At 31.8% G+C, this 72,089-nt stretch overlaps 4 protein-coding genes across 6 annotated transcripts; 3 read left to right on the top strand and 1 right to left on the bottom strand.

Moving 5' to 3' along the window:
- Positions 1–4,604: 4,604 nt before the first annotated feature.
- LOC134684395 (vitelline membrane outer layer protein 1 homolog) lies at positions 4,605–11,963 on the top strand. The gene is made up of 4 exons (XM_063543679.1): positions 4,605–4,776; positions 5,399–5,502; positions 6,818–7,009; positions 11,715–11,963. The coding sequence occupies exons 1-4, from the start codon at positions 4,605–4,607 to the stop codon at positions 11,961–11,963; spliced, it is 717 nt and encodes a 238-aa protein (XP_063399749.1).
- A 9,616-nt stretch (positions 11,964–21,579) lies between these two features.
- Positions 21,580–31,404, top strand: LOC134684394 (uncharacterized). Its single transcript, XM_063543678.1, has 6 exons — positions 21,580–21,887; positions 25,206–25,458; positions 26,087–26,568; positions 27,898–27,996; positions 30,634–30,696; positions 31,306–31,404. The coding sequence occupies exons 2-6, from the start codon at positions 25,212–25,214 to the stop codon at positions 31,402–31,404; spliced, it is 990 nt and encodes a 329-aa protein (XP_063399748.1). The 5' UTR covers positions 21,580–21,887; positions 25,206–25,211.
- Positions 31,405–32,147: 743 nt separating this feature from the next.
- Positions 32,148–40,952, top strand: LOC134685331 (G2/M phase-specific E3 ubiquitin-protein ligase-like). The gene is made up of 6 exons (XM_063545008.1): positions 32,148–32,269; positions 34,059–34,142; positions 35,445–35,749; positions 36,885–37,060; positions 38,086–38,258; positions 39,661–40,952. The coding sequence occupies exons 2-6, from the start codon at positions 34,135–34,137 to the stop codon at positions 39,923–39,925; spliced, it is 927 nt and encodes a 308-aa protein (XP_063401078.1). The 5' UTR covers positions 32,148–32,269; positions 34,059–34,134; the 3' UTR covers positions 39,926–40,952.
- Positions 40,953–50,997: 10,045 nt separating this feature from the next.
- LOC134685330 (uncharacterized) lies at positions 50,998–56,857 on the bottom strand. Of its 3 annotated transcripts, none has more exons than XM_063545005.1 (2): positions 56,667–56,857; positions 50,998–52,560 (listed from the first exon to the last, which is right to left on the bottom strand). In XM_063545005.1, exon 2 carries the CDS (start codon positions 52,555–52,557, stop codon positions 51,031–51,033), a length of 1,527 nt encoding a protein of 508 aa, XP_063401075.1. In that variant the 5' UTR covers positions 52,558–52,560; positions 56,667–56,857; the 3' UTR covers positions 50,998–51,030. The 3 variants fall into 3 exon arrangements, with proteins under 3 accessions (XP_063401075.1, XP_063401074.1, XP_063401076.1); XM_063545004.1 differs by lacking the exon at positions 56,667–56,857 and adding an exon at positions 56,131–56,649; XM_063545006.1 differs by lacking the exon at positions 56,667–56,857 and adding an exon at positions 56,074–56,648.
- Between the last annotated feature and the right edge of the window lie 15,232 nt (positions 56,858–72,089).

The following is a 72,089-nucleotide window of genomic DNA, read 5'->3' as shown; positions in this document are numbered from 1 at the left end:
CAGCTATTTCTGGACTCAATTATATCGTGTTTTGTAATTGTCGGACTCAATGCAATATAGACTCAATCGTAGCAATTACAAATCTTTCCAGATCATGCACTTTCCACAGAACACCGTCCAGAAAAATTGTTATCGGACTAGACAAAATCCGATGAAATTCCCGAATGACACGGGACGAATCTGACTGTTGGGGGTGCCTGTTCGACCTCTCCGATCCGTAAAACCCTGTAACGAACGTATACTACAGCGTTCAGGCATTATTACGACATTGAAGCTCATTGAAGATAGTAATCCGACTTTGTAATTTTTATTTTTCGTGTCGTAGCGCTGTCTGATCTCAAACGGGAGCAATAATAGGCCTTGCGTGTCATATCAATTAATAGAGGCAAACTAAGGTTAGAGAACGAAAACTACCCTGACTACGGTTACCTAAAATATGGAAGTTTAACTAGAAGAAGGTCGGGCTCCGTTGTGTTTTTGTATATTAATTTTATAATAAAACATAAAATAAGTGTAATTCTCTAATAGCTGGGGTCCTTTTATCGATTTCTTGCACTAGTATTGCAATATTGAATGCATTTTGGGCAAGTCTGTTATTAAAGATATTGAAAACAAACTATTTAGTGGCAAAATAAAAATACCTAGCTATTGCCATCAATAAATTGCGTACCTACAGGGTATTCAAATCAAATGAGTGGACAGCAAAGTATTTAAGAATTACTATGCCAGGTATTAAATATAGAAGTTTATAGGCTAAATTTAGACCGATAAACATTGAAACTGGCAAATATGAAGGTAAAGATGTTAATGAAAGGTTTTGTTTCAAATGTAGAAAAAATGATTTGAATATAATTGAAGATGAAAACATTGTTTAATTAGAATGCCCAGAATAGCAAATTTGCAAATGATATTTTTTAACAGTGTATGTAATATAGAAAGTAGTTTTTGTAATTTGAATAATGAGGAAAAGTTTTATTCATGTTGCATGATGACAGACTTTGTTATTTTACAGCCAAAATCTGCCATGAAGGACTTTTTAAGAGAAAGTATATTTTATACTCATAATAGATGTATATAATGTTTTTTTTTGTATAATTGTTTTTGATAGTATGGTGTTGTATGGTAAGATATATTATGTAATAGATGTTATATAAAATTGTGTTTTAATGTTTGTTCTATAGCCTCTCACTACAACTCCTATTAGAAGGGTTCTTTTATAAATCGATCTGTTAATATTATATTGTGTTTTATATCATCTTTTTTAAAGAGTTGAGGCTCTTAATAATAAATTATTTATTTGTTTGTTTGTTTATCAAGAGATACTTCACGTATCAAATTGTACGGAGTGTGATACGAACAAATATATGAAAATATGCATCACTTTGATTATCTTATTCAGTATCATGAGATGATATTACGACATTTCATTTCACATTGATCAATTTCAAAGGGTAAGACGTTGTAACGTCATGCACGCTGTTCCTATGATTTAAAACAAAATCTTTGAAATTTCCTCCGCAAACCAAAATAAAATGTTAACAAACACTAACCACTATAAAAACTAATTCAGTATATGTTTTCCTTTATGTTCTTATAGCTCTTGGTCATATGCTTAGTAATATATATTATATTTGAGGATTAAAACAACAAAGCTATATGAAAAAACGGATGTCCAACGTTACATTTTTGAACAACAGTTTTATCTCTTTTGTATAGCGAACCTATGTCTTATTCTCTGATCTTCCCGAAACTTGGCAGAAGTAACGAAGTGTGTCCGTTCTTGGTTAAATTAAAGCCGTTCTTTTGTCGAATTTCGTTTGACTCGGTTGCTGCATATTAAGCTTGAATAAGAAAAATGTCCAAATGACGTTTTTCGTTGACTTAACGACTAAAAGGTAATTTTATAAGTAGACATAGCTAAACATGTCTAGAAATGTAAAATAATTTTAACATCTACCGAAAGAACAAACATTTACCTCAATGCTCGTGAGTTCAAAAATTGTAGATTCCATAAAACCATCTCTACACAGTCGTTTTTCAAGCGGTAGCCGTTTTGTCCAAGTTGATATTTCATTTGTCAAAGAAATTAATGCGGGGTTTTTACCTGTTATGTAATGAGTAATTCATAATTTACCTAAACAAAAGTTAGATACACGAAAAGAACATAAAGTCAAGATTCTTTTTTTATTAACTGCATGTTTGGGTCTTAAAGGAATAAAACGCTACGAAACATTACAAAACGGTAGCCATTTTGTCCAAACGTCCAAAAACGTCGAAAAATCCAAACAAACGCTTTTTTTCCGACGTTACATGTGCAAAATTTGTTCCTTTATATAATTCCTGATACTTAAAAACAATCGTGTGGTGAAATTTAAAAAAAAAATTGCTGGTTATCGAAAAAAAAACCAACGGTGCATGTAACGGAGGTAACTGAAAAACTTATCGGAAACAGCGACAAAACAGTTTCATTGAATTAATGCAACCCCGTATTATACGGACGATTCAGGAGAAGATTGGTACATTTTAAAAGAGTGCAAGCAACTTCAAATGACTGGCAAAATAATTTTCAAGACCTGGTTATAATAATTTTATTTAATGGTTGCATTTCGACAAGTTATGTGTCAAGCCAATTTTTAATACAATTAAATTCAAATTAATTAAGGGTAAATATGTTTTTATTTAATTGCACAGCGTCGGATATATTTGTATAAGGGTTGAATCAAGATATGAAAAATTTACAATGACAGATGATATGCACCAAGCAATTTTAGCAGCCTGCGATTAAAGTTTTGTTATAATTTATTTATTGAAAACTGTATACTTCTGTCCCATTTTTCCTTCCTTCAAATTCATCACTTACGACACTACAACATTTTAAGGTGAATTAAGGGTAAAAATTATTCAATCGATTTCCACAACTAGACTTGAGATAAATAAATTCATGGTAAATAACTTCACAAAATTAATAGAGACAGATTTAGAATCAACCAACAACATAAAAAAAGCAAATGAAACTTGCAAATTGAATAAATGTACGTCAAAAGTTTCAGAAAACTCTCTTTGACGTCGTGGTGGTGTAACGTCGTGTTGTAGGAACATCGTGCGCAACGTTTGTATATATTATACGCGGACACAGACACATGGGATAATTTCAATAATATATAAAACACGTACACTTTTTACTTATAAATCTTTTTTATTACGTTCTAAAGCGTACAAAAAGTTTAAGATGTTTGATGTTCAAGTTCAAAATCGTAACAGGACATATGATGTCATACCGAAATGAGTAAAAGACTAGAATCGTTTGATTTTTGATTCAAGACAATAAAAGTGTTATCCGTAACGTTAATCGGTTTTGTAATAGTTGAATATAGCTTGAAATCAACTCTCGTTATTAGATATAGATAATAGTAATACACTCGCTGCCTTCGGCGAGTATATACTATTAAAATCAAATAACGAGCGTTTAAGTGGAAAAACATATTTTTCTCATTACAAAAGGAACCCATATGCACTGTCAAATTAATTTTAGTACCTATATAATTGCCAACTCCTTTTCATGTGTGCAAATAAGGGTTAATTTTGCTTATTAATGATCTTCAGGTGGCATTATTATGTACACTAGGTTCCACAATTAGAACTACAAAAAGTAGGACCGACCATACAGAGTCATATTGAAAGTTTGGTGTAAACACGAGGTTCACAAAAGTTCAAAACAATGTAGTTATATATTCATGAGACCAGGGTAACTTTTGTTATATGGATTGATCAGGAATTGAAATTGTCAACATGGTTTTTATTGTACACTTATTGTTTTTATACATATTATTTACAGATCTGTGAACCTTTTACACGTAATTTTCTTAGCGGTTTTTATCTGGGTTATTTGCAACACTGATAAATTAACTACATCTTAATAATTTTTCTTAAAAATGTCTATTTTTTGCATTAAAACTAATTAATTTAATAAGTATTCTTTACTTCAAACCCACCAATTTTAAAAGTTGTTATCTATATATGCTGACTTGTTTACCGAAATTATTATTTACATATACCGAATGCTAATTTACAACGTGACACGATAAGCTGTCAATCAAATCAAAATATCAATAATCCACTATCGGGGCAATGAAATATCAACAGATCGATCAGTTTCAAGTCCCGTTAGTATAATAGTCCTAGATAGAACGTAGCACATGTCAATAATATTCATACAACTGACTTCTGGTATTAATACCACTTGTTTTCGCCAACCTTCCATCGTGATTGACACGCGAGTTTTATATCTACTCGTTAAAGGCGCGAACACCTATCTTATTGTAAAAAGACATATATTTTAGATAACTTCACGTGTATGTAAATGAGAAAAGTTAGATTTCAACTAGAAAATCATATAAAAGCAGTGGGATTATTCACTGATTTTCTTTTTTTAATATTAATTTTCATTCTTTTCAAACATGAAAATATATACAATCGTTTTGATATTAAAGTTAATTTTACAAAATGCAAGTCTAATTACAGGGAAATATCAGACAAGAGAGGACAACTATATAATAGAGAGAAATAAGAAAATACGGTTTGTTAACCCAACGCTAGTAGGAAGAATGTCGGAAAGCCAGTGTGCATACATCTGTTTGGAAAACAGTGACAACTGCTGTGAGATAACTTATGCGACCTCGACTCGAGAGTGTAAACTCGGACAGTCTAGTTGTTGTCATACGGTTTTTGATGACATGGTTGGTTCAAACATCATACAGGCTAGTCGAAAATATGGCGGTAAGTCAAACCATTGCTTATGTCGGATTTTAACCGTCAAACTACTTATGATACAAGAGGGTCAGAATATTCATGCTTTTTCTCTGAATGAGATTATGTACGCTGCAATTTCAGTAAGCCACCATCATTTTCGTATCAATCATTAAAATATTGTCAACAAAAATGAACATAATCTGAAAACTACTTATTTACTTATTTTCTGAGTTATTTTAGGGCTGCCTAGATCATTAGACCGTTTCCGTCTCAATTCTATTTATGTGGTATTTCCTTGAAATTAGTAAAAAACAAGTTGTCAAAGTTGGTTATGAGGCTGATCTTGTTCGCTAAAATGTCCTCAAAATTGATATGTATGAGGTATTTTTAAATTTCCAAGTGGTAAAAATATCGAATTATCTGTTGGTTTGAAAAAAATGATCTACAAGTTATAGTTGTGACTCATCTTGTAGCATTTGTTAGTTGGTAACATGTTCCAAAATATACAATGCACGTGAGCTTAAGCATGCATTCAGATAATTTAAACAACTAGAATCTCACACTTTTGTAACAAATTTTATCACATTGTTAGTAATAGCAAATAAAGTAGAACTCTAACGTTATCCGTTATTTTTTTTGTATATTTTAGAATATACTAAGATGTTGTTTGTTTCAAATGGCGGAGTTCTGGGTGATTGGGCAGATGAACAATTTTGTACTAAAGGTCATTACGCAATTGGTTATAAAATGAAGGTAAGCTTCATTACATGCACGTTATCCTTTCATAGGCTAGTACACTGTAGATTGTTTAATTAAAGTTATAAGTTGCACGGCGCATAAGGGGGGGACTTGCTGTTATAAGTTATAAAGCATTGTTTAGACACTCAAATACATAAACTTTCCGTACTTTATGTATTAGTTTGGATTATATAATCATTTAAAATTTGATCTTGCATATTCATTCCAGTTGTTTATTGGAAATAAAATATTTATATGTGTTCTCAAATTTTAATATCTTTTCTTCTCATAGTTCGATAACAAAACGACTGTCTCCGTCGCCTGCATTACGATTGATATTAATCAGCAATTCTATCAACACGGTTTTTCCATAGACTCTTTTACATGAAGTTGTAAACGGAATTTATTTTGAAATCAATTAATGAATCGAGGTAAATAAATTTTTGCTTCGCTAATCAAGTTTGCCATCGTATCGACTACACCCGCATCATCTACAATCTAACCGATGTATCTCATTATCTACCACCAAAGATAAACTCAACGATGAATCCCTTTGTGTGCTACTAACAATATCGGGGGAAATATGTATACTTTATGTCCTTTTCTATTTTGAATTCCTTTCCTTTCATATGAAACCATTTCTGTATATTTCTTCTCTCAACCTGAAAGTATTCATTAAGTAAGTCTCATTGACAAAAATAATGAACAGATATTATCTGACAAATGGAAAAGACTATATAAACTTTATTAATTGCTCCTTTTGTGTCTAAAACAAACCTTTTTTCCTTGTACAAATGTATCTAAAATGAACAAAAGCATAGGTTTAGTTAAAAAAACCCCAGAAGAAATCGCAAATATGACTACAGGCAAACAAAAGGAAACTTTAGGATATATTTTAATTTTACATGTCAAAAATTGGTCCAATAACGATTCAAATTCACTAGGCATGTGGCTATTAATACCTTTGTATATTCTCGATCAAACCAAATTTTAGACACACTAGATTCGCAGTAAATAAAAAAAAAACGATAACGAAGTAAAAAGAAAAGGTAAGTGTGATCAACAAATTAAAAGTTCAAAATCATAAAGGCCAACACCACAGACAAGAAGAAAAGTATCAAGCGAAATAGATCGGAAGCAATAAATGTATGTTAATCAGTATGTCAAAACAATTTATCGTATAATATGTTTGAAATTGTTTATTTCGTTCGACCTTAATATGGTCTAGCCGCAGGTTGATAATGAAAAACACGTATATAGTCCTACGTTAATTGAGAACATCATATATGCAAACATCATTGAAACTGCTCACTTTTTCTTTGACTTACAGATTGAAGAGCCGCATGAAACAGATAATACCGAAGTGAACGCTATTGATATAATATGTGGCAGTAGAGGAGGTGATCGCTGTGGTGATAAAGCAAGTTCTGGTCAGGAGCGATGGGGAGATTGGACTGGGGAAGCACTTTGTCCAGCAATCACCTTTCTGACCTCTTTCTCTCTACAAGTACAGAAACACAATGTAAGTCGACTAGCTTTAAATATGTGTTCGACATCTAAAGATATTTGATGTCTTCTCATATATTCTTATGAATAATTTACAAACATAAAACTTAGATGTCTGAATGGATTTATTGTAGTTAAATTACACACGAAATCATTTGCAAAACAACCAATATGTTTCCTGTCCTTCATTTTCCTTTCCAAATTGAATAAGTCTGTGTCAAACCCTTCAGCGTTTGGTCTTCAACTTCAAACTTTATTTGGCATTTTAACTTTTTTTTATTGAGCGTTTCCGATTATTCTTTTGAAGACGAAACGCGAATCATGCACAAGTCTGGCATCCCGAGTTTATTCCAGGTAATAAAGCCACTAAATAAAGGCAACAGTAGTATGCCGCTGTTTAAAACTCATATATCCATGGACTAAAATATATCAAATATGGAATGTACCTACACTAAGTCATGTAATTCTAAGCTTGGCAATATGATTTGATTTACTTGTATGTTTTTTTTGTTCTTGTATATCTTCAATAAGATATTACTTAATGTATGTTTCGAATTTAGAAATGAGATCATAAGACTATATTTCTTATCATTCGTTTGCCAGATTTGTAGTTACGCAACATTAAAATGAAATTTATTTATTTACAAAATACTCTATTATTTCATAACAAATCAAATGGACTTAAAAAGAAGAGCAACCACATATCAGAGATAAACAGAGTGTATTATTTGCTTATTTTGAAGTCGACTGACAATTTGATGGATGTACCGGAAGGAAAGATATAAACTCACCAAATATACATGCTTTATATCCGTATTTACTACAATTTTTATTAATGTAAAGCCTCGGTCACACCTTACCGGATAGCACGAACGGACGCATAACGGATGAAAATAAAAGTTGTCCGTTGACAAAATTGTTATCCGTTGGGAGTCCGTTTATGTACTGACGGAATAAAACGGACGTGTGACGGATGCATAACGGACTTTTGTCGATTATAAAAGCTCAGAGAGCTTATGTTTATTTGTTATGTGACATGCCGACTATAAATAAAGCTTTGAATTTGAATTTGAATTTGAACGGACACACACCGGATGTGCAACGTACGAGAAACGGACACGTACCGGACAGAACGAATGTTCTACGTACATTCAACGGATTAGTAACGCATAAAACGAACACCTAACGGATGCGTACCGGATAAAACGGATGAACAAGATACACGGAAAAATCAAAGGCGACAATAATAATACACGTAAATCGTATAAATATTCAAAATGTCTCTGTGTTACTGGTTTTGGTTTGTTCTGCAAAATTCCACCAAAGGGCAGTGTCTGGCCTGAAAAAGAACTCCTTGATTGTGAAGACGTGCGTATATTCTAAGATCGATTATGAATAATAAGAATTCATGAACCTTAAGTAATCTGATAACCAATAATTGGTATTTCTGACGCAACATTTTCAATTGGCATTTATCCGTTTGAGATCCCTTCGTCATCCGTTTTATCCGTTATACGTCCGGTAGAAGTCCGTTTCGTATCCGTTCAACATCCATTTTATCCGTTAAACGTCCGTAGAAGTCCGGTGGTGAATTTATCTTCCAGACCTTCAAGGATGTATAAAGGACATGTAAAGCCTCGGTCACACCTTACCGGAAAGCACGAACGGACGCCTAACGGATGAAAATAAAAGTTGTCCGTTGACAAAATTATTATCCGTTGGGAGTCCGTTGATGTATTGACCGAATGAAACGGACGTGTAACGGATGCATAACGGACACACACCGGATATGCAATGTACGAGAAACGGACACATACCGGACAAAACGGATGTCGAACGTTCATCTAATGGACGAGTAACGCATAAAACGGACACCTTACGGAAGCGTACCGGATAAAACGGATGAATAAGATATACGGAAAAATCAAAGGCGACAATAATAATACATGTACATCGCATAAATATTCAAAATGTTTCTGAGTAACTGGTTTTGGTTTGTTCTTCAAAATTCCGCAAAACGGCAGTGTCTGGCCTGATTAAGAACTGCTTGATTGTGAAGACGTGCCTTAACTCTAAGATTGATTATGAACAATATGAATTTATGAACCTTAAGAAATCTGACATACCAATAATTTACATTTCTGACGCGAAGTTTTCAATGACATTTATCCGTTTCAGATCCGTTCATAATTAGTCCGTTGGTGAATTTATCTTCAATACCTGCAACGGATGTATAACGGACACATAAGGGATACAAAACGAAAACGAAACGGACGGGTACCGTACAAAACAGACATTTTATCCGTTGGACGTCCGTTCAAAGTTTTGAACATGCAACAAATTTCCACCGGTCAGAACGGACGTCGACGGATAAAACATACGCTTAACGGACATGCAAAAGATGTGGACCGACGTCGAACGGATAAGAACGGACGTCTAACGAACATGAACGGATTGAAAAAAAGTTATCCGTTAGGCGACCGTTCCAGCTAAGGTGTGACCGAGGCTTTATACAATTTTATTCATTTTTGTAATGTTATATTTAATTTCTGTCTTGTTGGTTCATAGATCGAGATAGAATTTTATAAATAAAAACAAAGATACTCAAACTAACGATTAAATCATCCCATGCTGTGCCAAACTGATCGAGTTATCTGATGCTCAGGAATTGGGTCGATTACTTTAAAATGTAATCGATTAAATTACAATTACTTTGCTAATAAAATGTAATCGATTACATTACAATTACATCCCTTTTCATATGTAATCAATTACATTAGATTACTTTTCTTTAAAGTAATCCTGATTACTTTAGATAACTTATGATTATATTGTATATTGCAATATCAAAGTTTTTTTTAAAACTTTTTATCCTCACAAAAAAGATAAAAAAATAATTTCAAAGCCTTAATTTCTTCATCTTATTCAAAAGAATTTAGAGACAAGTACAGTGTAACATGTGTAATTTGATGAAAAAGCTGTTATAGACAAGTGCCTTTTCTCTATGTAAAAGATCAAACTTTTTTTCTACAAATTCTAACCAACTGCCTAATTAGCAAAAAACCTGAACAAATAAGGAAAAAATAATTAAGTATGGTTTTATTGTCTGTTGGGACATAATTGACACATTCATAAATGTTTTTACAGGTGTTAATCACTACTTCCATTTTTTTTTTAACAAACAATAGGTCGGCTTATGTATTAATAACAATATCAATAAAGTTAAAAGTGGTTGATTGTCATTATTTGTTTGCAAGATTTTAATACATGATCTAAATATTAATTAATAGAAATAATGTCAGGTGAAAACACAAATCAGCTTTGTAACTTATGAAAGTTTATACATTTCTTTTTAAATTAAAAAAACAGTTCATTGTAATAAAAATAATTTGTATTGATGAAACTTCTGACGTCAACTATTGTTTACTATGCATATTGTTTGTAATATCATGCCCTGTGTATACCCTGTCCATGTACTTGTTTATACTGATCAGTTGTAAGGCTAATAGTTAATAAAGAATAAAAATTAGAAAGCGCTTATTATACACATATTTATGGGAAATATTTTTTTCCCAATTTGTCAATAAATGAAATCTGGTTTTGACTTTCATTTTGAATTAAGTGGGCTCATTTATGTATGTCGACCATCAAACTCAAGTTGGAACTAAATGTTTTCTGCATTTGAATTTTAATGAAGTTATGTAAAAATATTGAGTAAACTTATAAGAAATTGAAATTGATATCAGAAGTTTTCAATCAAGGAAAAAAATGCTTTCAAGGCATATGCTTGTATCATAAGAGCTCAATCTCACAACGGATTATTGGAGAGGAAATTTCCTTGAGTAAACTGTTAACAAAATAAAACACTTGGTTATACAAATGTTATATAGATGATACAATTTATCACATTTAACAAGGTTCCATCACTGTGAATGCTAGTTTTATGATTTTTCATTCAAGCTTTACATTTTCTTATTTTCATCTTCTCTATCAAAAACTATTTTCATATATATATACAAGATTTGTAATCTACAAGAAATCATATGAATGTAATTTTAAAGTAATCTAAAAGTAATCATGATTACACCTGTTTTTTGCAAAGTAATTGATTACATTATGATTACTTGTAATCAGAAATGGCATGATTACTGATTACATAGGATTACACTGCAAAATGTAATCGATTACAGATGATTACGATTACTGATTACGATTACCCCATGCCTGATAATGCTTCGTTCACACGTAATTCGAATTCGATTCGCATTAACTAATTGGAATTTTTTTAATTTGCATTCAAAGCATTTTACGTCCAAACGGAAATTCTAGTTCGAATACAAATGCTCACCAATTTTGCTTTACTGTCCGACCGACGTTAACTTTTTCCCCGTATCAACAAAAACGGATTTCCTCGAAATGGTAAATACCAATTAGCCAATGTGTGAACGCGATAAGCGAATTCGATTCTCATTCGATTCAAATTCAACTCGAATTCAACTCGAATCAAATGTACATGTGAACTAGGCATTACTAGTGAACATCTTCAAACAGAAAACAAATCATTAGAGTACTAATTCAAACTATGATGACACTGACAAACTATTCAACCTGATTGAATTAACGAATCTTGACATAAAAGCTCCATATACATAGATTATTTAAATTTATGTTATTGCTAAGTTGGTGAAATCAAAACAGCGTCTTTTCTTTTTGTATAATAGGACGAACGTAAGGACAACACAGGTGCCAACTATGTCAAATTCAAATGCAGACATTTAAAAGATAGCGGGAATGACTTCGACCTAAGCTATCCACCTGGGTATGGAGTATATGGCTCTTACGGCGAGTGGAGTGATGCCTGTCCAGTGAACAGTGCCATTTGTGGTATAAAAATCAAGATTCAGCCATTCCAAGGACCAGAAGTCGACGATACCTCACTCAATGATGTTAAATTCTTTTGTTGTGAATAAAACGCTATTGTCACTTTAGCAACATGTACAATAATTTAATATCTTCAATCTTTTGTAGTTTTGACAAGGTTCAGAATGTTTAAAGATTGACGTATTTTCTTATTAAAAGATTGCTATATTTTCAAATTAAAAGATAATATAAAAATTAACGAACAATTAAGAAAAAGTTACTTTAAAGAGCAATAGCTATCAAAGGTACCAGGATTATAATTAGTACGCCAGACGCGCGTTTCGTCTACATACGACTCATCAGTGACGCTCATATCAAAATAGTTATAAAGCCAAACAAGTACAAAGTTGGAAGCATTGAGGATCCAAAATCCCGAAATGTTGTGCCAAATACGGATAAGGATATCTATACCTGGGATAAGAAAATCCTTAGTTTTTTGAAAAATTGTAATTTTTGTAAACAGGAAATTTATAAAAATGACCACATAATTGATATTTATGTCAACACCGAAGTGCTGACTACTGGGCTGGTGATACCCTCGGGAACGAAAGTCCACCAGCAATAACTCCTGGAATTGTCTGTTTTTTTTTTAATGTTTACAGAAATACACTAATTTCATGAATTTGACATTGTCTTTTTCAAATAAACGGTATTTACTACCAATTACACGAATTCTTTTGTTTTGTTGTTGACGTCATTGTTTTTTTTTGTGTGGATGAATTGCACGTCAAGCGTAATTTTGTTCTTGGCATCTGTTATCAGTTTTTCCCATTATTGCATCTTTTTGTTTGATTAATTTGTATGTATGTTCGTTAATTTTATTTTCAGTTGGTTGTGTTGTATGTCTGCGTTTCACGCAATATTTACTGCTTATGATCCCAATAATCGTCACATAACCTTTTATCTTAAAATTCAAAAGTAAAAAAATAAACAACAGACAATTCCTTGCCAGAAAAAGACAAAATAACAAACAACAAACAACAGAACGCCATGCACAACATAAAGACTAAGCAATGCAAGCCCCTACAAAAACTGATGGTTATCTCCGGGAAGGTAACCAGATCCTGCTCCAAATTTGTACGTAAAAAATGTTGATAAATGTTATTCAGCATAACACAAATGTATCAGATATGCACGACAAAGTTGTTATCGTTTCAGAAAAGAAAGACTAAACAAAATGTCTTTCTATCTGAAAAAAGATTATATAAAAGGCATATCTCTCTTAACTTTGAATTAACCGCAAATCCTTAAAACCCACGTATACCCCAACTTCATTCACGAAAGAGAAGATTTTAAAATAATACAAATCCCTTCCTTATCTCCTCGATATAATAATTAAAACGCACGATATAAAATCGGGTCATCATGATGTATAAGTCGACATAACATTATTTTACAGTTCTCAACACCAATCATTATACAGAAAACCGATGGCCTTCTGAAATAGTTTGAAGATGGTTTCAGCCAGTGTGATCAATGTGAAATTGCTGTCTAGAAGTTCTTATAATCTACAGCAAAATCGTCAATCACCGTCTGTACAATTTTGCAGTAATATTAAATAATTCCTTCATGTCATGCTGCGTGTAAAACACCGACTAATATAATGCCTACAAATGTTAAAACGATCATAGCGCATGAGATGAATTATTTATTTAAAAGACTAATACTAGTTGTATATATATGGAACCATTAGCTTATTCAAAAAGGCTAAAAACAAATAGACTTGTCAGGTGGAAGCTGTTGGTAGTTCTATTTCTGTATGAGTTGATTTTAATTCGATTTGGTTTGCTTTTTAATATAGAAAGTAAGTACTGCTGGCCTAACCTTGCAAAGCAAATTATTTTTCTCAGTATGCCCTTCTTCTTTATCATTTTATTGGTGTCATACTTATTATACTTTATTATATAACGATCTTATATATAACAACAATGAGAACAGGTACGTCCAGACAAGGAATGTTGCTTGATATAAATAATTCTCCACATTTGTTATAAATAGACAAATGAAAAGATACCACTTTTATTACATGCTCAGAAAATACATCTAAAAATGGTTGTTCAAAATACAATCAGGCACTAGGAAATAATTATCTGAAATTTAAGGCTATCAAAAGTTGATAAGCTAGTTACTGATAAATAATTACATAAACTTTTGTTTCGAAAACATGCTTATATGCATCAATATTGTTGAGATATGATTTTAGATAACAGGCCATTCATGAAAGACCATTTGACTTGGGTACCTGTCTTGATTAAAACAAATGCGCCTTATAGCACGATGGTATTTGCTTGCATTGCAACCTTATTATAAGCACTACAAGATAATGTGTACTTAAATCTCAGCTCCATCAAATGAATGCATAGAATGTTGATATGCTGCATCAAATGCATAGAATATTGATATGCTGCATCATGAGTTCTCAATGAACTTTAAGTTTCGTATAAAGTGCATTTATAATTGATGGACTTTTACTTTATAATGACCACTACCAGACTTCAAATAGTACATTGTCTTTAATCTTTTTCCTCGTGGTGACAATTCCAAGAATATTGCAGTGTCGTCTGCAAGCGATTTGATTGTCAATTAATGTAAAGTCAACCTCATCTAATAGATAATATGAAACCGTCTGAAGAGTCACTTTAACTAGCAAGTTCTTAACTCATGCAAAAAAAATTCTATAAAAATAAGTATCGAAAATTTACAATTTATTTGATAACACTTTTGCTAAATGTGTACAGTATATACCATTAATGTAATTATATAATATATTGTAATTATAAAAATAATCAATTATTTACTGATAATGTACTGTTCATCAAATGCATGAACATTCAAAACGGGTATTATACACGTAGGTTTGGTGGCGCCACCAGATTTGACAAAACATTTCAGATTTATGATTTTCAATTGTTCAATGATTTGCCTTTTTGATTGGCTAACATTTTGAATTGTTGTAATTGAGAGTCGCCTTTTGGTCTTATATGAGTGTAACACTTATCTGGTATACAATATCTTAAGTCTTATATAAAAAAAGAGTCTAAGTCAGGTGATGAGAGTTTTAAAAGTAATATACTGCATTACCGAATTATGATTAGATAATAAACCTTTTAATCAAACAGATGGCACATATGTTCAAGGTTACAATTTTAATTAGAAGGCTTTAAATTGATTACGTAACACTCGCATTTCGTCTAAACAAGACTCGTAAGTGACGCCGTAACAAACAAATCTTTAAAAAGGCGGCAATAAAGTTGAAGAGCATATAAAACCAAAAAGTCCTAAAGATTTTACATTTTCTTGTGATGTGATTCAGAATGGGCATTTCGGAGGATAAGTACACAACTCTAAATGAAGGCAACAGTAAACCCCTGTTCAAAAGTCATAATTCGATTAAAAGAAAACAAATCCGGGTTACAAACTATAACCGAGATTAACACATTTAACAGATAAACTCATCATATGAAAGAGGAACACAACGAAACAACAGAAAACAAAGTGCAGCAAAAATTAAAAAAAAGGACAATGCAGCATACATAGAAACGAATTATTGGATTACAGTTGCAATATTTCTGACTAGGTACAGGACTTAGACTGACAAAAGGTATAATTTCTTCCAAAAAAAGTAAAATGTCATGACAAAATTAATAAAAAGCATCGGAAAAAAGGATGAGAGAAAATACGAAAGAAATAAAAATGACCAACTCCACTTTAGAAGCAATAAGTATATTTTGTTTTCAATATAACAAACTAGATTGTTCAGTATATTAAAAGACACGTTTTTATGTATAACGTAACAGAAAATTATCAAATGGGATTCAGAGGTCACAAATCCATTTTGATTAGGATTCATTCCGATTCTGCAGGTTCAAGTTGCATTAAAAATAACTGAATCAAATATATTTCACGCCGGCATAAAAATGATGATAGCTAAAATGATGATACTCTTGAACACGTAACATCAGCGGTGTTATTGACCTAGTGGTTGTAAACAGTCATACCAGCTGTGTTATTCTTTTAGTACCCCAGAAATAGATTTCGTCGAATCCAAACAGTTCAAAACCCACTTCAACTACTTTGAGCAATGTATAACACTCATAGTGTTTCGAATGATTCTATCAATCAAATAACACAGAATTTATATAAGATTAATGATATTTCATGTCAGACTGGTTATACCCTCGGAGAATAAACACTAACCAAGAAACCTTGTGACTGTTTAATGGAACATATTATTTTGTTAATGATTTGTTCGTTACATAAAAAACAATTTAAAGGCTGATATCAATCCGTTCTCGTACATTTTAGTGCTCAACTCTCCTTCATGTTTAATTTTCAGTTTTATTTTCAGTTTATAAATGTACGCCAAGATTAAGGCACACTTTACTTATAAATGGTATCTATGGTATCATTAATCTTAAGTGCAATTGGATAGATGTGCTTAATATAGTCACCAACTTTTTGTTTTGTGAGGTGACATTATCTACAATCGAAATATATAGTAAAAGAATAACATATTTCAGTGTTCATACAAAAATTACCGTCACTCTATGTCTACTGTGAATATAAGACATGACTGAGCAAGTCTACAAGACGAAAAGCACAGCTGATTGCAGTATCAATAATAATTTCTAGATCGTCCTCAAATTGAACTAAAAAGTTGAAATTGTTAGTGTTGAAGTTCTGACTACTGAGTTGATAATACATCGGGGACTGATAGCTCAATAGCAGAGTTATCGACTCAGTGCAAAAAAAGAAATTCATTATAAATTTCATGTGTTAGAAGCGCTTTTCTGTTTTGGTTTATCAGGAACGCTCACAGTCGAATATTAAAGAGCCTGCCATTAATGAGAACAAAACACGTGAAAGAGCTATTTAAATACTATGCGGTAGTGAGTTTCCGATACTTGCAGACTGTAAATTGACCTATATATGTTAATTTCTATGTCATTTGGTTTATGTTGGAGGGATGTCGTCTTGGCAATAATACCACATACATAAAAAACCCTTAATATGTATCTGAATGATGCTATCACTCTATCTGTTTAATCCCTCTGAACATTTTAGAGAAAGAAAATTGTCAGTTTTAAAATAATTCATGTTTATCCCATTAAAATGCACCGTATCTATATATCTCTGGGTAATAATCAGGGTCTATTCAAATGTTGTTGAAGTGTTTTACGTTTTGTATATGACTAACTCATTACAATGACTTCTAATTTGAGATTTATTTTTTGTACGAAAGGAGTCAATTATTTTCGCTGCTTGTTTCGGTAGACGTTTTGATATATGAGTTCAGAATTGTTTGTTAATGTGGATCCCTACAGATATAGCATTATTTTTAACCATTGAATTTCTCTTAAAATTTGTATACATATACTATGCAATGGCCTCTATAAAAAAATTCAGTTAAAAAAAGTATGTCACCAGACTCGTTTCCATGGTAACGGTCATCAAAGTTGGTACATCACGTGTATGCATAAATACATACCTGATGTAGAAGCTCTGGATTTTTTTTCAAGCTTCTGAAAGTTTTTTGAAAGGTTTGTTACTTATTACAAAATCATTATTAAAAATGTAAATAAAACACAAATAATGGCAGTTTTATTCATATTCATTATTTTGGTTCCAATTTTATTAACACTGCTACATGTACACACACAAAAAAAAAAAAAAATATTAAAAATTTGTTTCTTTCTAAAATTTCCCCAAAAATAATCCATTGGTTTTTTTTTTTAAATTAACACATGATGGCCATAACAATGAGCTTTACAAAAACAAAAAAATAATATGGGTCACCAGACTATTTTTTGATCGAAATTGTTTTATTTTATCCAAATTAATAGGAAAACTGAGACTTCACTCAATAAAATAAAGTCGACTTTGCATAAATCGACGATCATATCACTTGCAGACAGAACAGAATTTGTAATCACTTACCGTTGTGATTAATATTACAGACAATAACCGTTCCTTTGTCAAGTCAGTTTTGATGTTGAGTTTAAGTGCATCTATCCTAAATGAACTTTAACCATGCTTTATATTCAATAACATTTTGATGTGTCGCACGGTGCTGCTGATAATCGGTATATTTCTCGAATAAAAAATAGAAAAGACAGGCAGTCGCAGACATTTCCTAGACAACTATCGAGAAATTGTTTCGGATGCAAAAAAAACGAAATCTTTGATTCTTCCTAGTTTATACAGATATGAGTTAATTGTTTTCATATCTAATTTGCAATCCAATGACAAATTATAACACCAACAAGATGATAATGAAGATTTATCATGCGGTAAAAGTTGACTGTTTTACAATGTAAAGTTAACATTATTTCCTTTAAGTATAAAGTAACAAAACTCAAATTAAATGACACAACAATAGAACCACAAAGGCATCAGGCTGCCAAATATCTTTGCATTTTGCCTTTGAAAAAGGTGAACCATACCAAGACTTACAGATTAACAATCGTTATAAAACTTAATTTTACATGATTTATTAGTTATCAATGTCCTCTTGGCACCTCCTGTCTACTTTTGTAGGGTATCATGCACCTCTTTTCAAATTTCTACAAATATCAGTGACAAAAACAAGTATGTATACAAATTAAAGATATGCAAGCCCTTAATTTCATGCAAACAAAACAAAAACTATACACTGCTGATTTTACATAACATAAGATACATGTACAATGCTAAAATGGTGTAAAAATTGTTAAATATTGTAAAATATTATAGTTATCAAATGTACTAGGATTATAATTTGGTACGCCAGACGCGCGTTTCGTCTACATAAGACTCATCAGTGACGCTCATTTAAAAATATTTGTAAAGCCAAACGTCCGAATTATCTCTTAAGATAAAGTTTTAAATTTATGATAACAATATTTCTTTTTTTTCACTCCGTAAGCAATGTAGGGTTTTCTGACTCCTATTGGTTGATTTGTTTTATCATACGCATTCACTTCCTAATAACGTCTCATCTAAAATTGAAATATTTTACAGCTATGCATCCATTAAACCATCAAGGGACTTTAATAAGCCTAGATTATATCATAAAATTAACAATAATAAGACGATTTTTTATCATTAGCAAATGTACTTGTAAACTAGATTTCTAGAGTATAAACTTAGATAGTATATATGTCAAGATTCTAGCAAAAATAACTGACATCCTTTTTTGTAAGAAAAGGGTTTATGTTAACAGGTCAGCCCAAACAAGTCACCTAAAACAATTTAATGTGTTAATTATTTAAGATACTCCCTGAATTCAATTAAAACATACATTTGACGTGGAACAAAATGTTTTTCGCATTCAACACTTAGATTGTTTTGTATAAATGTTCTGTTTCTAGTTTCAGATTTCGTGAAGATGTTCGGGATATTTCAATGATGCTGCTATAACTTGCATTAATTTCAATGCAAGTGGGATGATATTAAAAAAGAATTTACCCAACACAAATAGTATATTTGCTGCAACCATACTGTCGGTTAGTTTGAATATCTTATACATAGGGAAAAGCATAAAGAAAAAAATATTATGAACCAAACTTCGGTCCATTATGTACATCAGAAGTGTTAAATCTTTGAATCGTCTTATCAGTGCACCTAAATAGTTTATAACATAATACTGCCTAGTATTTCAATCTCTGTTTAATATGCAAGGTTATTTTATTGTATTTGTAGACTGTTCATGTTTTTTTTACATAGCATAAGATTTTTGTATTTAATATTTATTTAGTTTTTTTTAAAACCTTGCTACTAGTAATTCACGTTGGCTGTAAGGCAAATCTGATTTGGCAATGATTGAAAATTATATCACTTGAAGACATTACAACACGTACAGTATTTGTAATCAATTAGCGTTATTAAGGGAGTAATACAAATAATCGTTCCTTGTCACGTCAAACAGTATTTATCCTCAATGCACTTTGAATAAAACATTTCTAGAAAATCGTTCTATGGAATTAGTTTTTTTATTTATGTTTAAGCATGCTACATGTAGCGCGTAGGCATTTAACCATCCTTTTTATTCAACAACACTTTAATTCATCTTTTCAGTTCTGTTGACAATTGCTATATTGCAAGATTAAAAGATTAAAAAAAAGACCAGAACTCTTAAAAAAATGATATTACACAACCATCCCGCGCTTAAGACTTGTGTATTATTACCACTACTTTTTTCAGACACACCAAAGGCAAAGGTTGATTTAGACAGCCTTTTATTTCAATTCGGATGTTTTTAGAAACATCCGCTAAAAGGCAATACGTAAATTTGATATACATTGTTATAACTTGTATCTTTTAAGAAGTATCATGGGGATTTACTATTTTGATTATATTTTTAGGCTTTCATAGAAGTTGTAAAATCGTTTATCATTATTTATAAGAGTGTTTAAGCAATTAAAAACTCTTCGAACATTAATTCTTAGGATAATATTCCGAAAAAAAAAACATATTTAGACCGTGTCTTGATTCCATTCCAACAGTCGTGATATATTTGTTAAATACAATGACCTTTTATATCTTATCATATTTTTCGTACTTGATTTTAGTCATTACTCAATAATTGAAATCTTGCTGTCGTCCTCGTCTAGACAGATATATGTTCATTTTGTTTCATATATTAAATTCAATCCAATGACAAATTATGACACCAACAAGATTTATCATGCTTTTAAAAATAAATTGTTTTGCAAGCTAGCAATATTTCTTTTCTATATAACGTACCAAAAATACACTGTATCAACTAAAATAACACATACATAAAACAATAAAAGGCATCGAGCTCAAATATTTATTTATGTTTTGCCTTTTCAACACAAATATAATAAAACTTGAAATATAAACTGTATCAATTGTTTAAAACCTTTATGTTGATCAGTTGACGAAATATTTGATTCAGAAGTTATAAGAATCTATCCAATATGCATGATGTGTTACATTTTTAGACAACACATTTATTAAACAATCCAAAATTCATGTTATTGCAGAATTGCTTCATACCGCCTTTGTGCTACCTTTCAAATGTCCCATACTCCCAGATTTGGGTATGGTTCTGATTGCTAATTCGTATATTTCCTTTATTTACCATGTCTTTTCAAGTGTTCATGATTTATCATTTTTCAATGTCCTCTTGGTATTTTCTTCCTCTTGTATTGGGGTATTATCTCTTATCAATTGTCTTCACATATCAATGACATAAACCATTAAAATACAATTTGATTATGATCTTTCTCTTACCCTTTATGTGTCACAAAGACAAACAAGTCTATACACTGTTGACTAAACATACCACATACTCTTTTCTTTATTTTCGAAAGATTCAATGATAATATGGTGTAAAAATTCACAAAAAATGTAAAATACAGTGTTCCGGAATAATATGGCATGGTATTGGTTGCAAAAATTTGATATTTTTCATTCAAATGCAATATTTTTCATTTAATTGGTATATTTTTTCATTTATATGCAATATTTTTTCATTTATATGCAATATTTTTTCATTTGTATGGTATATTTTTTCATTTATATGCAATATTTTTTCATTTATATGCAATATTTTTTCATTTATATGCAATATTTTTCATTTGTATGGTATATTTTTTCATTTAAATGGTATAATTTTTCATTTATATGCAATATTTTTTATTTTAATGGTATAATTTTTCATTCAAATGGTATAATTTGTCATTCAAATGCAATATTTTTTATTCAATTTGTATAACTTGTCATTGTAATGCAATATTTTTCATTCAATTGGTATAATTGTCGTTTTTTTATTTATATGCAATAATTTTTATTTATATGCAATAATTGCATTATGGGAAATTGTTTGACGTCACAAGGTCAAATTTGCAACAACGTTTGTGATTGGTCGATATAGTCGGGCAGCCCCTGCTTGACTCACATGTTGAAGTTGGCACGTTCTCTATGAACTCCCCTGGTTTGATTAGCTGTTGATATCTATATATGAGAAGGTAACGTTTTGTATAACTGTTTGCATTCCCCCTTTCTTTCTCAACACGAATGCATGACCAAGAATTAAAAAAACGCGTCGCCCCACTAACTAAATCTTGCGTTCATGCGAGTACGGCATTGTAGGCTGATACTGTTAGTGTTACTGTTAGGATTATGTACCCTTGTGTTGATTCAATACTAAACATATGGAAAGTTTATAGAAAATCCATAGTCCAAATAATTATGACGTCTGGCAAGGCTATTTTGATTTTTTTCTTGGACGCCTTCCTGCGACCAAAATAGCCTTGCCAGACGTCATAATTATTTAGACTAGAACATGGATCCACAGCCTTTTCTTTTTAATCTTGTTCCCTCAAATAAGGCAATTTAATGACTGATAGATATCGGAGTATTGCTCGAAATTTCCTCAAAACAAGTTTATTACTGTAGTTATAATAATGGTTAAAACAAATAAAAATTTAGCTCAAATTAAGTAGTGCACCTTTTAGGGTGCACTTGACTGGCTCAGCACCAGATGTTTGGGAATTTATAGGTTGCTTATATTTTTTTGTAAACAATTAATAAACACAAGGATTTATATAGTAGTCCTACTATATAAATCCTTGATAAACACAAGCACATTTTAGAAAAGCAAGTGAGTAATCTATGTTTGAAATTTTGTGGATTTTCTATAGAAATCTTGGTTTATTTGCCACAAAGTGCTCGCTTTGTTTATAAAAAATCCGCAAACCAGAACTGGAAGTTGACAGCAGGTTCATCAGATGGAAACACTTGTTGGAAACAGTTGGGGTACATCTAATAACCAATGTAAAAAAGTGCCGAAATATGCACCACAATGGCCGTTTATGGAAAAATTGGAATGTGTTCTAGTTCCCATCTCTGAATCCCCGAAGTAGATTTTTTTTCAACGCCCCACTGTGGTTAATAATTACTATATGTCTTTGCATATTTCAAAACATATTTTTCTTCAGGAATTGTTAGCTCTCTAGAACTTTTATTTGTCAGCATATTTTGTTCATATTTATACACGAGCTATATATTATTCATAGCCTCTCATAGGACAATTTTGAATTTCAGCCAGATTCACTTTTATTTCAAGGAGAAATTGCCCTTTATATGATTGAAAATTTGTCGTTTCCAACTTGTTAGCACTGATTAGGATTATACCCCGCTTTAAAAAAGGGGGGGGGGGGTATACTGTTTTAACTCTGTCTGTCCATCCATCAGTCCGTCCCATGAATATTTTTGCATTTTTACTCAGGAACTACAATACAATGATTTCTGAAATTCTGTTTCAGGGTTTATGTAATACAGCTATACCGTTTGATGTGTTTTCAGATTCATCACTCAACAACTTCCTGTTTACCGAATACTTGTATGATTTTACACATGTCTTTGATAGCCAAGTTGAAAATTTTCATCACATTTTTTCAGGAACTACAATACAATGATTTCTGAAATTTGGTTTCAGGGTTTATATAAGTCAGCTATACTGTGTGATGTGTTTTCAGATTCATCACTCAACAACTTCCTGTTTACCGAACACTTGCATATTTTTACACTATTAATATTATCCACTTGCGGCGGGGGTATCATCAGTGAGCAGTAGCTTGTAGTTTCACTTGTTTTATATTTTGAATGGATTAAATTTATATTTACATTAGGAAAATGGGGAAGGGGAGGGGGGAATTAGTCCTTTAATATACAAGTAAATATTCCAAATTGTATGTTGAATGTGTCACCATCTTGTTGGTGTTTTGTTCTCCATCCATTGATTTTCTCTCTTTATGGCACCTCGGTATGGATACTTTTGCTTAAAATGCATAAGCCCAAGAACAGGATTTATGGCTCTTTGTTTGACAGAAAAGTGTCATTTTTAACGCCTGTCTAATACTGGACATTTTATTGTATACCATTGTCTGTAACTTTCAATTGGTGAATTGTTTATAACACATTCTGTTTCAACTTGTCAATATTCTGATTTTGTCAAATAGGGAGAGTATGCAAGAATCTGCTTAATAACGCCTCCTTAAAATTTAGATAACTGAGGTTTCTCCCCATATCTTAGAAGAATTTGACTCCTGTTGATGCAAATCGTTGTCTTTAAGTATTTTCAGCTATTTTGTGAGAAGTACACGATTGCAAATGTACATATACTATTTTTTTAGTCTGAGGATTTCAGTCCCTTTTTTAATATATAAGGCACAATGGGTACTTGCTTCCATTTGTGTAATCTGAAGCTGGATATACTAATTTTTTTTTAAATAGGACCATGCAGTAACATATATGCAAGAAGCCAGAGAAAACAGTACAACAATATTTTATTTAGCATGTTCAAAAACAAAATAAATGAGAATTTACGTTTTATTCAAACTGTTAAATTGTGACTAATTTTTGATGAAAATCTATTTGTCCCAGTTATCTGTATACCAAAGTCATGACTGAATTCAGTCATCTTGCACTACAACTTTCATCTTAATTTATTAATTGAATATTCAATTGATAATACATTAAAAATTGGAGATTGCCATCGGGGTCACCCCTACCCCATCATGTTTGAACATATTTTAAATGGTTGAGATCCCCACCCCTAAACCATTTATTCTTGTATGTGACAATAAAACAAATAAAACGAAATATTACATGTAGGGGATGTCTATGGGGAGCACCCCCATCCCCTTATGTTTGTTAAATTGTAAATGGTCAAGATCCCCACCCCTTAACCATATTCTTGCATGGGATAACAATGCAATTCAAATGAAATATAGGTAAAGTCTGTGAGGGTCACCCCCGCCCCCTCATGTTTGATAAATTGTAAACGATCAAGATCTTTGTACCTAGACCATATATATGTTCTTGTATGGGACAATAAAACAAATCAAATGAATATGTGACCATAGGAATTGCAAATTAAGGGAGCTTTGTTTGGGAGACTTCGTAAGTTCGTAACAGCATCTTGTTACAATTACTTCTTGTTATAAATGCCATTATGGGTTTCTTGGGCACTCAGATACATTGTAACACAGGCCCGTGGTTGCTAATTTTTATAAAAATGGACTATTCTTACTTCCCTGTATATCTGGCTGGGAACCCAAGTGCCTGTGAAATATAAATAGAGAGGAGAGGATAGGGATATACATGTATTAGAAAAAATATTCAAAATCAATGCCAATGGAAACCAGTATTATATGCACAAGTGAGTTAAAATAGTCCAGTTGTGTTCCCAAATTTCAAATATTTGGTGGCAATTGTCATGATATTTTAGGTGAACGATTCAGGCTCTGATCAATAATTGGTTTCCATATTTCTGTTTTTAGGTTTATATGATGTCAGGTCATATAAAGGTTTCACATAGTGAACTTTGTTATGATGCTGAGGTCTTATTGCCACTTAAAGAAGATGTTTTGGAGAGGGAGACACTCAAATCACAGTTTCCTTCAGCAGTGGGTTTGAGGTACCATGTAGGAGGGGTGTTGAAAGCTGTTGCAGCTGATACAAGAGGGTTTTCTTCTCCAGATGGAGGTTGGGGAACAAGAAGATATATTGTTGTAACAACAGCAGAATGTGCTGGTATGTACATTCATGGTTGGTAGAAAAATCAATTATTTTTTTGTACAACAGAACTACAGGATGTACAGGTGCTGAGCTCTTTGTATTGATGAAACTCAACAAAAAACCTAATAGCTTGGCAAAGATCAGTTGCCCACTTTTGTTGCAGATTGATGAAAAAAAAGTTCAATGAATTATGTCTCGAACAGGCTCTTTTTAAACCTATATATTTTGAGCAAATTCTCATGAATTTTTTTTGCAATACTATCGAAGGATTTAAAAGTATTAGTTGATTGTTCTTTAGGAACTTTGAAAATAAGATATCTGAGTACTATACGACGACTGTGAGTGATTTTGAGCTTTCTACTGTTTTGGAAAATAAGGGTTGAAACAGATGATAAAAAGGGTGAAAGGATTTTTGATACCTAATTTAAACTTCAGTACTTTTAGTTGAGTACATGACGGCCAAAAAATGTGTTGAAAAATTATGGTATGATACCGTCTTCATCTGTGTCTTTAAGTTGGGATACATGTACCTGAAGTAATATCTTTCCAAATAATTGTTTAGTTTAAAATTTTGTCATGATAATCGCCAACTGCTTTAATTTTATCTTTTTAATTTTACTATGATAATATTTACTTAATATAGGACAAGCAAGAGATATCATTGGCAACAGGCCAAGTACAAGTGGATTGGCTCAGCAGATTACTTCTGTGTTTAAGTCGTCAAAAGCCACTTCACACCCAAGGACACATTTCTCACCAATACAGGGAGCTGCCTCCAGAAAAGACATTAGACAACAAATGAAAAAGAAGAAGAAGTTATTTGAAAAGTCATATAAAGTTGTTTTTATTGGAAATATAAAATTGCCAGGCATTCTGTGTGCAGATATTATCCTAGAAGAAGGATTAATTAACATAAGTTCGGAGGATACAGAGGACACTATTAAAAACAAACTACTTGACATATTTGACAGCACTGACAAAGATCCCACCAAGATCATTTTTTTATCGTGCTCACACAAAAAATTATCCAAACCAAATGTACCATCAACATTCAAATTTGATGGAATAGGGCTGAAGGCTCTGATTGGTCAAGGGAAGCTTTATGTTCTCGTCGAGGGCCCTGAGGTTTGTACATTGTATTTTATCATTCATTGTACAATATTTCCAAAAAAATGGAATTAGAAAAATTCTGGTAGATTCAACACAAGAAATGAATATTGATATACAAAAAATAGTGTCCTGTGAAAATATGGAACAAGTGAAAAACTACAGACTTTGATTAAGAATATTACATGCAACTTTAATTCAGAATTACTGGAAAATAACATGAACAGTTTAAAGGAAAATAACAAACTCTTTCTTTTATACAAAAATATTAAAGTCAAACAAGACCAAAAATTTTATCTTCATCCAAATTTTTGAAACAAACTAGACATTTATTTACAAAAAGTTAGAATTAGTTACCATAATTTGATCATTGAAGGGCAGATAATCTAAACATACCTCAAAACAATAGAACGTTACGTCGTGTCCAACTTGTAAAACCTTAGATGAAAATCACTTTCTCCTCCACTGTCAAATCAATAATGCTTTACATATAAAACCTTTTAATGCCATGGCAATAGATAATGCTATGTTTCCAAATCTATCTGATACTGAAAAACTAGTAGTCCTACTAAATCCGTCAAATATAAACCAAGTGTCAGAAAAAACAGGTTCCTTTATTATGTTTTTAACAACAGTCTTTTAAGAACTGAGGACAGGGAACTCTTAGTTAGTTTTACTTGTGTATATTTAGATATGTGTGTGTTCCACTCAGTTATTTTATTGTTGTTGTTATTTTTGTTTATGTTAAAAGTATAATGTTACTTATATGACAAATACAGTTTAATATTGTATAACTATACATGAAGGACAACTACACATAAGCATTGATCACAAAGTTAACTGTTACCTGAGAAAGTAAACAGTAAAACACCTACTTATAGTTGTATGACAAAATATGGGCCGCAAAATATTTATTAAAGAATTAATAACATCAAAGAGGGGGGGGGGGGGCAAGAGGGGGTCCAATAAAAGTTAACAAAAAATACATTCTCACAATAACAGATAACAAAAAAAGTAAAAGTCCTATAACAGCAACAGAAATAGTCAATAACAGATAACAGCATTTTTTTTCTTCAGAATAACAGATAACAAAGATTCAAATTGGCCCATAACAGCATAACAGTTATACCCCTTGCCCCCCCCTCATCAAAATGTATTATGAGTCTTGAGGGAGTTGCAATATCCATTTAAAGGAAAGAAATATAATTTAATGTAATGTTCTTATTTTAGGTGCAGATTTTTACAATGTTCGTTAACACACATAAAAAGTTTTCTAATTAGTGACATAGTATATTACTGCAAAAATATTGATAGCTAGTTGTTTTACAAGTATGAATTCATTTTTAGTTTGAAAATGATAAGGACATGATGGATCAAAACAAATTAGATGACACAGACATGACAGACGAGGAACTTCCAGTATTCGGCAAGACACACTCTTTACAGGTAATTATGCAGCATCATAACATTTTAGAGCTCAAAACCATAGAACACAGGATATAACACATGTAGTTTTAATCGACAATAAATCAAACGTTTCTTAGTGGTGGTCGCACTATAGTAATCAGTCTACAGCTGCCACTCAAAACAAAATCATGTCTAGCATGTACCTAAAATTTGTGATTTAGGCTTTTATTATTTTGCATGTGGATAGATCACATGAAGGTGATAAAATCTGCTCTTGCTACATGTAGGATGATGGTCTTTTACCTTCAAGTTAGATTAATGATTTTTGGCTGGATTTTGCGAGTTGAAAAATCAGCTGAATTATAATATGTGAATGTTGGTCGCAGGGAAATACTGTATTTTTAATATTTATCTCAGGAACTAAAAATCGCAGGCTCTTCATATTTGGTATGCAGCTTCTGTATGGGCTCTCACATCAATGAGATGTGATTTCAGAGTGAGGTTTGTAGCTCTTCTTCTTGTTTTAACAAAAACTGGCCCTTTCTGTCTTTGACCCATTTCAATTTTACATGATTCATGCTTTCCTATATGATGTGTTCACTGTTCATATGGAATCATTTTTTTTAAGAATGTCTTTCTGTAATTCTGTTTTGTATGAAAAAATAATTTGTACATTTTATAAATACAGGATAAAAACAATATTTGTACAGTGGCAGAAAATTGTATTCGTACTCGACACACAACAGGTATGAAATGCTTGGTAATCCTATCATACTCACTCTATGTACCTATAGATTAATATTCTTATCCAAGTGCACTTCATGTATATACTGATACATATAATATATTTTTATGTCGCCTGTTTTTTATATAGGGGTCACTTTGACAAAATCCATCTTTCCAAAACCTTTGCCGCATGCACCGCAATGTTGTCACACATTTTCATTGCAGTTTTCTTAACTACATGCAGCAGACTTTTAATATTTTGGAGAATGCTTTATCTGGAAGTACTATGACGCGTAAAGCATTTTCATGGCTTTGCTTAATTCCTATTTAATACCAAAAACTTTGATATTTAAGGCATGCTGGTCAAATATGTATGCAAAATTTCATTGCAGTTTTCTTTACAACTACATGCAGTACAGACATTTGATATTTTGCATCTCTATGCTTTATCCTTTAGAATTGTTTTTCATTGCACTGTCACTCAACTACATCCTGTTTATCAAAAACTTTGAAATTACACATGGTGGACTGCGGACATAAATAATGTGTGCAATGCTATCAATAAAATGCAGGCGACATACAGGTTCCCTTGAAGACAGTACAGTCTAGTTTGTAATTAACAATTGTGCATGTAACACTAAATAGCAATCTTGTGACACATTCAGATAAATGGACCATCATGATGATGTTAACGTTAAGCTTTTCATGAAATAAATTTTATATCTTTTGCCCCTACAACAATTTTTTTTTATATAGATCGATTGACTCGCTGACGTTCATTCTTTTATAAAACATATTTTCATGACCACACTTTGTTAGCTAAATTCATGCATTTTTAAAAATGATTTTTTAGTTTGTTTATGGTTGTGACATTTACCATATTAACACTTTTCAGAAGAAAAATGACACCTTTGCATTAAAATTATGAGGGGGGATGTCTAGGAAAGGGAAAGAAAAAATATTGAGTATCCAAATTGTCTGAAAATGAGCAAACAACATAGGGCCATGTGAGCTATTGTTGTCACTGAGCGTCCGTCCTTGTCATAAATTTAAATAAAAATCTTCTCCCACTCTGATAATAACTGAACAGATTGGGACCAAACTTGGCAAAAACATTATCAGGGTTTCTATTTAAAATTGTAAGGAAAATTTTGATTCGTCAAAAACATGACTGCCATGGCTAAAAATAGACCATGGCATCCAACACCTGGGTTTTGCATGTATTTACTTAAAAACTGTTACAGATATCAAAATTCTAGTATAAGATTAAATTGATAAGTACATAATAAGATCTACCCATACAGACATTTTAAAGTCAATCTGATATTAACCAGTCCAGGTGGTATGGCCTTTTATTTAATTTTTCTCTTTTGTGCACTTGAAAACTGCAAAATGAAAATTGCAAATTGTTCAGCTCATTAAGATCTACAAAAAAGTTAGCAGGGGCAAAATTGTCAGTTTTATTGTACATGTACATGATGTACATGATGTATCTCACTTTAAATACTTCAAGTTTTGTATTCTTCGCATATTTTTGCTTATGACTCTGGAAAACGGTACATTAGCTAGATCCAAAAAATTGCAAATTGTTCAGTTGATTTAGGGCTACAATGAAATCATCAGGGGCAAAACTGTCAGAATTTCACATGTTTTTGCTTGTATCTTGAAAACCATTACACAGTTTTATAAGCACTAAATTAATGTTGAGCTCATCTACTAGAGCTTTAAAAAGTCCTCACAACAAAAAATGAAAAAATAACAAACAATAGGTCTTAGCAGTGGGGTACAGAACAAAATAAAGGGGTCAATATGCATTTATTTGCTTATTTTTGCATGTAAACTATTGTATCAAAGTCAAAAGCATATGAAAGCTATTTTAATGGTAAACATGATATTCCGAGTTGAATTGCAATTAAATGTACACTTCTTTTTTCATGTGTTAATATGCAGATACCCCAAGCAGACACAAATGCAAGTATGAACAGTGACCAGGAAAATACAGGCTCATCCGCAGTTAGTATTTATGATTTAAGTTTTAGACTTTTTGTTGTTGTTTTTTTGTGATGAAATGAATAAACACTCATGGAAATATACAATATGGTTATTGTTGGGCTCCACAACATATGCTTTATTTAAAAAAAAAATGGCATTTGCTTCAATGACAGTGTTTATGTTTAATGTAAATCCAATTGCAAACAGCATTCCATGATGTGCTATAAGTTTTAAGTGTACAGTATGAAACTACTTCCCGAACAGCTCTTTGTACATGTTGTATGCAATAAATTGAATTAGTGTTCAGAGAGAGTCATATCTCTTGCACGTAAAAGACACCCTTGTAGATTTCGAAAAAAAGAGCAGGGTAATGCCGCTACAAGCAGCACTAGCACCTGCAAGTGGAAAGGGATTAATATAAGATGAAAAACTTGTTTCCCAATCCAGTATAATTAAATATGTTTAAACTAATAAATTATTATATGCAGTATTCTATGAATTTAGTGCTAAATATTACTTCAATATTTTGAAGTGTATGTTTCTGGTGTGTATTTTTGACACACTCCTGTAGGATAATAATCCTGAAGGAATTTATTGAACTAGGATAATATAGTTTTATGAATATTGTAGAAACCACAAACAGACATCACCAAAACTGTGCAAAGTCAAGATATAGTGGAAGGTGATCCGGAAGATACAGGCACACCGACACTTAGTATTTACATGTAACTTAGCTATTCCATTAGAATGGATGTGAAAAGGTTTTATTATGAAATGTGTGTCATGCATCTTTTTAACAAACTCATTACATTATAAGTCTTTATCATGACCTCAAATGTTATTGCTTTTTTAAGATCCTAGATTGATTGTCATATGCAAACAGAACTTCAAAATTTTCAGTTTGTTTCATCCTTGTGAGCACTGTGGATTTAATATATTTCAATGGACTTTGATTAAACTAGTTACAGAGTATTCTACATGTTCTAGGAGGCACTATTACAAAATTTGCATTTTACATACAACAAGTACTGAAAATTTGTTATTGCATTAAAAGAAAGGCCCCAAATTTATTTCAATCTCTTGTTCTAAATAGCTCTTTACGCCACAGGTGATCAATTTTGATTTAAATCTACCAGTATCAGTTCTGAACTGAGTTTCTGTAATCTTTAGTAATGGACAATTCAGATATTTCAATGCCTGCCGAAACTATTATTAAAGAAATGTCAAAAAGAAAACAAAAGTGGCTAGGGAGATTTCATTTCAGAAAAATGGCAGTATTAACTGAATCTGTAAATAGTGAGCAGTAGGTCTTAGAAAGTGAAACCTGATTTAGATGACAAGCAGTATACATTTGTTAAAAAATCAAAATGAATTAAAATAACATGCATGTATGATACGTTGAAATGCTATATGTGCTGACCAAGAATACTCTGCAATTGTTTTACAATTTGAAATTGGTTAATTTTAAGACGGATTACCCTGTTTTATAGATAACATTTCATCCATCGTGCTTAGAACGTAGAGAGCGTAGATCTCGATTAAGCTTGCGGTCATCTACTGGTAATGATGCTCTGGCATGTCCTTCAACTTACAGGTATTTTATTTGTAGATAATCTGGACACAATTTCTTGATATAATGAATCACTGTTACCTATATTTTTTACTTGACCAGTCAGGGCTACTTCTTAAACAAGTGATTTCAGGATCACCTTTAAAAGTGATTTCGCTATTGAAAAATGAAAAATGTTTACAAAATTAGAAACAGACTTTTTAAAATCACTGAAATAAGTGATTTGAGATGTAAACATTAAATCACTTATGAAAGTGATTATAACATTTTCTTGATAATTTATCCACAAGCTAGATCTACATTGGGTTTAAAAAACAACTATTCTATTGAAAAAACAACTGAATACATACAAAAATGCTCTTTTGCTAAATTAGTATGTCAGTTTTAACAATTTATTTGGATTATGCTTAAACTGGAATAATCTGTAGATAAGGTCAAAACCTTGAAGTAAATCATTCTAATTATAAAGAAAACAAATCAGGTTACATAAATGTGTTGACTTTTATGTTATTGATAGAGTAGTTAATGAAAATTTGATTACAGAAAAATTCCCAAGGGTTCTTTTAAAAGCTTCAGCACACTAACTTACTGCCCCAGCGCACTGATGAAATTGATATATCAAGATTAAGATATTTGATCTATGTAGACAAATTACAGAAAAAATTGCCATTTTATGGAAAATTAGTGAAATCAGCATTTGAAGATCAAAGAAAACACCAAAATCACTTAAATAAGTGATTACTGAAATTTGAAAATCACTGAAATAAGCGATAATGAAATCACTTGTTTGAGTCATACCCCTGACTGTTGACTGACTTACATTTAAGTTTACTTCAAAGTTCACATCTTTCTTAGTAATACCAATTCACATACAGAATTTTTTTCTTATAAATGCTCACAAATCTACAAATTTTTTGTCATTCACAGCAAGCATTGGAATTTAACTCTTAAAACAACTCTTATACATTCTGCTGATCCCTGATTTGACATGTCAAATAATTTTCAACAAATGGCTGATTGTTTTTAGATAACTTCATTCGTAAATAGCTCGCCATCCAGTCTTAGTCATTTGTAAAGCATTGTTAACTTAATGTAACAACACAAACACTATTCTTAAAGAATGGTGAAAAGTCTTTTGTGTGTAATTGAATACGATTGCTTTATGAATCAATTACAAATGATTGAGTATAGTTTATAATTGGTTGGCCACAAGTTTAGGAATAAATTTAAATACTTTCTTGATGTATATGAATATACATTTCCGATTGTTTTGGGATATATTCGAGTACTTTGCAAATGTATTTGATATTGATTTAAGATTTAGGTTTGATTGATTGGTTAAGGTTTAATGCCCTATCAGCAGCTTGTGAAAGTTTTATGAATCTGGTAAAGTTTTGAGATTCGTAAGCAATCGTAAGAAAAATTTGTGTATGTGAAGTGTTATAACTATACATGGTAGATTCATCTAACCTTGTATTTGCATGCATCCTAGATAGTAGATTATCATCTAGGCAAAGTCATGTGTTTCGCAGTTGAACACTCAGACAATATTAAGAACAAGACAAACTAAGTGATAGTTGATTATTTATATTTTTGTCAAAGATTTGATACAAAAATCCAGCATACTTTATATGTATTTTTTCAATTGAATATCCGTATTGGTGACAAGTACCTAACCTGGAGGTTTCAACGTAAGTTGTGTCATAAATGTCTAACTTCATATAAACATTACAGACATAAAAAATAGCATTGAGTAAAAAGGAAAACAGAATGAATAATAGGTTAATCAAACCAAGATTTATTTATTACTTAGGTCATATGTCCAGCTGTTTGAAACTGAAATAGTAACAGTTGATGACTCCGATGATGAAGGTGACAAAACCATACCAATGGATGGGTACGTATTTGAAGATTTCATGTTTATTTATGTATACTTAAATTGCACTAAAATTGGGATTGATTTTGGGAGTTTTGGTCCCAACAGTTTAGGAATTGGGGGCTAAAAAGGGCCCAAATAAGCATATTTTTTTTATTTTCGCACTATAATTTAAGTTTAAGTAAATAGAAATCTATGAAATTTTGATACAAGGTTTATGACCACAAAAGAAAGGTTGGGATGAGTTTGGGAGTTTTGGTCCCAACAGTTTAGGAATTAGGGGCCAAAAAGGGGCCCAAATAAGCATTTATCTTGGTTTTCGCACAATAACTTTAGTATAAGTAAATAGAAATCTATGAAATTTAAACACAAGGTTTATGACCACAAAAGGAAGGTTGGGATTGACTTTGGGAGTTTTGGTCCCAACAGTTTAGGAATAAAGGGCCCAAAGGGTCCAAAATTAAACTTTGTTTGATTTCATCAAAAATTAAATAATTGGTGTTCTTTGATATGCCTAATCTAACTGTGTATGTAGATTCTTAATTTTTGGTCCTGTTTTCAAATTGGTCTACATTAAGGTCCAACGGGTCCAAAATTAAACTAAGTTTGATTTTAACAAAAAATGAATCCTTGGGGTTATTTGATATATGCTGAATCTAAAAATGTACTTAGATTTTCTATTATGGGCCCAGTTTTCAAGTTGGTTCAAATTGTGGTCCAAAATTTAACTTTGTTTGATATCAACAAAAATTGAATCCCTGGGGTTCTTTGATATGCTGAACCTAAACATGTATTAAATTTTTGATTTTAGGCCAAATTTTCAAGTTGGTCCAAATTGGGGTCCAAAATTAATCTTTGTTTGATTTCAACAAAAACTGTATATATGGGGTTCTTTGATATATGCTTAATCTAACCATGTATTTAGATTTTTGATGTTTGGGCCCGGTTATCAAACTGGTCCACATTGAGGTCTAAAGGGTCCAAAATTGAACTTTATTTGATTTCGTGAAAAATTGAATTCTTGGGGTCCTTTGATATGCTGAATCTAACCATGTATTTTGATTTTGGATATTGGACCATAATAGGTAATGTCCAATTTAAAGTTTTTAAGTTTAAGTTCTTAGACCACATTCATTATGTGTCAGAAACCTCTGTTGTGTCAACTATTTAATCAGAATCCAAATTCAGAGCTGTATCAAGCTTGAATGTTGTGTCCATACTTGCCCCAATGTTCAGGGTTCGAACTGTGCAGTCGTATAAAGCTGCGCCCTGCGGAGCATCTGGTTATCCCTTTCATTGGTGATACTTTTTTGTTCATTTTAGTGATATCAGTTTGCCAGAGTTATTAATAAAGTTACAGTCACAGGTTGACCTGGAGAAGATAACGAAATTCAATATCAACAGAAACCTTGTTTTAGATGGTGCTCGGAGAGCCATCAAAAGGAAATCCTTCTGTGCTAAAAGCAAGATAAGTGTGAAGTTTACGGACGATGTAGGAATCGCAGAAGGTGCCGTAGATGAAGGTGGACCAAAAAGAGAGTTCTTGAGAATGCTGATGAAAAAGATCCAATACCTGCACATTTTTGAAGGTCCTGAAAACAGAAGAATTTTGGCCTATAGTACATCAGGTGAATTTATATTGTCTCATCTTGGTGAAAGATTAAAAAAGGAATTTCATGTATTCTCTATACAGTTACATTTTTATGTCTCCCACTTTATAGGGATGGAGAGGTATTTTGTCATGTTTAATTATCAGTCATCTGGGTGAAGGTTTGCAATTGTTTCTCCATAGGCCGTAATGGTAACGTTTTCTTCTGTTGCTCAGTCCATATCGTTAACTTGGATATATATGATGGCTCGTTTTGAAGCTGAGAATTTCTTATTTGTGGTTAAATTTTCAGGGTACGAAGTGAGATTACTTTTTCTGTAAATTAGCAAACCCAGAGTATTCTTTTGTGATGCGGCTCCTTGTGGTCAAAAATCCCTGTTTTAACACAATAAGTTCTTTGAACTTTTAATAGCTCCATAGTTTTTACACATTTATTCTATGTCCCTCTACTTTCCTTATCACCACAAATGGTTAAGCTCAATCATTTGTAAAAAATAGAAACATGTCCAATATCAATACACAGAGATTTCTTGTACACATTACTTGGGGTTCCTCATCTAGAGCTGGTGCATTAGGGATCTTGACCCATCTCTCACAATAACCCTCACACCATTTACAATAGGGGACACTTTGGGGATCTAGACACTTGTTACGGTTTTAAAGGGAAGGACCATTTTTATGCCTCATTTATGGGCATTATGTTTTCTGGTCTGTTCGTTCATTTGTTCTTCCGTCTGTCTGTCCGGCTTCAGGTTAAAGTTTTTGGTTGAGTTAGTTTTTGATGAAGTTGAGGAAACTTAGTATACTTGTACCTTATGATATTATCTTTCAAATGTTAATGCCAAATAAGAGTTTTTACCCCATTTTCACGGTCCACTAGACAGAAAATTATAATGCAGATGGTGCATCCATGTATTAGGGACACATTCTTGTTTCCCTCATTTTGGTTCTGATTTCTGGAAGGTCTGTGAAACACAAAACAAACATGATATATATTATATCACTGAATCAGGGATTGATAATATATAGTTATGAATAGTAAAATTTATTCTTTGACATATATCATGTCTATTAAGGCCTCTAAATGTTAAATTTAATATATCTTAAATCTTTTATCACATTTTAGCAAAATATTTAGTTTTGTTTTATTGTAGCCCTAGAAGACAATCTGTACAGAGATGTTGGATTATTCTTTTCCCTATCCATTGTACACGGAGGACCATCACCAAAATTCCTTTCTCCAGTTATGTACAATGCGTTGGTAGGACAAGCTGGAGAAAGGAATATTGAAGATATAGCAGATGGTGACTTGAGAGGAGAAGTTCAAAAGGTAGTATTTAGAAAGTATTGGATTGATAATAAGAATTGTTATAGAAAATAGGGGTAGAATGCAGTTTTTGGCTTATAACTCAAAAACCAAAGCATTTAGAGCAAATCTGACGAGATTAAATTGTTAATTAGGTTAAGATCTATCTCCCTGAAATTTTCAGATGGATCGGACAACCGGTTGTTGGGTTGCTGCCCCTGAATTGGTCATTTAAGGAAATTTTGCCGTTTTTTGTTATAATCTTGAATATTATTATAGATAGAGATAAACTGTAAACAGCAATAATGTACAGCTAAGTAAGACCTCGAAGGCTAGAAATAAGGCAACATTTGACCAACATGGTCAATTGACCCCATAAGGACTTACTGTCCTTTATAGTCAATTTTTAACAATTTTCATAAAATTTGTAAATTTTTAATAACATTTTCCACTGAAACTACTTGGGCCAAGTTCATTATAGATAGAGATAATTGTAAGCAGCAAGAATGTTCAGTAAAGTAAGATGTACAAACACATCACCATCACCAAAATGCAATTTTGCCATGAATTCATCTGCTTCCTTTGTTTAATATTCACATAGACCAAGGTGAGCGACACAGGCTCATTAGAGCCTCTAGTTTTGTTAATTAGCTTGAAGATATTGATTTGATTATTGGTTACAGATCAAGATCAAATGTTGTTCTGGTTTGATGAGATGTTGAGCACAGTTATGGTCGTTGGATAGTTTAAACTTTTTTATTCTTCAAGCTTGAAGAATTTGACTTGATGCTTGTTATATACTTTACACTGTTACAAGTTATAGATCATGATCGCATATTGTTCCAATAAAATGAATTTTTAACTGACTGTATAATGTCATGCAATACTCACAGAATGCCTGTTTTAACCCAATTTAAACAAATTAGCAGATAATTCTATTTTCTAAATATATATATATGTAGTTCTTGCTGGCTATATACCTATGTGCTAAATGTCACCTGACACTTAGATTGTTGATAGAGTTTTAATAACCTGTTTTTCTTTTTTAGTTAAAAGATGCATCAAGTTTGCAAGACTTGAACAAACAAATGAATGCAATGTCAACCCTGTTGATAACAGCGGGATGTTTCAGGCCTATATTGAACATGCAACAAAAAGATAAATTAATCATGGATATTGTCAGATTTTTGGTCCTGGAAAGAACCAGTACTCCTCTTCACCAGTGAGTAATATTTTATTTTTGATTGGAAAACTGGGGCCCTTTATAGGTTATTGTTCCGTGTTGAAGGGTGTACATTGACCTCTAACGGTTTACTTTTTTAAATTGTTATTTGGATGAAGAGTTATCAGTTGGTTATGTCATTGGCACTCATACATCATCTTCCTAAGTATTGTATGGTATTAGAGAGACAGGACTGACACTTCCATTCAACAGAAAATGAAATACTCTGGACTGAGTGGGTAAATTATAGATTAATATCTCCTTAAAGGAAAATGTCATCAATACATGCAATGACATGAAAAGTGGAGGGTATTAAGTATAAACTCTTTTTAAAAGTCATCAATGAGAAGTTTTTCACATGCAATCATTTCTGTTGAACTTGAATGTATTACAAAGCATCCTTAACCTGATAACCTGTTTCATCTAAAAGACCCTGCTGAAAATGGAAATGGTGACCTGAAGATGTTTGTAAACTATATAGCTATTATGAAACTTTTAACTTAGGTTTTTTCAACAACATTAAAGTCTTGTTGCAGGATATAATGTGTAATTCTTTTGTGAACAGTTAATATAGATGTCTCTCTTTCAAAGAATGAAGACATATTATTTAAGTGTGAATTCCTCATACAAAATTTTATCCATGTCATGACTTTTTATGCCCCATGTTTTCTGGTCTGTGCATTTGTTCATTCGTTCGTTTGTGCATCCGTCCGTTTGTCCCACTTCAGGTTAAAGTTTTGGTTAAAGTTTTTGGTCGAGGTAGTTTTTGATGAAGTTGAAGTCCTTATGATATGATCTTTCTAATTTTAATGCAAAATTAGCAATTATCCCCCATTTTAACGGTACACTGAACATAGAAAATGATAGTGCGGATGGGGCATCCGTGTACTGGGGACACATTCTTGTTTCTCTTTTGAAGTAGATATCTATAATTTGGTACATGGGTGCATCATGTCGAGGACATGTGTTGCTAACTAGAGTCAGTAACGAATCACAGTAACCTTTGACCTCGAAGTCAAATACATTCAAAAATTTGTCTAGGCTATAGGCTTTTGGTATTTTGTATGTGAGTATATATCACCTAATTTAAAAAAATTAGTGACCTTGACCTTTGACTTTAAGGTCAAATAATTAAATGAAGTCTATTTATGTCCCCAACATCTTCAAGTGCAACACAAAAGGGATATATGCATTTTCTTCCACCAAACAAATAGTGAGATGAGGTGAATTGTCTGTCGTGTCTTTCACTTATCATTCTCAAGATTGCCATTTAAAGATTATCACAAATATTATTCTTCTAATAGGTTCTATTTTTGTTTAATTCAGCTGAATACAATGCATATCTTAAATATGTTTACATGGTTGATATGTTGGTGTTTAATAAACTGGTATACAATTACAGGTTGCGTGATGGGTTACAGACACTTGATGTATTAACGTACATTCAAGAGCATTATAAAGCATTTAAGGATTTGTTTGTCTGTCAAGGAAATGAAAAATTGACCGCTGAAATGATGGAGGTGGTGTTTATGGATATCAAAATGTCAGTTCCAGGCAGCAACAGAAGACGGGACGAGGAGAACATTGTTGGATATTGGAGAGATTTTTTAATTGACTTGCAAGGTACTTGTAAAATATATGCCTCACATCTTCTTTTTATTATATAAACATAAAATTTGATTCAACACCACCACTTCTGGAAGCACATATTCTGATCTGGAATTTTAATTTTTCTATATGAAGGCTTAATTTAAAACATAAGAATGCTCTTGATCTTTAATACATGTATATTTTAATTCTTAACCAAAATTAGAGTTTCCTGCATTGCAATATTGTAAGGGACAGTCATTAGAAAGAAACTTATGAAACCAAGCATTATCAGAAACAGAAGAAAGTAAATATTGTTTGTTTGGATATATAGGGTAAAACTACCCAAAAGGACTGAATAGCATTCTTATATTTTCTATACATGTATGCCCTTTTACAAGACTTATGGTATAACGTTTACCGTCCGTCTTCAACATTTCCGACATTATCTCAAATACGCTTTAACCACTATGCATAAAACTGTATTGAATTGTTATATCTTTTGATTTGAGCTCCCTTTTGTTTTTTTACAAATTTCAAATTTACGTTTTCCAAGTATTGGGAGTTTTACTAAAGGGGTGATTTTCCAGTTTTTGGACAAGAACTTGAAAAAAAAATCACCAACTTACTAGAAACTGTTTAATTCTATTCACATGTGCTCCCTTTTGATTTTTATACGACTGCAAAAAATTTGCGTTCGTATATTGCTATCACGTCTTCGTCGTCGTTGTCGTCGTCCGTAGACAGATTGGTTTCCGGACAATAACTTCAGTTTAAGTGAATGGATCTCTGTGAAACTTAACCAAAAGGTTCAATACCACAAAAGGAAGGTTGGGATTGTTTTTGGGGGTAATGATCCCAACCGTTCAGGAATTATGGGCCAAAAACAAGCATTTTTCTAGTTTCCGGACAATAACTTGTGAATAAATTTTTGATTGCTCTGAAATTGTACCACAAGGTTCAATACCACAAGTAGAAGGTTGGGATTGATTTTGGGGGTATTTGCCAAAACCGTTTAGGAATGAAGGGCCAAAAAGGGGCCCAAATCAAGTATTTTTCTAGTTTTCAGACTAACTTGTGTTAAAGTTTATGGATATCTCTGAAATTGTACCACATTTTACAAAAATAAAATTTCTTAACATTTTTTTTTTGTGGGGGGAGGGGTGGGGGGGGTAAAAAAAAAATATTTGGGGGGGGGATTTTTTTTTCTTCAAGATTAACGAAATTACCCTTTTTTTGGAAAAAAAATTTGGGGGGGGGGGGTGGGCAATTTTTTTTTTTTAATTTTAGGATTTCTCACAATTTATTTTGCTTTTTTTTTGTCTATAGTCTAAACACAGGTATTGCACAACAGCAGTGTATTGCGCAACAGCAAATTGTATTGCGCAACAGCATGAAATCTTCAATTGAAAATAAATTCAAATCATTTAACCAATTTTAAGTTCTTTGACTACATTTATTCTGTGACAGAAAACTATTATGTGTCAAATATTTAATTAAAATCCAAATTCAGCCTCTATCTCACAATGCATGTTAATATACCGAAGGCAACCAAGTTGCGAAGGAAATGATGTTTTTGACTTGTCCACAGTCAATCCCAACTTTTTTTCAAAAATTTGCAGATAAAAGTATACCATTCTTTCTGCTCTGCTGATTTGACTGAAATTATGTGCCTTCAACTTTGAAACTTCACCAATTTCACAGTCCATTGAACATGGAAAATGATAATGCGAGTAGGGCATCCCTGTACTTAGGACACATTCTTGTCATTGTTTTTATCTTTAAAAAAATTAGGGACCAGTGATATAATAAACCATGTAAAGACAGACTTTGTTTTTTTAAAGCAATTGCCAGGCAAGTTGCTTTATTCTTATGGGACATAGCCATTTTGACCTACATTACATAGTATAATCCCGTATAATCAAGCCTATCAAGATCAAGATCAAGCCAAATTTTAAACAGATTTTTCATTAAATATTCTGACAAAATCCTACTTGTCTTCTTCTTACATACATAAAGACAAACATAGACAAACAACCGTTGTTTTGTGAAGTTACAAAATATTTTCATGAAGATGCATTTTAACATTTAAGTTGCCATTTGTTTTCTCTAATTATTTTGAAAGTCCGCATGGAAAAAGTGCGTTTTTTACCCCTGATATTTCGTTCTCATTATGTTTCATATAAATTTTAAATCATTTTTGTTGTTGAGTTAATATTGATTATTTCAATGAATTATTCCTTATACGATTTTATTTTGATTGTTTCGTGTTTTTATTTGCATGTAGTAAATTTTCTCTTTTTCATTCATAAAACTATGGTTCATTCATAAAATTGTTTTAAATTATTACGCACGTTATAGTAAAGAAACCGATGGTTATTCACTGTTAAAGAAGCACAATGTTCCCGTTTTGATTACATTGACACTGAATTTACTAACCTAATTGTTCAATTTCATCTTAGGGGTCGTTAAAATAGCCCCAAAACACGATTTTGTTCAAATCAACTCCCACGAAAATATAAATAGATTAACACGGTCTCACTAATTAGAGACAAGAAGCGTCAACAAGCGACTAGGAAGGGCAAATAAGCAACAATGAAATGAAATTGGCGACAAGAAAATGGAAATAAGTTACAAGATTGCAAACATATTTTCAACTCGATTGACCCTTGATTTGATTTCTTGTTGCTTATTTTCCCCTTTGGTATCGCTAATTTAATTTCCTTGTCGCCATTTTTTTAATTTCAAAAATCGCCTTTTTAGTCGCTTGTTGACGCTTTTTGTTTCTAATTAGTGAGACCGCTTTCATCATAGATCTGTGAATCACCGATTTGCCGAGATTTTGAAATGAATCCTCTGTTTGCACGTGGCAAAAAAAAAAAAAAAAAAAAAAAAAAAAAAAAAAAAAAAAAAAAAAAAAAAAAAAAAAAAAATAAAGATGGCGCCAGGGGTAGTCGGGAGCCTTTTCACGCTCCTCGTTTTTAGTCTAATAAACCGTTTAACACCAGATGATATCATACTAAACCATCAGAATCATCACGGAAACAAAATTAGCTGTGAAACATTTATAGTCAAAACAGGAAAACAAGTCATACTAAATGATTTTGTGTTAGATTCACTCTACCCCCGATACGATTTACAAAACATCAATGGCGGCCATACAAAAATAATAAAACAAACAAGAAAAGTAACAAACATTCAATCTTATTTTATGTGTTTACTGTTGATATTGAGCGGAGACATTTCTTTAAATCCAGGCCCCACAAAGTTTCCATGCGGCATTTGCAGCAAAGCTGTTAGAAAAAATCAGCGAGGCATATTATGTGACGAATGTCAATATTGGTTTCATGTGAAATGCATCGACTTACCTGTTGCAGAATACAACATATTATCTCAAACATCAGATAGCTGGTACTGTAAATCGTGTACCTTACCACAATTTACAAATTCATTTTTTGACACTAGTCTGGAGGAGAAGTCAAACGCACCTAGCCAGAGTTATCTCCCTTCTTCACCTGAGGAGACTTCCGATGTCAACACGGTGTTTTCCCATCTGAGAAACGTGCGGAAACTACACCCAAGAAACTTTATTACAGCATACCTAAACATCAATAGCATAAGGTATAAATTTGATGAAATAAAGGAAATATTAAATGATAAAATTGTTGACCTTCTATTCATTGCAGAAACAAAACTGGACGTTTCGTTTAATGACAGTCTATTTGAAAGTGAAGGGTATAAACTTTATCGACGTGACAGAAATGCCAGCGGTGGTGGTATTCTTTCCATCATATCATCAGATATTCCGTCCAGCAGAAAGATTAACTTAGAATGTGAGACAATAGAAAATATATCACACGAGGTGTACATAAATGATAAGAAATGGTTGATAATGGGAATGTACAAACCCCCTTCAATGACGGGAAATACTTTCTCAGAATCTTTTTCAAAGAACTTGGATAAAATAACTGTAAAATATGATAATTATATTGTACTTGGTGATTTGAATTTTGACATGTTAATTTCTGACAAATGTCAACCTTTAAGTGATATCTGTGATATTTTTGATTTAGATCAATTAGTGAAAGAACCAACTTGTTTTAAAAAAGATTGTAGACCATCTTTAGTTGACGTCATTTTGACGAACAAAAAGTCATCCTGTTTTAAAACCTTAAATTTTCCAACTGGTATTAGTGACTGCCATAATTTTATCTCTACCACTGTAAAGGGTCAGTTGCCTCAACAGCAAAATGAAAAAATTATATACAGGAGCTATAAAAATTTTGATATTGAAAACTTTAATAATGATATTGCTAAAATTAAAATTGAAATTGTAGATGGAGTAACAACTGCAGAACAGGTAAATGAGATCTACCAAACATATGAAAATAACTTTATTAAAACACTAGACAAACATGCACCTTTGAAGTCAAGGTATCCCAGAAAAAGTCCTCTTCCATGTATGAATGAAGAATTAAGAAAAGCCATATACAGAAAACACATGCTATTTTCTCAGTACACCAAAAAAAGAAATAATCATACTTGGGAAAAATTCAGACAGCAAAGAAATTTGGTAAATAAGTTAAAAAAGAAATCTATGAAAATATATTTTTTAGAACGCTGTTCTGGAGGATCAAAAAGTGCTGATTTTTGGAATACTGTCAAACCTTTCTTTTCAAAAAAATGCAAATCCCAAGGGCAAAAGACTATTTTATTTGAAGAAAACAAAATTATAAATAATTCAAAAGATGTATCAGATATTTTTAATAAATTTTTTGCTACTGTGGCTGAGAAGATAGGAAATGATGTAATATATGATCCATTAAACAATCATAGCATAAATGCCATACATGAACAAAATCACTTAAAAACAGATGCCAATTTTAAATTTCAAAAGGTGACATCAGAAAAAGTGGAAAAAATCATAAATAAAGTTAATGTCAAAAAAGCAACTGGATCAGATGGGATACCAGCAAAAATAGTTAAAGCTAGTAAATCTGTCGTTGCACCTCAGCTAACCAGTCTTATAAATTTGACTGTGGACACGGGCATATTTCCAGACAAACTTAAAGAAGCCCAAGTTACACCCTTACATAAAAAGAGTGACCCACTACTTAAATCAAATTACAGACCAGTCAGTGTGTTACCTATTTTTTCAAAATTTTACGAAAAAATATTTGAAATACAGTTATACGATTTCTTTGATTCCATTTTTAACCCTTATTTATGTGCTTTCCGTAGAGGACATGGATGTCAGACTACGTTGCTCAGATTACTGGAAGACTGGCGTAAAGCTTTAGACAAAAACTTATATATAGCTGCAGTTCTTATGGATTTATCAAAAGCTTTTGACTGCTTACCTCATGAAATTTTACTAGATAAATTACTAGCATATGGTGTTTCTCCACATTCAGTATCTTTATTAAAATCATATCTTTCTGATAGAAAACAGCAAATTAAAGTAAACGGTGTTCTGAGTAGCTGGGCTGACATCCAAAAAGGGGTACCCCAAGGTTCTATATTGGGGCCCCTTTTATTTAATATCTTCATAAATGATATTTTTTATTTTGTTAAACATGGTACATTATATAATTATGCGGACGACAATACTCTGTCTTTTAGTAGTCCGGATTATGACCATCTCATATCAACATTAGAATCTGAGTCTCAAGTGCTTATTGATTGGTTTAAAGAAAATAAGATGCAGGCAAATCCTGATAAATTCCAAGTTATTGCTGTAGGGAAAAGAACCTTTGCAAAAAATCCATCTATACAAATTCAGCAAAATATTTTATCTTGTGAAGAAACAGTAAAATTACTTGGAATTGATATTGATTACCAACTAAAATTTGATGCACATATAAGTAACTTGTGTAGAAAGGCATCACAACAGCTGAATGTTCTCAAGAGAATTGGATCATTTTTAAACAGATTAAATAAACTTACAATTTTTCATACTTTTATTTTGAGTAATTTTAATTTTTGCCCTTTGGCTTGGCATTTTTGTACAGAGAAAAATTCTAAAAAACTTGAAAAAATACAAGAGAGAGCATTACGATTTGTATACGACGACTATTTATCATCCTCTGAAACTCTTCTTGAGAACGCAAAGGTTCCAACCCTACAAGTAAGACGCATCAGGACAATGGCACTTGAGACTTATAAAATTTTAAATAATTTGGCTCCTGTATGTTTACAAAATTTAATAAAAATTAAACACACTAAATATTCTTTTAGATACAGCAATATTTTGGATGTACCACAGGTAAGAACTACCTCATATGGAAAAAAATCTTTTAGTTTTGCTGCTGCTACTTTATGGAATAGCTTACCTGACCACTTCAGGACTGTTAACAGTTTCTCACATTTTAAGAGTCTTGTACAGTCCTGGAGTGGAACAGAATGTTTTTGCTCTGCCTGTAGATAACTTTGTGTTACAATATTTATGCTTTTTATGTTGCATTAACAGCCTGTGTTGCAACTGAAATTTTTGTTTTTTACCTTTTAAAATTTGAAATATTTGAAATTTTTACTTTATAAATCATAAATTATTTAAAAATTAATTTTTAAACAGAAAATTTTTAAAAAATTTTAGTGCTTCATATATATGTTTTGGTATTTTGCAAGATACATGCATATGCTATTTGCTTAGAGTTAATTTTTGGTGCTGCTTCTTATTATTTATTGCATGCTGCATGCCTTGTTTTATTTGTTATTGCATATGTTTTTATATTCGGTGAAAAGCTCATTAGAGCTTATGTTTGTATTGTTTGTCAATATGCCGAATCCAAATAAAGTTTTACTTACTTACTTACTTTTGTCGTTGTCCATAGACATTTGGTTTTCACACAATAACTTAAGTATAAGTAAATAAAAGTCTATGAAATTTAAACACATGTTTTTTTTACCACAAAAGGAAGGTTGGGATTGATATTTGGAGTTTGGTCCTAACAGTTTAGGAGGAAGAGGCCAAAAGGGTAAAATGTTAACTCTTTTTTTTTTTTTTTATTGATTTCATCAAAAATTGAATTATTTGGGTTCTTTGATATGTCTATTCTAATCGTGTATTTGGATTCTTAATTTTTGGTCCTGTTTTCAAATTGGTCTACATTAAGATCCAAAGGGTCCAAAATTAAACTTAGTTGATTTTAACAAAAAAATAATTCTTGGGGTTGTTTGATATGCTGAATCTGAAAATGTATGAATTTTTATTATGGGCCCAGTTTTCAAGTTGGTCCAAATAGGGGTTCAAATTAAACTTTTGTTTGATTTCAACCAAAATTGAATATAAGGGGTTCGTTCTTTGACATGCTCAATCTAACCATGTATTTAGATTTTTTATATTTGGTCCCCATTATCAAATTGGTCCACATTATGGTCTAAAGGGTCCAAAATTGGAACTTTATTTGATTTCATCAAAAATTGAGTTCTTGTGGTTCTTTGATACGCTGAATCTAACCATGTATTTAAATTTTGGAAAATGGACCATAAAAAGTGAATGTCCAATTTAAAACTTTTCAGCTTTTAGACCCCATTCATTCTGTGTCAGAAACCTATGCAGTGTCAACTTTTTAATCACAATCCAAATTCAGAGCTGTATGAAACTCGAATGTTGTGTCCATATTTGCTCCCCATTTTCAGGGTTCCACTTCTGCGGTCGTGTCAAGCTGTGCCCTGCCAAACATTTTATTATGTTATAGTTTTGAACAAGTTCCAAAAAGAAACTTGGGTGCTTTATATGTTAAATTGTTGTTTGACTCAAACTGCACAGACATCTGAGTTTGATTATTTTGTAAAACATGTATAACAGTTAGGGAAACTGATGAGTTGTTGAAAATAAAATATTTAGATCTAATGTTATCATAATACTATGAACTTTTGTTTTGCAATTTATGGAGAACATAACTGTCAGGTTTATTTTCATTAAAATGTTTTATTAAAGTATGTGTTATGTGTATATATAGGTCCAAGTGCAAAAACCCACATTCTTACATGTATGTTTTTGGAAATTTATAATAAATTTTGAAGATTTTCATAAACACTTTTTAGCTCACCTAAGTAAAAGTCCAATTGCCATCAAGTTATGACCATCATTTGTCATAAAGTTTTCACATTTTCATTCTCTGAAACCTCTTGACAGATTTTAAGTAAAAATCGCATGAATGGTCAGTGCAAGGTCCTTAACAAATGACCCTACTTTGTTCTAGTCCAATGAAAAACATGTCCGCTAGAGCAAATCTTAGATTCTGTTTGGCCAATTTTCAAAGATTGTCTCTGAAACTACTAGACAAAATGGTTTGAAACTTTACATAAATCCTTATTTTGTTCTGGTCTGACGAAAAATGGCCACAGCCAGGGTTCAAAGTTTACATAGAAACCCTACGGGAAATCATATTTTTCCAATTTCTCAAGTACAAAGTAGCTGATATATGAACAAATTAAACCATACATATATTTGAATATTATAAAGCTCTTAAGATAGACCAAAAAAGGATTGCCAAAAGGGCTACACATGCAGGGTCATTGTGAGCCTCCGATTTTCAAAAATCTTGAAACTTAAGAGTCATGATCTATGACATGTCCTGAACAAATGGTCTTCGTTTTTCTCTGGTACGGAAGTACTGTAAAGGTGAAAATGTACAACTGGCAAGTGTCATCTGTCCTTTTTTTTTTTTTTTTTTTTTTGGTGTTTTTACGCCTTTTTTAAGCACCCCTTTTGGACTATTTCGTGGCGGTCAGTTTTTATTGGTGGAGGAAGCCGGAGTGCCTGGAGAAAACCACCGACCTTCGATAGGAAAACTGACAATCTGATCTTGACCTTATTTTCATGGTTCAGTTGTTATTTTTTTGTTGTCTTTTTTCTTTTACTATATGGAATGATTGTAAGGTGTCATCTGACTTTTACCTCATTTTCATGGCTCAGAGATAAAAAAAATTATTATTTTTTAGTTTTAGTCTTTTTGTAATATTTAATTGTATATGCAATAGGTCAACTATATTTGATGCATAGAAATATTTTATGATCTATGTGTCGGTCTCACAGGTTTTATTTGACCTTTACCTCATTTTCACTGTTCATTGCAAGGTGTTTTGGTGTAAAACTATAAGCAATAGGTCAAATATGTCTGTTGTATGGAAGTATAGTAGGCTGTAATTGTCTGCCAAGTATCGTTCATGTGACCTTGACCTCATTTTCATCGTTCATTGTTTAGTTTCCATAGTTCAGTCTGTTTCTTTGAAGCTATTTATAAGCAATAGGTCAACTTACTATATTTAGTGTATAGAATGATTGTAACATGTACACGACATAACAAGAGGCTCTCAAGAGCCTGAATCGCTCACCTTAAATTATTTGCTTAAATCTTTCATCAATGATTATTTTGGCTTTTCAATTTATATAAATATTCTTGAATCTGGTCATATCTTCTTCAAAAGCAAAAAAATGCATTTTACCCCTATGTTCTATTTTAGCCATACAGGCTTTCTTGACGTACAAGGAAATAAAATATAAAATTTATACTTGATACTCTGAAACTCATTCAGCCTAAGTTTGGTGAAATTGATTCAGCAGTTTCAAAGGAGAAGATTTTTTAAAGTAAGCTAACAAGTAAAACAAATTAAGTAAAATGTCTTTAAAGGGCAATAAGTCCTTTAAAGGTCAATTGACAATTTTGGTCATATTGACTTATTTGTAGATCTTACTTTGCTTAACAGTTTTGCTGTTTACAGTTTCTCTTTATCTATAATAATATTCAAGATAATGAGCAAAAACTGCAAAATTTCCTTAAAATTACCTATTAAGTGGCATCAACCCAACAATAGGTTGTTTGATTCCTCTGAACATTTCAGGGCTGATAGATCTTGACCTAATGAACAAATTCACCCAATGTCAGATTTGCTCTTTATGCTTTAGTTTTTGAGATATAAGCCAAAAACTGCATTTTACCCTATGTTCTATTTTTAGCCATGACGGCCATCTTTTTTGAGGAAACAGAAAATAAAACACAAACTTTATTCTAGACACCCTAATGATCATTTACCTTAAGTTTGGTTGAAATTGGTTCAGTAGTTTCAGAGGAGAAGATTTTTTAAAGTTAGCAAATATGATGAACAAATTGTGTAAAATTTTCTTTAAAGGACAATAACTCCTTAAGGGGTCAATTGACAATTTTGGTCAAATTGACTTATTTGTAGATCTTACTTTGCTGAACATTTTTACTGTTTACAGTTTCTCTTTATCTATAATAATATTCAAGATAATGACCAAAAACTGCAAAATTTCCTTAAAATTACCAATTAAGTGGCAGCAACCCAACAATGGGTTTTTTGATTCCTCTGAAAATTTCAGGGCTGATAAATCTTGACCTGATGAACAATTTTACCCCATGTCAGATTTGCTCTAAATGCTTTAGTTTTTGAGATATAAGCCAAAAACTGCATTTTACCCCTATGTTCTATTTTTAGCCATAGCGGCCATGTTTTTTGAAGAAATGGAAAATAAAACACAAATTTTATTCTAGATACCCTAAGGATCGGTTGGAATTGGTTCAGTAGTTTCAGAGAAGAAGATCTTTGAAATAGTTTACGACGACGACGGACAACGGACAACGGACGACGACGGACAACGACGACGGACGCCAAGTAATGGCAAAAGCTCACATTTCCTTTCAGGAAAGGTGAGCTAAAAATGAGAATGGAAATGGGGAATGTGTCAAAGAGACAACAACCCGACCATAGAAAAAACAACAGCAGGTCACCAACAGGTCTTCAATGTAGAGAGAAATTCCCACAGCCGGAGACATCCTTCAGCTGTATTTCTTGATTGGTTTATATGACCTCATTTTCTTGGATCATGTGTGATAGTTATAGTTAAGCTTTATATTTAGGACTTTCAACATAATATCAGTGAAAAGTAAAGCAGGTGAGACGTTTCAGTGTGTACTCTCTTGTTGTACATTTTATGTTTTGTATTTATCTTTTTATTTCACATTTTGTAAAGGTTTGTTGTCTCATACAATGTATTCAAATGTACATGTATGTTATACATTTAAAGTAATTTTGACTTCACAAATATAATTTAACATGAATAACATCATCTTAACATGGGCAAGTACAGGGTCAGTGTACAATAATCTACATGTACCAGTGAAAATAAAAAAAAACAGAGTTTTATTTTTATCTAATTCTACACATCATCATGTCGTACAATCTCTCTTGCAGCAAGATAAACATCAACTCCATGTTCATTACTTGGAATAAGAGGGTCAACCTGACTCAACAAGTTATCCACATCTACAATTACATGATCTGGTTGCATATTCAGCATGTCCAATGAGCCAATATCTTCACCATGTGTTTGAACATCATTAACTTGAGGGTCTATTCCATACTGCTCAATTCCATCAATTAAAATATTTTCACTATTCAGTTCAGCTGAATGAATGTTTTTTTGAATCATGCTGTTCACCCAGATCTTTTGTGGTGACCAACAACGTTCTGTTCTTAACCCATGACTATTATATGCCACTACGAATTGAGAGAGTGCTTCGTTGATACGAGGTATAAACACATAATGTAAACACAGCAGATCCTTTTGATTATCAACATCTAGCAGATCATTTCCTTCTAGATAGTAAAACAATGAATAGAATGTTTGAATTACAGCATAATAAACATCTCTCCAAAGCCTTTCAATTCTGCTATTGTGCACAGATTTTCCTGCTATAAAACTACCACGATCAGAGCCTCGCCTTTCTTCCATATATCTAGCAACTAAAACATTTTCACTTCCTTGATCACCTCTGACTCGAGATGGTAATGAGTACGATTCAACTGCTTTCAAAAACGAGTTCAAAACAGTGACCGCCAAGTTGTTGTTCGAGCATTTTAAGAACACTATTAATCGCGAAAAACCATCAATACCTCCATGTGTTACTAATTTCCAGCGGATCAGCGCATGGTGTCCATCAATATGCCATAGGTCATTAGGCCCTGCAACTGAGTATTTCCTGCGAACTGCAGTTAAGCCCCATCGTATCAAGGTGCTTCCTGGATCAATATCACGCAGAGTTCTCCTTACACGTGACTGTTGCACACTTATACCTTTTGCTTTTAAGTGGCCAATCATCATACTCACACCAGTATGTGGTTGACTGTTAACGATTTCTCGCATCACTGACATCAATTCTGAATCATTTATCATAGTATGTCTAACCAGATTCTTCTCCTCATATTTAAGTCGTCTCCATAGTGTTGTTCTGTGCACTAAGAACATTCTGGCTATTTCACCTATCTTAAAACCAATTTTAAACAAATATTCCACTTGGTCGGTGCATATAAAAGCAGGAGGCCTTCCCAGCCTATCAGTCGCTGAAATACATCCTGCTCCATCAACAATGCTCAAGAAACTAGATGGCATAGAAAAATCTATCGTGCTCCAATGTTCTCTCAGGGGCTGAAGACAAGATAATAGGGTTTGAATTTTCTCAATTAAGCTCTGATCAGCTCTATTTATAACTAAATTAAATTCTAAACAATTTAAGCCATCCACTGCACTTTTCAATCTGTTGCGAAAGTATTCTATGTCACAATTTGGAGGGTTATCTGGGATATTTTCACAATATGATAACGTTTCGTCCAAGTCTTGGAAAAAAATTTCAAAAATAGACTCTTCTTGCTCTTCATCATGTTCATGATCTGGGTATGTTGCCATCTTCTGCAAAAAAAAGAAGAATGTCATTAAGCCATCAAACCTATCACATGAGCCAATATTTCACAGCTAATATCCATGGTGTTGCATTTGTAGCTACAGCATGTATAGTATTCTGCAATTTATCAGATTTCTATGTATAAATCAGTGATATTTTACACTCTGAACAGTCAAGGGTATAACTTAAATATTTTCATTTCAGAGAAATAAACATGCATGTGTGAATCTGGATCTAAGCTAGGATTTTGAGGGCTTTAGTCACTTTTGAGCGCTATATGAAAACCCACCAATGTGTAATAGCAAGGGACCAAGGATGTAATTTTTGTAACTTACTAAGCTTCATCTTTGACTTTGTCAGATTTTAAAAACTTTAGGCAGGATTGGCAGTCAGTATTGTATATAATTTTGGACTGTATTAACCTTTAGGTAGCAGTCTTGTATTACAACTCCAGTTTCGGGTGCATGTCAAAACATGGAGGGGAACAAAATAGTGCATTTTTTTCGGAATTTTTTTCTGAACTCAATTTTTTCTGTTTGATTATACATGTAGGTTTATGCTGAATTGAAACATATATATAGACTTGCATCTTTTGGGGATATCAATCCATGAAAGTGGAAGGATATCATGTTTACTGGAAGTGGTGCGGCCTAGTAAAAATAGCAAACAGAAAGTAGGAAAAAAATGTTTTGACTTCAGGATTGCGTCACTTTTTATTCTTCGTGGCAAGAACCCCCTTTTTTTCGATTAAATCACAATTTCACATTAGTACATACATGATATGAACATGATTTTTTTTTTATATATAGCAAAATTAGGCTAGCATTTTTTATTTTTTTATTTTTTTGTTTTCAAAGATCAGCTGTTTTGCATGTTAGCCTATGGAGCAGTCAATTTCAAGACTGCAACCTTTATTATGAAAGATTCTGACATGGGATGTGGAAACTTAGTTAATTTCTCACACAGTGTGATTACACATGCTTTCGCGAGTTGTCTCCTCTCTTTTTATTCCTAATAGTTTAGTAACACATGTTTGTTATTTGTTGACCAAATATTTAATATTTTACTTTTTATATTAATTAGGCACTTGAGAATTTTTGAAACTTTGCGCAGAAACTGAATACATGGACTGAATAACTCATTTTCTAATTAAAGTAAATCATTTTTGATGAACCATACTAAATCAATAGGAAAAGGCTTTAGTTAGCTTTAAAAGGCATATAATTTAGATACATGTTCTTACAGATTATCATTGATCATCTCAACAAGATTGATTTTCTCGCCTGAGATGATATGGCTAAAATGAGAAAAGCAATCCAGTTGAGATGACCAATTGCAATGATAATTTGTTGATCGCTATTTGTAACTATGACGACATTGTCAGTTTCATTAGGATCCATGTGCCTCATTTAATTTAGTTTCTTGCCATCATTGTTCATATCACTTGTCTTGACTCCTGCTGAGAAAGGAAATCACCAGTCAGCAAGATCAAAGGAAAATTTCCTAAAATAGCGATAATGCTTTTTTCATGGGACACTTTGGAATTACTTGCATGACTTGGAAGCTTGCATAGTACTTCATTTCATGCTCTGGTGATTATAAATCATAAAATGTATTCATTGATGCGCACAGTTTGTTTGTTTTTGATTTGTTATGTGTTTATCTTATATATATTATGCATTTTTCTAAGTTCATGGTAATAACTTAAAGAAAAATGCTTATTTTGGCCCCCTTTGAGTCTGAATTCCAAAACCGTTGGGACCATCATCCAAAATTAATCCCAACCTTGTGGTATTGAACCTTCTAAAAAAAAATCATATCTAGATCCACACTTAAACTAAAGTTATCATGGTTATTGTCTAGAAACGTAATGTGTCTAAGGACAACGACGCAGACAACATGGACAACAATTACTTCATCATACCATTATTATGATCCTAAATATATTTTTGTGGTCGCATAATAAAACAAGATTGTGTCTGATGACATGGATCCTCCACTGGCAAAATGGATTGATTGTCATGCTTAAATAGGTGGTGAACAAGTGCAAATTGGAAAAGACATAACTCAGAAACAGTCAAAGTGACACCACCTGAATTTGAACTTAATCTTAGTTTTATGTTACTTAGCATTATTCTAGTCAGTGCTAACAAGTTGGAAACAACAAATTTCCATTCATATAATTAAAGGGCAATTTCTCCTTGAAATAAAAGTGAATCTGGCCGAAATTCGAAATTGTCCTATGACACCGTGTATCATCAGTACACTGGAAATAGGTACTAACCAAGCGGGCATGATCAATTTTGACCTTACAAGGTAACGGAAATCTTTGTTTTGCTTTTTCATTATTCAATGTACATTTCTCAACATTTGAAATTCCTGCTCCCAAATAATTTTTGCATCGATTTTTTCCTATTCATAAAAAAACTTTGATATTCAAATAAGAACAAATAACATGCGCAAATAGTTGTGAAAGTCAACACCCACTTTCAATTTCGATACAGTTGTTGAGACATTTACATGTTTTATCTGAAAGAAACCTATTACAGGGTAACAGTAATGGTTACCAATCATAAAGCTACCTGTGATTACTCATTCTTTGAAACTGTTTGGGTAATAAACGAGTATGAAAATAAAGTTTTTGTGTACGGTGTACAACAACTTAACTATGCACCGTACATAAGGATGTATGTGGTCAGCCAAACACCATACACAAGGCTTCTTTAGGGATAAAATATCGAAAAGATTTCAGTGCCAATTATTGAAACAGCTATACTTATTATACACACACATTGACATTCTATCGGATGAGACGAGGGCCAACTTCTTTTACAAGTATTTGCACATGCTTTTAGTAATCCCTCTTGTTTTGGGAAAATAATGAGACATCTCTAATTAGTCAAGCTACGATCAAATCATTTCTTAAAACAGCAATTATGTTTAGATTGAAGTAGTCACATTGATATTATGTGAACAAAAGAAAGATTTGTCGTTACCGTGTAAGATCAAAATCGCTCACGCCTGCTTGGATAGTACCTATATTCGCTGTAAGATGATACAAGGTGTATGAGAGGCTATGAATATATATAGCTTGCATTATGTGTATAAATATGAACAAAATATGCTGACAAATAAAAGTTCTAGAGAGCTAACAATTCCTGAAGAAAAATATGTTTTGAAATATGCAAAGACATATAGTAATTATTAACTACAGTGGGACGTTGAAAAAAAATCTAATTCGGGGATTCAGAGATGGGAACTAGAACACATTCCAATTTTTCCATAAACGGCCATTGTGGTGCATATTTCGGCACTTTTTTACATTGGTTATTAGATGTACCCCAACTGTTTCCAACAAGTGTTTCCATCTGATGAACCTGCTGTCAACTTCCAGTTCTGGTTTACGGATTTTTTGTAAACAAAGCGAGTACTTTGTGGCAAATAAACCAAGATTTTATAGAAAATCCACAGCCTTCAATACAGAGATTTTTGTTATAAAATTTCAAACATAGATTACTCACTTGCTTTTCGAAAATTTGCTTGTGTTTATTAATTGTTTACAAAAAAATATAAGCAACCTGTAAATTCCCAAACATCTGGAGTGGTGCTGAGCCAGTCAAGTGCACCCTAAAAGGTGTACTTAATTTGAGCTCATTTTTTATTTGTTTTAACCATTATTATAACTACAGTAATAAACTTGTTTTGAGGAAATTTCGAGCAATACTCCGATATCTATCAGTTATTAAATTGCCTTATTTGAGGGAACAAGATTAAAAAGAAAAGGCTGTGGATCCATGTTCTAGTCTAAATAATTATGACGTCTGGCAAGGCTATTTTGGTCGCAGGAAGGCGTCCAAGAAAAAAAATCAAAATAGCCTTGCCAGACGTCATAATTATTTGGACTATGGATTTTCTATAAACTTTCCATATGTTTAGTATTGAATCAACACAAGGGTACATAATCCTAACAGTAACACTAACAGTATCAGCCTGCAATGCCGGACTCGCATGAACGCAAGATTTAGTTAGTGGGGCGACGCGTTTTTTTAATTCTTGGTCATGCATTCGTGTTGAGAAAGAAAGGGGGAATGCAAACAGTTATACAAAACGTTACCTTCTCATATATAGATATCAACAGCTAATCAAACCAGGGGAGTTCATAGAGAACGTGCCAACTTCAACATGTGAGTCAAGCAGGGGCTGCCCGACTATATCGACCAATCACAAACGTTGTTGCAAATTTGACCTTGTGACGTCAAACAATTTCCCATAATGCAATTATTGCATATAAATAAAAATTATTGCATATAAATAAAAAAACGACAATTATACCAATTGAATGAAAAATATTGCATTACAATGACAAGTTATACAAATTGAATAAAAAATATTGCATTTGAATGACAAATTATACCATTTGAATGAAAAATTATACCATTAAAATAAAAAATATTGCATATAAATGAAAAATTATACCATTTAAATGAAAAAATATACCATACAAATGAAAAATATTGCATATAAATGAAAAAATATTGCATATAAATGAAAAAATATTGCATATAAATGAAAAAATATACCAATTAAATGAAAAATATTGCATTTGAATGAAAAATATCAAATTTTTGCAACCAATACCATGCCATAGAATAACAGTGCTCAAATTATTTCTCAAATTAAAGTATTGTAATCATAATAAAATATGTTCTCCAATTCATTCTGTAAACAATGCAGGATTTCTCTTATTGTGTTATTTCTTTCATTGTACGAAGTCACTTCCTTATAACGTCTCATCAAAACATAGAAATAGGCAATAATTTACAGCTATGTGTCCATTTAACCACCCTCGGTTTTAGTTTGTTACCCAGATTTTGAAGTAAAGATCATATCATAAAGTTAACCATAAGATGATTTTATCTATCTCATTACAAAAGTTTTTGTAATAGAGATTTCTAAACGACGGACGAAAGATACCAGAGGAATATTCAAACTCATAAGTCGAATAACGAATTAATTCAAGGCAAACAGTTTATTATCTGCAACCTTACTGTTAGTTGGTTGTGCTAGCAAAACTTAGACAAAAGCATTTATGATGGAGCGTAATCAAACAGACGTTTTCTACCTGTGTCATTCTTCAGAACATCATTCACATTTCAAACACCAGTACTAATGCACGCATTTAATTTTTCCAAGTATCAACATTCTAGTAAACACGCTGATCTATTGAAGATTAGTATACTAGATAAGTTAACAGTACACATAAAGGGAAAATACAACATCACTTTAAGATTCTCTACAATGGACAATTACAGTCATATTGTTTTTAAAGATATGTAAGCAACAAAACACATCGCACTATGCTCAGATAATCAATTTGTTACAGGCCTTTTTTTAAATGAAAGTGCCACTAACATTTATCTTAATCATTTAACTTTATATGTTAAAAGTCTTTCAAGCTGAAGTGAAAATACAATATGTCCTCTCAGATTTTCATAAACGGACGACTATAGTCATACTAATATTGATAGAAACTAAGAAAAATAAAAAAAACAATCACTACGCTCATTCACTATTAGAATAGAAACAAGTCTTAGAGTTGAATCTTTTTGTATGATAATAAAATGTTAAATTCTACAATTTGTACTAGAGGATGTCAGTTAGACAAATACACACAGATTGTTGTATAATTATATATATGCACATCCCAGCACTTCTGTTTCGGTGACATTCTCTGTACTTTAAATAAAACCAATTAATGTCATTGTTTAAATAATATACTGGTATTAAATGTATTCATTTTTTTCTATTTTTGTTCCATTTATATATTATATATATATATATCTAAATAGGCGATTTAGGACGTAGGAAGGGATGATTTCCCGTTGAATGACAGAAGTGTTTTTTTCTTGTCAGGTAATGAGGAATCACAAAAAAACAGTATGTCTTTGGCAATTTATTTGGAAAAATATGACGCAACTTACCATTATGGAAAAGGAATAACTACAACCAATCCTTTCTTAAGGATTCTTTATTTGCTACATCAATCGAGGGAAACGTCCTTACATTGGTAGCATATACAATGTAACTAGCACATGTCTTGTTACAGGTTTCTAAATATACCTTTTTTAAATATATATATGTACGACACAAAGGTGAACAACCATATAAATTTTCTAAACAATTGTATGAAACCTTTCAATTAATAATGTACATTTCATTAGGGACTATCATTTGCTCTTGTTTTTTTTTTATTTTGATAGTATATGTACCTTCTGGTACGTGTGGTTTTTTTTTGTCCCTCAACATATATATATTTCCTAGTAATTCAGTCAACCATGTTCGTCACAGTTTCATATAATTACTCGACAAAACGTAATACTAAAAATAAATTTAAGACTGAAAGTATATATACATAATATTTATGTTATATGAATTTAAGACGCAATTACTACATAAGTAAGCCGCCTTTCAAAACCAATAACAACAACAATGTATGATGCACGTTAAAAGTACGGTTGACGAAATTAGAAACATAGTAAAACCACAAAAGAATAAATCGCGAATGTGATCGTTTATTGAATATTTTACAACTAAGAACCACACTTCGGTCTAATATGTACCTCAGTAGGTTAAATCTTCAGCGAACTATTGCACTCCATATGGATAGAGGGACAGAAATGATGACATGGGTAACACTTGTATTATGACCACTTAATAGGTTCCAGTCTAAATAAATATATATAAGTATATGTCGTATTATTACCAATGAGACAGCTATCCAACATGTATTGGAAACAAACAAACCTACAAACATAAGGCAATAATAATCTAAAGTTGAATGATAATATCTTAATATTTCTGTCTTTAATACAACTTTGTACTTATTTTAATCATCCGAGTAATTAGATCCAGACAATGCTGATGAAACTTTTGAAACGTAAAAGAGTCACCAGAAGAAGTTAAGAGCCTTGTATCTTTGAAGAGTTTTTACAAATGCATAAATTGAGATTAAGGTTAAATTTCACAGCAACAGAACAGCACTTATAAGGGCTAAGACTTAAGTAAATAAGGGAAGCTTAATTAGTTCCCATATACATATCGATTGTTTAAAAAACTCTGATGAAAAACGGAATAAATAAGAAAAAAATAAAATTATAAATCTTATTGATTGGATCATTTTAAGAGAAACTTCTAATTGCATCAAAACGTTTTTTCCTAATAAAACGAATTAGTTAATAATTGTACGTTACATAGCGCAACATGATATGTAACTGAACATCAACGACGTGATTGCCAGGTTGTTATGTATGCGAACACCTTGTTTTATTATTAAAGTTTGCAGTTTATGTAATCTCCTTATTTTTTTTTTATACTTGATGGACTTTATGTTAAACGGTAATAGATTTTGCATTTAGTAATCACGAAGAGATTTAAGAAATTTACTATTTGACGGTTAGCAATATTCATTATAAAGGGAAAGTCCATCGTCTCAAATGCACTTTACACTGAAAGTTAAGTACATTCAGAACTCCTACAAATGCAATTTGAAAATTTCATAATGTCAGATATATGAGCGCACTACATGCAGCACGAAGACATATCAACATCCGATGTATTGAATGACACGAAGATTCAAGTACAAATTGTCTCACAGTGCTAATAATAAGGTTACAATTCAGAAATAATCAATTTGATTAGACGGTCCTATAATTCATAGACGTGGACAAAAACCCTCGTGCTGTAAGGCGCATTTCTTTTAACAACGCCTTCCATTAAATGAGGTAACCAAGTTTTTTTCATGGATAACTCGTATCTCCCTTAAAAACCCCCAATCACATATAGAAGCTAGTTTTCGTAAATGTGTAGGTGTTAATAGCTTATCTACTTTTAATAGTCTTTAATTTTAGAATGTTTTTCCAAGTGTCTATTTTTAAAGAACGATTTTGAGATTGGCGTTCAGTGTTTGCAATAAAAGTGGTATCTTTTTATTTGCAAATGAAAAGATACCACTTTTGTCTATCTATTTTTTTTGACGGAATTGTTTATATCATGCAATATTTCTTGTCTAGACGTACCTATTTCAATTGTTAACATATATAAGATCGCAATATAATAAAGTATGATAATAATGACACCAACAAGATGATAAAGAAAGACGTGCCGAGAAAAAAATAAATGGTATTGCAAGGTTAAGCCAGCAGTATTTACTTTCAGTATAAAGAAGCAAAAACAAATCGAATTAAAATTAAATCACACAGAAATAGAACCACCAACGGCTTCCAGCTGACACATCTATTTGTATTTTGCCTTTATGAACAGGAGAACACTTGCATGCTACTAGTATTAACTGTTCAAATAATTCATTTTTACATGGGCAGGATATGTGTCGCTATCTTAAACTCAGCAAAATGAGCTCAAAGCATGACATGAAGAAATTATTTCGATTATCTGTTATATAAATCTTCTTAGCATCTTCTGACTCTTGTGTATTGTATCATCTTTATTAATTATCTACAAAAAGATTACAAATAAATCGTGTTCAAAACTTAATGTTATTTCATTTCCATCATTTATGATAATTTATTTAACAAAATTTTATAAAAAAACAATGATACACAAAAAAGAATAAAAAGTGCTTTCTTAACAAACATCATCTACTTCAAACATTATTACATAATAAGATAACACGCTGAAAAAGTGTGAAGATTGATGAAAAAACAGCGTTCGTATTTTTTGGCCCTAGAAATGTCTTTCACGATAAGTAGAAGGTAGAAGTTCTACTGCATGAATTGATAATTTGACGGTTAAAATGACTCTCAAGAGGGTTTCATCAAGCAAATCTGTGAATTTGATAAGATGAAGTTGATCCTATATTGATTGACAAACAAATCACTTGAAGATAATGTAGTATTTATGGAATTTTTATCAAAGAAAATGTTCTTTTTAACGTGTAGCAGTATGCTTAAGAACTTGAAATTCTATTTACTCTCAAAGAACTTTAAACAGAAATTAAGTACATTTAAGAACGTCAATAAATGCAAGTGAAATAATGTAAGATGTCTGAACGCTCCACACGTCGAACCAGGGCATATCGCCATCCTATGAACTCGAACTCAGTGACACTTGGACCTATTGGTTTATTTCTTTTTAATATACGAAGTCACTTCCTTACAAAGTATTATCAAAACATTTAAATAGGCAATATTTTACAGCTGTTAAACCATTCTGTTAATTTAATTATTGTTAATTATACCATATAAATAACAATAAGTTCATTTTCATTCGTTAAAATATATTTGCAAAAGAGATTTCTAATGTAGAAACTTTAATGGGATAGGTGTTAAGATTCTAGCATTATAACTTCCTGACATGCTTCTTCGTACGAAGAAGGTTTTTATCAACAGGGTAACCGTTAGACCAAAAAACGTTATAAACACACAATACTGTGTCAATTCTTATAAATAACTAGTGATTTCAAAACTTCATAAAGTAATAAAAACCGCTCATTACTTATAACGGTCATTTTATCTTACGTTCTGTTGACAGTCCCGAAATTGTACATTTAGTCTTAGACTTTTTTATTAGTTGTTAGTGGCTTTAAACTAACTGTCAGTAACTGTGAGTACTCTCAGAATAGTACTTAGTGTCATTTTGTTGTTGGGATGTATAAGTACCCGGACACGTCAACTTGTGTTTGTAGTAATTGTATTTTTATCCATCTGATGAGTTAAGCCTTTTTCAAATGACTTATGTCGTACTGTTACACCACTATCCCTGGATATGGAGAGGGTTAGGATCCCGCTAACATGTTTAAACCCGCCACGTTCTTTATGTAGGTGCCTATCCCAAGTCAGGAGCCTGTAATTCGGTGGTTGTCGTTTGTTTATGTGTTACATACTTGACCTATTATTGTTAATTACTGTGTCATTTTGGTCTGAAATCTGTGAATTGGTTTCGATGAAGTTGACTATAAATTAGTTGACGATAAATTCATTTACAGACACTATAGTATTCATGAAATTGTCATCACGAAGAGATTTAAAACAATTTACTTTTTTTTCGTCTAGCAGTTTACATTATAAAGTGAAGGTCCATCAACGCTACAACGTGAATGCATATCATCATACTATTTATTCATTTTTCAAATAGTAAGGCTTTTCTACCCAATGCATAGATTACCTTAGCTGGATTTGGCAAACACTTTTAAGAATTTTAGTATTCAATGCTCTTCAACTTCTTACTTTATTTGGCCTCTGAACTTTTTTGGTTTCGAGCGTCACTGGTGAGTGTTTTGTAGACGAAACGCGCGTCTGGTGGTTATACAAAATTTAGTCCTGGTATCCATGATGATTTTTTTTCAATGACACTAAAATTCGAGTACACATTGTCTGACAATGCTATATAAAGTTAGAGTGCAGAAATAACCATGCACTGTAATTTTATCGTAAGAACTGTAAGACAATTTGATAAGAATATCCACGAATTCATAGAGATAACAAGAACATTAAAAACCCGCATGTAAACAACAATATGTATCAGAAAAATGTAAAATAACCAAAAATACTGAGCTCCGAGGAAAATTCTTAACGGAAATTCCCTCATCTACTGGTATAATCACTTACTCAAACAGATCATACGAATGAAGAACACTTGTCCTATTCCTGACTTGGTATAAGCATTTTCCTTTTTCTTTCAGAAAATGTTTGATTGAATCTAGTTTAATAGCTAGCTCAATCTCTTACTCGTATGCCAGTCGCATAAAATTCAATTGACAGCATTGTGGGAAGGAATCAAACAGACATAATAGGTAAAAATGTCAAAAATAGGGGAACAGTAGTGACCATTGTGAAATAATCTTAATCAATACAAAAAACAAATAACGATGTGATTAAGAAATACACACATAATATAGAAAAAGTACTTTAGAAAAATTGAAAGACAAGTGTACACACAAATTAACCATAATACAATAACAAAATGACAGGATGTATAATTACAAAGCCACGTCTTTAGTAAAAATGAAACACAATATAGACAAAGCACATGAGCAAAAAAGAAAGACAATAATACAAATATTCTATCATAGAACAAAGACACAATGAAGGGATGGATAAGTAAAGATCCACGACAAATATAAAAAAGCCATCTTAAAACATCAGCAAACAACTGACTTAACAGTAAAAGTCATATTCATAAATTCAAATAAAAGAATACTACAACATGTATAACACGTTATAATGTTGATAAACAATTTGAATGGTCAAATTAATGAAACAGTGTTATAGTCAATCTGTACGTTATAGAGAAAGAACATAATGAATTTCGAAATTGTTTTTATCACAAAAAATGCACAGTATATCTACCCTTGTGTAATAAGCGAGGTCTGTTCTAATGTATTTGTAGAGTTTTCACGTTTTTTATATGACATAAGATTAGAGAACTACACTAGTATTTGGAAATTTGTTTTGTTTATCAAGATGACTTACGATGGTTGTTTGTGTTATTTTACATTTGTTCATAATTGTTTTGTTAATATGAATCTTTTCAGAGTAGACAATTTTACTAAAATTTATAGTAACTGAATATTCAATATAATAAAGCTGACTTGACATTAATTGAAAAACACATCACTTACATACAATCATCTAGCATTGTGATAGAAATTAAAGACAAAAATCATTTCCTTGTCACGCCAATCAGTTATATTATTGACATAAAGTGCATCTATCCTACATGCATTTTAAATCATAAATTTCTAGAATAAACGTTTTAAAAGTAGACAAAAACGTTGAATGTTTAAGCATGCTACATATGAAGCGCGTAGGCATTTGACCATCCCTGTTTTTCAATAATTTTTAATAATATGATTTTAATTCGTCACACTATGTTACTGATTATTGTTATATTTCACGATTTAAAATTTAAAAAAGACCGGATTTCTCCGAAATGGGATAGACACTCATGTATTTTTAAATTGTGTATTATTAATCCCTTCAGTATTAGAAAACACATTTCAAGAGTCAATTGGCATATAAAAAAGAAGATGTGGTATGATTGCCAATGAGACAAGTATCCACAAAAGACCAACATGACACAAACATTAACAATTATAGGTCACCGTGCGGCCTTCAATAATGAGCAAAGCCCATTACGCATATAGTCAGCTATAAAAGGCCCCGATAAGACAATGTAAAACAATTCAAACGAGAAAACTAACGGCCTTATTTATGTAAAAAAATGAACGAAAAACAAATATGTACATGTAACATATAAACAAACGACAACCACTGAATTACAAACTCCTGACTTGGGACAGGAACATAGCCTGTTATCTTATTTCAAATGCTTTCAATAACACCTATTCAAAAGAGAATACAGAAATATTATATACTAGTATGACTAGTATCTACAAAAAAATATATATACATAGCAGTTGTTCAATCGTATAAAGTTATTTATATCTAGGAGCGTGTGAGCAGTTAAGTAGACGAATTGCTTACATGTAATAGATCTCAAAAGTACCAGGATTATAATTTAGTATCTTAGGCGCGCGGTTTCGTCTACATAAGACTCAGCAGTGACGCTAATATCAAAATATTTATAACGGGCAACAAGTACAAAGTTGAAGAGCATTCAGGATCCAAAATTCCAAAAAGTGGTGCCAAATTCGGATTAGGCAATCTATGCCTGGGATAAGAAAATCCGTAGTTTTTCGAAAAATTAAAGGTTTTGTAAACAAGAAATTTATAAAAATGACCACATTATACGATATTCCAGAGCTTCAGTATTAAGTCATGCTTTTCTTGAAAGAAGGTTTCTCAGTGAACATTTACCTTGATACAATCATAGGATATTATCCCAAAAGAAAAAAATGTTTAGGTCGTATCCAATTGCCGTGCAGTGATTTTTTAAATAATCAAATTTGATATATTATTGTTATTTTTAACTTTAATTTAGTCATTACTGAATAATTGGAATCGTGCAATCTTCGTTGTCTAGACAGATATGTTTTTAGCTGCACCCAATGACCAATTATGACACCAACAAGATGCTAAGAAGGTGTATCATGCTGTTAAAAATAAATTGTTTTGCAATAATAAGCTAGTAATATTTCTTTTCTATATGAAGTAACGAAACACATCGAAAAAAATAAAGTAACACAACAATAGATAAAAGCAACAGTAGTATACCGCTGTTAAACACTCGTTAATCTATAGACAAAAAAAATCGGGGTAACAAACTAAAACTAAGGGAAACGCATTAAATATAAGAGGAGAACAACGACACAACATTAAAATGTAACACACACAGAAACGGACTTAGCATTAGACAACATCCGACGAGAATAACAAATATAATATCAAAACCAAAGACATGAATATTGGATAGAAAAGTACCGTGATACTTCTTATAGTAATGTGAATTCACACTCAAATATAAGAAAAAATAAAAGACACAACGGAAACACAACGTTAAAATGTAACACACACAGAAACGAAATGTAATATAACAATGGCCATATTCATGACTTGGTACATGACATATAAAGAAAAACAATGGTGGGTTGAACCTGGTTTTGTGTCATGCCAATTGTCTACTAATATCAGCAACATCAGAGTCGTCCATTAATTCTACATGCACATTACACGGAACTTTAAGTACCCTCAGTACTCTTAAAAATGCAAGTTAACACCTCAATAATGTCATATGTCTACGCGCACTACGTGTAACCTGAAGGCATATCACCATACTGTGTATTCAATGACACTTTGATTCAAGAACATTTTGTCTTACAGTGCTAATGAGAAAGTTAAAGTGAAAGTATAACCAAACAATTTGATAATATCCATAGAATCCATGCATAGTCGTTGGAAAAAAATACTCGTTCTATAAGTTCATCTTACCATGACTTCGTTTATTTGGTGTGTTCAGGTGATTGGTTCGTTCATTGAAAGTCTCTTATCTTAATTCTTATCTCCCCAATAACACCCGATAATATGGATACATATAAGCTGGCTTTCGTATCACAAAAAAAATCAACTTTTGCTAGCCTTATATTTCAGATATTTATTTCGTAATGCCTACTAGTATTATGAACACCAATTTTTAGATGCATGAAATAAAAGTGGTATCTTGTTATTTTCTATCTATAACAAATTTGACGGAATTATTTATATCATGCAATATTTATTTTTTTGTAGTGAATTCATTAACGAAATGGACATTCACTTTATTGTAGTACCGCATGTGCTATCTTTCAAATTTCTATATACCTGCCGTTGCGCATGCATGCTTGAGTTTGGGTTGCCTATTCTTGAAATTTCGTTTTTGATATATGGCGTTTTGAGTATTTCTTGGATTTATCTGTTACATATATCTTCCTTGTATCTTCTGACTCTTTATTAGGGTATCTTCCGTATTAATCATATACAAATAGTTGTGTCAAGCAAGTACAATTAAATTACAAATATAGTTTGTACAAAACCTTAATGTCTTTTCAAAACCTATACATATAATCAAATTTTACTAATAAAATACCCCCTAAAAAAGAATAAAAAATGATTACTAAACAAACTACCTATAATGGTTTACTTTTTAAATTGTTATTTGGATGGAGAGTTGTCTCATTGGCACTCACACCACATCTTCCTATATCTACATATACGTATTGCATACTTAAATGAGGAAATAAACCACTGATATTGTGTGAGGATTGATAAAAATAGCAAGCGTTCCAAATGTATTTGCACCCGAAGAAAAAAGTACGAAAATCAAAATATTATAGATGAATATAGATCTTTTAGTTATTTGGAAAAGCGTGTAAGTTTCAGTTCTTCGATTGCATACTGTAAACCAACTAACTTTTGCAAGCGATTCATTTTCGCGATATTGGCGAGTAAAAAACACCTCAAGTAATAATCGTTGCGAATTTATAAAATATGGTTCTGTTCATATAAAATTACATCAAGTAAATTAGACAATCGTTCAAATAAATAGCTGCAAAGTATTAAAGAACGGATAAAGCGCGATATAAAGTATCCGCGAACATAAGTTGGTTTACAGTAGAAATTCATTGCTATGTTATGTTTTATCAAAACTATGTTGGCGATGAGAAACATTAAATTGTTGAAATGATCACAAGATGTGAAATGACATCGCTAAAAATAGTTCTAAATAATTCAAAATAAGTAATGCTTGTTATTACTTAAATAATGAAATAAAGAGAAAGGTAAACTAACTTATGATGGATTTACTTGATCTTTGGTTATTTGAAAGGGGTGACAAAATGCCGAATAATATAAATTGCTATCTTAGACTTGCATTACTGGTGGTAATTTTTACAAATTTTGAAAACCACTTTTAGAGGCATTTTTCAGTACAACCTGGAAAATTGGAAAACAATCTATTATTTTACAGAATGAATATATATAGAAGTTTATTCTCTTGAAAACCATCTAATTGGCTACGTAAAACAAGCTTAACATTTTATCTAAACCTTTTCTAAATAACCCAAAATTTCTTTCGAAAATGGTAACAGGATAGACAAAATATCGTACCACCGATCAACAAATGTTTCAAGATATTCTTGTATGACATCATTACGATTGCATCTTTTAATATGCTGTTCTGAAAATACTGTTTGTTTATATCTGCTTATGTAGAGGGTTGTTTGAAGAAGTAACTTTCAATATTTTTTCAATTTCATAATTCGACATTTTTTGAAAATGACCCATAAACACAACAGTTATGGCACGAACAAGATATTAATGACCATTCGTTATACGGTGAAAAATAAATTGCACTGTAATGAATAGCCTAGAGTATCGTTTTTTTCTATAAAGAGTAAGTTACACACCATGTGTAATTTAGACTTAATTTAACATAAATTGTAATTTTAACAGCTCCCACCTGATACTTTTATTTGCATAAAGCACTCTTAAATCAAGAACGTGTACCATAGTGTCAACAAAGGACATACATATAATATATAAATATATTTTTTCATTTTACGATACAAATCATATTAAAGTTATCTACTGTATGTATATGATATAGGTAATAGTAGAACTGGTCGATTGTTATACTTCGCTTTCAATGATATACTGAGTACTCAAAGAACTGGTTTTATTACGCCGAATGGGAATTTGTCTTATGCTGGTAAAACTATCTCTTGAATTAATGTCAGTAAGGGATAAAAGACTGTATTCTATATATATATATATAGAAAATCTGTAAAACTGAAAACAGTGAGAGAACAAATTTAACTTATCATTGCTTGCAACCTTTTTACTGTACTGATTTGAGCAAAATAATGGTTCATTATGGTACAAATTAAAAACCAGGTATTATTTTTATTAGTTTATACTTCAAGTTTAACAGAACTTATAAATGAATAAGTTCATGAAGAGTATACCGTTAAAGGTAACATTTGACACTTGTACGATCAAGTTTAATGTTTTGTAGAACTCGTGTTGCTAAATCTATCGTGTTCTATGTAATGGATCTGTTGTTGTTTGTTCGTCTTTTTTCTTTTGAACATAATTATGTCTATCTTCCAACAGCTTATAATGTTTGATGGCTCCTTCTGTGTTCTTCTCCCTTTTTCTCAAATCTAGCGAAAGTAGGATGCATGAACCTATACACAATATCAAAAAGCAGACGCTGTATATTATTCAGCATCTAATTAATGCTTGTGGTATTTTTTGCATGAAAACTCTAAGGTCAATTGATGACACTAATTTTTAAACCAGATCAGAATAAAATGGACTCAAGTTCATTAACACAGAATTTACACCCGTTGTCAAATTAATTGTGTCAATTAATTAACCAAAACAGAAATTAATATATATTAAACAAGTTTTTAATCAATAAGTGAATATTGGACTCATCATTTCTCTGCCTTAACATTAGTGATGTATGATAAACCATACTATATAAAAATGCTTACGGCATCTGTTATACACAGCTATTTTCTTGTGTCTAGACTGCAGGAAACGGCTATACAGATGTACTTTATAAGTGTTAAAGGTTGTTTGTGACATGATAGGATATCTACAGATTTAAAACAGTTCATGAGATGAGGGCCAAGATCGAACGCGATATAGAATAAAATTACCCTGTAAACATCGTGTTTGGGCGTTTGATTTTGGATTGTTGACGGGAATTTCCGTTTTGAGTTTTCCTTAGTGTTCTGTATTTTTGTTATTTTACTTTCTACCAAGTTGAACATGGCTTAGAAAAACACGAAGTGGTAAAATGATGAATGTGTATATTATCTGGAAAACCGCTATATATTCATGTAGAGATATAATAAAGTAATGTTATGAATGTTGAGATCAAACTTCTGTCTAATTTCATCAGTACTGTCAAACGACATTTTGTTGAATAATTTTTCTATTTCATTTTCACTTTGACTCATTTGAATGTACTTGTTTGATGATCATACTTATTAAAAGGGGGTGGTAGCCTAACATGAACTCATGCAGGTTAGTTTTGTATGAACAATTTAAACGTATACAAATACATGTATTATTTTAAAAGATAATCAGTTCACCCATCAAACAAAATTAAAACTTTTTTTTAAAGTGTAATTATTTACCTCTGCAATGCCTCTTTATGTTTAATCTGTATTGATAGCATGTAATAATCAGCAAAAGAAAAAGAAACAGTCAGTTAAAACAAGTGAGACATTCGCTGTGCTCTGGGTTAAGCTTTGTAACAATACACGAGTTTGACTGTCCGTCTGGTATCCTTCGTCCCTTTGTTATAACAATTTTAAATATAGTAAGAAGCGGGTCATTCAAACTATCTTGATTCGGCAGCCCATTTAGTAATATTGACCAATAACCTTCTTAATGTTAAGATTTATACTACGCGATCAACCCGGAATACTGTCATCTATGAATGAAATAACTGCTAAAATAACACTTGATTGGGTAGTTCTTGCAAGAAAACGCGAAAATCTGTTTTTGAACCACTTTATTATATTTCTGTGTGAATGTATTGGACAGGAGCAATATGGTGTACTTTAATTCAGCATTTCATTTTTAGTCAAGTGTGTTTGCTCTAAAACTTTCACACCAGACGCGAGTTTCGTCTGCACTAAACTTATCATAGATACCAGGATTGAAACTTTGTATTTGATCGAGACGCGAGTTTCGTCTACAAAAGACTCTTTGCTGACACACAAATTAATAGTGTTAAAAGAGCGGGATACAGTACGAAGTTGCACTTTAAGGCGCATTGAAGACATTAAATTCTTAAAGGTTTTACAAATATTATTTACTAGCTATTACCGAATCACCCTTGATATATACTTCTTGCGGTTGTCTATAATCATTTACTGGAACAATTCACCTTTGATGAAATAAATAATTTATTAGTGTTTTATTAAATCGAACGAATGCCTTTGATTTCTTCTTGTGTTGATTGTCAAATGGACAGACCAGACAAATAAATGACAACGTATATTACAAACTAACGTATTTTCTCACTTATGGATCTGCATGATAAGTTTTGCCTGGCTAAATATGGTACAACTACAAAACTTGGGATCAAAAATAACTTGATATATTGTCACACCTACTTCCTCATTTTTTAAATTAAATTCTTTCTTTATTGATTGTGATGCGCCCAAAGTGCTTCGCTGAATTTACTTTCACCTAGAATATCCAATCCTCTCAGGTTGAACTTCTAGTGGAGATATATGAACAATCAGGGACAGTAAATAAAGGCAACAGTAGTATACCGCTGTTCAAAGTTCATAAATACATAGAGAAAAAACAAATCCGGTTTACAAACTAAAACTGAGGGAAACGTATCAAATATAAGAGAAACACAACACCAAAATGTAACACACGCAGAAACGAACTATAATATAACAATGGCCATTTTCCTGACTTGGTACAGGGTATTTTTATAAAAAAAAATGGTGGGTAGAACCTGGTTTTGTGGCATGCCAAACCTTCCATTTTAATGGCTATGTTAATTATGTTAACATTAAAATAACAAAATTACATGACAGGGCTACAATAAATAAATGGGAGAAAATATAGGTCAGAGAAACAAACGAATATTAGCCATCAAAAGGTACCAGGTTAAAAACAAATGTATACGCCAGACGTGCGTTACGTCCACACAAAACTATACTCAGATTGAAAAAAGTTTGAAAGCCAAAACAAGTACAAAGTTGAAGATCGCCGAGGTCCAAAAGTTCCATAAAAGTGTGACCAATACGGACAGGGTTATCAGCCTGGGACAAAAACATCATTATTATCAAGAATCATACATAGTTTTGTAAACAGTAAATTTTATAGAATGACTTTAAAATAGATATACATGATTAAACTGAAGTGGTTACTAGCTATAGAATAAAAACTAATACATTACAAATTCACAGCCGTGTGAGTCAAAACCATAGGAACGCCCAAAGTGAGGTCACATTTGAATTTCTAAAACGTGTTCCAAAAATTGAGAAAGAATTTGGATCAAGGTTAAGATTAGATTTGTATGACTTACATTGTATCTAACTTATATT

The sequence above is a fragment of the Mytilus trossulus genome, chromosome 9 (genome assembly GCF_036588685.1).
Source record: "Mytilus trossulus isolate FHL-02 chromosome 9, PNRI_Mtr1.1.1.hap1, whole genome shotgun sequence".
Classification (NCBI taxonomy): domain Eukaryota; kingdom Metazoa; phylum Mollusca; class Bivalvia; order Mytilida; family Mytilidae; genus Mytilus; species Mytilus trossulus.
The sequence above is the reverse complement of the archived record's forward strand: the minus strand, read 5'-3'. Positions and strand labels throughout refer to the sequence as shown.

What these genes read in the sequence shown, in the direction of transcription:
- LOC134684395 (XM_063543679.1), top strand. Translation starts at nt 4,605, where the DNA reads ATGTCGGAAAGCCAGTGTGCATACATCTGTTTGGAAAACAGTGACAAC. An exon ending in GGCTAGTCGAAAATATGGCG is followed by an intron (nt 4,777 to 5,398) that starts GTAAGTCAAACC and finishes TGTATATTTTAG; the next exon opens with AATATACTAAGATGTTGTTT. An exon ending in CAATTGGTTATAAAATGAAG is followed by an intron (nt 5,503 to 6,817) that starts GTAAGCTTCATT and finishes TTTGACTTACAG; the next exon opens with ATTGAAGAGCCGCATGAAAC.
- LOC134684394 (XM_063543678.1), top strand. Translation starts at nt 25,212, where the DNA reads ATGATGTCAGGTCATATAAAGGTTTCACATAGTGAACTTTGTTATGAT. An exon ending in AACAACAGCAGAATGTGCTG is followed by an intron (nt 25,459 to 26,086) that starts GTATGTACATTC and finishes TACTTAATATAG; the next exon opens with GACAAGCAAGAGATATCATT. An exon ending in TTCTCGTCGAGGGCCCTGAG is followed by an intron (nt 26,569 to 27,897) that starts GTTTGTACATTG and finishes ATTCATTTTTAG; the next exon opens with TTTGAAAATGATAAGGACAT.
- LOC134685331 (XM_063545008.1), top strand. An exon ending in TTTGGCCTATAGTACATCAG is followed by an intron (nt 35,750 to 36,884) that starts GTGAATTTATAT and finishes GTTTTATTGTAG; the next exon opens with CCCTAGAAGACAATCTGTAC. An exon ending in ACCAGTACTCCTCTTCACCA is followed by an intron (nt 38,259 to 39,660) that starts GTGAGTAATATT and finishes ATACAATTACAG; the next exon opens with GTTGCGTGATGGGTTACAGA.